Source organism: Anabrus simplex, chromosome 3, assembly GCF_040414725.1.
Source record: "Anabrus simplex isolate iqAnaSimp1 chromosome 3, ASM4041472v1, whole genome shotgun sequence".
Taxonomy (NCBI): domain Eukaryota; kingdom Metazoa; phylum Arthropoda; class Insecta; order Orthoptera; family Tettigoniidae; genus Anabrus; species Anabrus simplex.
Window position 1 is genome coordinate 166609983 of NC_090267.1, and position 72089 is coordinate 166682071.

Consider the following 72089-nt stretch of genomic DNA (forward strand, 5'->3'; position numbering starts at 1 on the left):
GAAATGGACCGATCTGGTGACGAGAGATGTCGAGAAGAGAGAACATGATTGGGAGAAGATCATGAGAGAACTGGACAGACAAAGATGGAGGGGGCTCGGACACCACACCCGGACAACTAGAGATAGTCAACGATGATGATGATGCTGACTAAAATAAAATGTATTTTCTCAGGCATAACGTAATCACTAAACGAATCTGGAGCACATATCTCGATGCAAATTAAATATAAACATATAATTAAATATGTATAACTCTGTCAAATGTAATAGCTCAATCATATTTCATTATTTAAAAAAGTAAATATTATTAAAATCTCCAAAAGTAACGTCTTGACGTAATTTCTACAATTTCATACGATATGTTGGATCAGTTTTCTAGTCCCACAGTGTGTTAGTTACTCTTGCGCAGTAAGATTTGACAACTAAAATAATGGCTCTTAAATAATGAGGAATGTTCATGAAGCTAGAAGGAAGACGTAAATCAGGAAGGGAGCATGCTGTAGGAAATGAAAGGTATTTTCTCTGACATAAGATAATCACTAACTCTCAACACGCGATAACTTTGAAAGCTCACAGTAAGATCCTATGAGTCAACAGACAAAATCTCCCACTTCAAAGTTCCCCCAACCCCAATATTCTCAAACTCAGCCTCTAGCCTCCCTTCACCAAAGCTTTGAGAAGCAACACGCAAAGCTAAGACACATGCAAATTCTTCGGGATGCATATTAATCTCAATGTTATTTGTTGGTAAACGTATAAAGTACTGTATTTATGGTCACATTGATTCAACAATTGCAGACACTATGCAGACCTAATTTGAAGATACGTATAATATCAGAGAATGGTATTAATAGGAAACACTGCCATGACCTCCCAAATGACCATTGCTCAGCCCGAAAGCCTGCAGATTACGAGGTGTCATGTGGTCGGCACAACTAATCCTCTCGGACATTACCCTTGCTTTCTACATTGGCAAAATGACCATAGTAAAGTACATACAAAGCTATAAAGTTGTTGTGAACACTGCCCGTAATTCGAGTTTGACCAAGTAGATCCTCTGAAGAAACGTATTCTAGATTAATAATAAATCAGCCACCACCGGAGTGGTGCCTAGCCCAAGTGAGAGTGAATGACTGTTTATTAGTTGCCGGTGGTGACACCAATGTCACGGGTAGAAAAGAAAAACAAAAGAACATTATTCAGTTGTATGAATCCTGTGCAAATATAGTTAATGATCTTCGAAGGTTGTCAATTTATTTACTGCCAAGGACTGGGAAGTGATCTATTAAGTAGGGCACCTACTTACACAGCCAGGAAATACTGCCTCATAGGGTATAGATGAAGGTGAGTGCCTTGCACCTTGAAACAAGACCATCTCGGTTACAGTATGAAAACGCTGAAACCGGGCGAGGTGGCCGTGCGCGTAGAGGCGTGCGGCTGTGAGCTTGCATCCGGGAGATAGTAGGTTCGAATCCCACTATCGGCAGCCCTGAAGATGGTTTTCCGTGGTTTCCCATTTTCACACCAGGCAAATGCTGGGGCTGTACCTTAATTAAGGCCACGGCCGATTCCTTCCAACTCCTAGGCCTTTCCTATCCCATCGTCGCCATAAGACCTGTCTGTGTCGGTGCGACGTAAAGCCCCTAGAAAAAAAAAACGCTGAAAACAGATTCCTTGGTCTTCCAGGTTGCAGGTTGGGCCCGGGCTAACAATTCATTCTAAGAAAACATCGTTATCAAATACCCACGGAATATAATTCCTCAAACTCTGCAGGCTCCTCGGTTTGTATCAACATTTCAGAGCATTCTTACGTAATATTTCATAATATATTACTCCTTATCATCTCTTCCGACTGCAGAGGTGCAGTTAGTCACTGTCCTTCTGTTCCCAAGATTGCAAGTTTGAACGCGGCTGAAGTCGGTGTCATTAAGAATATTTAAATACGACCGTTCTGTATTGTTGCTTCAGGCAGATTGAATAAATATTTATTGTGGAGTAAGATTCTGACACTCCGACGTTTCTTAAGATCATTAACAATTTAAAGAATGTTAAATACAAAAGAGCAGCTGACTCACTCACTCTTATTTCCCATGATAGCTCAGGAAACTGAGACCTGTACAATCAAGAAGTCAGGCAAGAGAAAAACGGAGAGTTATTTGATCTGGATTTATCGACGCATCGTCCACATTCCTTGGGCAGGGCACCGTATCAGTAAGTTTGTACTGGAAGAACTAGGTATCCAGAGTGGACTTCTTGAGCGGATCAGCCAGGATTGGACAGATCTCCAGAAGAATTGACACCTTGGAGAAGCATCTGGTGGATGGAAAAATTAAACGCAAGAGTTCCCGAGGAAAACACGCAATCAGATGGGTGGACTAGCGGCAGTCGGTGGGGAAGCCTTTACACGGGTGTACCCTTATAGCGACAGACCGCGGGATTTGGAGCAAGAAAATAAGGACGATAATAACGAGAAATGTCACCATGCACTATCGAGGGCAAAGAAATGAGGTGTAAATATATTTTATTGTTGTTGTTATTAATGTTATTATTATTTCCCCTGCTCCTTGGCTGCATGGTCAACGTAGTGGCTTTCGGTTTAGAGGGCACCGGGTTAGATTCCCGGATGGATAGGACATATTAACCTTATATGACTAATTCCCTTGCCTCGGCGACTGTATGTTTGTGTTATCCCCAACATTATCCTTCACTATTACACGCAGTTTCCTATACACATCAGATGCCGCGCAACTCGTTGGAGGGTCTGCCTTACAATAACTGCACCACACTGGCAGTAGTCACACGAAATTAAAATTATTATTATTATTATTATTATTATTATTATTATTATTATTATTATTATTATTATTATTATTATTAATAATAATTATAATATTATTATCATTAATTACAATTTGCTTTGCGTCGCACCAACACAGATAGGTCTTATGGTGACGATGGGATAGAAAAGAGCTAGAAGTGAGAAGGAAGTGGCCGTGGCCTTTATTAAGGTATAATCCCAGCAATCGCCCGGTGTGGACATGGGAAACCACGGAAAACCCATCTTCAGGGCTGCCGACAGTGAGGCTAGAACCGACTGTCTCCCGAATGCAAGCTAATAGCTGCGTGACAGAAACCACACGGCCACTTGCTCAGTAATTTATTATTAATATTATTATTTTTGCTCCCTTTGTTTATTTACTCCTTCCCCTGCATCGTTTGAAAATCTGGACCAGGTCAAATCAGTGTTTTAAATTATAGCCTGTACAGTAAGCAACAATAGGCTGGTGATACGAGTGGATTTGAATCCCATCGTTGACCAATTGTAAATGAATTTGCATACTTTATCAATCTATGATAATTTCTGAAACTGCACGTGAAATAGATAAAGAAAGGAAACAAAAGGAGAATTATTTTAGTTGTATGAATCCTGTGCAAATATAGTTCTTTACATTTCCATTTCTTTTTATTTACCCCTTAATTTAATATTCTATAAGCCTAGCCACTTGAAGAAAAATCCATGTTCTCCTTTAAAGAATATTTAATTTTCAAAGTTAATAGATGTCTTATTCATATTTTTCATCTAGGCCCTCATAGCATAATGGAGCTCTGTAGTGGTATGTGGAGCAAGTGCTAAGCTTGCGGGCGGCGTAGCGCGCGTATTCGTGCGTGCCACTGCGTGTGTTAGCCATGATGGATGGCTGCTGTTGGTGGATCATGCGGCTGTCGGAAGACTGCCAACACTTCAAGATGCCCGGAAATCCTTCCAAAACCAACCCGCCCCTAGCGTGGGTAAATGCATTTTGCTCCTTGAATCGCCATCCCTAACACAAAACTACCAACCCTCTGTAATCATCACAGCTGTCAGAATACGCAATTCAGCTGGAACTTAATATTATACTAGGCAACATTAATCAGAAAGATCCACATGCATTATTTTCGTTACACCGAATATTCTAAAACCAATAGCTATTAGAGGATTGTCTTCCGCTAAACAAGTGCAAATGACGTTAACATGATTTCGAGAAAAACTTAGCAACATTTGGTTCATTCCTACAAATTATTTACTTACAGTATTAACGCACTGCATATCAGTAGTTGTGCACGTGATAGAATTTGTGGAGCACTTTACCAATAATAATAATAATAATAATAATAATAATAATAATAATAATAATAATAATAATAATAATAATAATAATAATAATTGTACCGGGAGCTACACCTCTACGCCGCACATATAAATCTTGCGCCAATAAAACCTCCTCTACAGGAGAAGCACTGAACTTGAAACTAGACCTAGGCCTACTTAAACTTTTACTCAGAATATGTCACCTCCTTAATTTTGTGATTGTGAAGTTTCCAGTACTGTATGAAATTCTACGTGTTTTGTTAATCATTTATCAGGAACTTTGGACTTTCTGCAACAGATGTCACTACAAAAACTATGATCATGCACCCTGGTGCGAAGTGAAGGAACTTTATTTGAAACAATTTTGTATTCGTAAGTGTATTCTTTACTAAATTATGGTCATTCATTATTGGATTGGCAATACTGATCTTTTCTTTCCGCCAGTTTTGAATTCAGCCAAACCCTAAATTCTGTAATTAATTTTCGGCCTATCACAGGCTACTTCTTCGATTTGGTGTGTAACTTTACGCTAGCCAATAAAAGTAAGAGGGTGTGGCTTCATGAAAGGTCTCGAACTTTCCCCGAGGGTTTATAAACTGCGGATTTTCACGGCTCTTGGCCACTTGATCAACATCTAAGTGTGTGTATGTGAAGCAGGAAGCGGGGGGTGCCTCTTTCATCAGGCAGCAGTCCTTCAGCAAGGTAATGGCCGTTTAACATCTTTATTTCTTGCTCGCTCCGCAGTTTAACCCGAAGGATAGTTCCGAAACTTTAATATGTAACCTACTTCTCTAAAATGTAAATTCTGCCGGCTAATGTGAAAATTTCCTAAAATCTGCAATTGTAATTCGGGGATAGAGAGTGATTTACCCTCTCGAGCGCCCATTCATTTTGGTTTGAGGTGACTACGTTTTGTAACTGTTTTTTTTTCCTTTCCGTAATGTCTTAAATTATTCTGATACGAGTCACCTCCATAGGCTGGGAATAGCCCCTGTTTCATCGGCCTAGTGCCTTTTAGGTTTTAGAATGCATATCTAGGAGTGTAAGTACTCGCCTCCATTCAATTTGGTGTTTCGGGCCATTTACTTAACCTGTTCTTTTTCTGCTAAGGCCCAGTAGGTTGGGTACAAGATACCCCTGTTTCATTTCTGTAAGTTATGCCTTGATGGCAAGTAATTGTAAGGTTCTGATATTTCCTTGAATAAGTTGAAAAACTGAGAGCGGGTCAGCTCTTTTCTTGTGTTGTAGGAGTGTCTCTGGGAGGTTCGATATTGTAATTAGGAGCAAGTGCTCCATATTTTAGGGGATTTCCGCCCTTTGAACAAATCAGTGTGTTGTAATGTCGAGCTAGGAGCTCAATATTGTAAAATTAGGGGCTTGTAGCCCAAGAGTGTTAAAATTCTGAAATCTTGGATCCTTCTGAGTCTTGTTTCCAAATTGTTATTTCACTCAGTGAAACGTTTTTATGATTTTGTTGTTTCTTCTGAAAATATAACCTTTGTTAAAAATTTTTTATTAACTTTGACCTTGTAGTTAGACCCATTCATCCCGGCACCTTCTTTCACCTCTGCGTTCCGCAGATACCCCGGAACAATAAGAAATACAATAAAAATCGGTCAGTTTCATTACTCTAATTTATTTCAGGATGACCAAATAAATGCACACACATAATTCTAATCAGCTATGAATGGCCGCACTTACGAATTACTGTATATTTACAGGACCCTCTTCCTTACGGCACAGCAGGCGGTACAGCCCGTTGCTATATCTGCTTTTTTCTTTGCTATTGGCTTTACGTCGCACCGACACAGATATGTCTTAAGGCGACAATGGGACAGCAAAGGGTTAGGACTGGGAAGGAAGCGGCCGTGGCCTTAATTAAGGTACAGCTCCAGCATTTGCCTGGTGTGAAAATGGGAAAGTACGGAAAACCATCTTCAGGGCCCGCGACAGTGGGGTTCGAACCCACTATTTCCCTAATACTGGATACTGGCCGCAATTAAGCGACTGCAGCTATCGAGCTTGGAGCTATATCTGTGGACGGTTAATCCTTACTTTCACTTCCCAATTCCAGCCATCTCATGCAGCAACTGAGTGTAGACCACTAGATCTGAACACAGTGCTACGGGCCACTCGACACACGATGACTGTTCGTTGGTGCGACTCCACAGACAATCGAGTAATTCACAGAGTCACATGCAGTGAACAACTAAACAGCTCAACAATATTCAACAGTAGGGCGATACTCACAACAGCGAACATTTACCCTCACACTCACGATAGTGGATTCGCTCGCTGACTCACGGCGAGCCTCAGTCTACAGAAATGCACGAAAACACAGTACAGTATTCCGTTCCGTCGTCTCCAGCCCACCCACTCACTGGTCACTCCGACACCACAACAAGAGCTACTCCTTAAGACCTCGGTGGGACATTAGCGACAGCCAAAACCTCTGTCGCTCTGAGCCCAGCCACCGGACCCCAACACACTGAGTCTCACAGTGACTCCACCATGGAGCCCAATTCTGACTATAGCTCCACCACGGAGCCCAACACTAATTCAATCTCCACCACGGAGTCCAACTATGACTGACTGTCCGCGGCTAGCCTCCCTTTTTATAGCTCGGGTGATTTGAGCCAGAATTTCCGCGAGGTTGCTCAAGGCAGATCATTCCCGTTGAATCTCCAGACAACTCACAGGTGAGCCGGCCGACGAGAACAATACACGGAAAGGCCGTTCCCACCCCACAATCAGGCTGGAAGATCCCAGGTCGTCTGACTCACTAGCCCCTTACTGCAAGTATCGAAAGGGGCTACCTCGGGGCTGGCACGTAATAATAATAATAATAATAATAATAATAATAATAATAATAATAATAATAATAATAATAATAATAATAATAATAATAATAATAATAATAATAATGGTTTTACGCACCAATAAATACTTTTCACGGTTTTCGGAGATGCCGAGGTGCTGAAATTTTCTTGCACAGAAATTATTTTACGTGCCAGTAAACCTACCGACACGAGGCTGACGTATTTGAGTACCTTCAAATACCACCGTACTGAGCCAGGAACAAACCTTTCAAAGTTGGGGTAAGTAAGCCAGCGCCTGAACCGTCTGAGCCACTCAACCTGGCACACTAATAACAAAAACGTGTTTAATTATTTCGTGAAAATGTTAATGATATTGAACTTCAGTACTTTATATTCATCATTTATGCAACGCAGTAACATAAATTATGCAATATTTATGAGTAGATATTCTACGTATCTCTACCCCTTGGTCCTGTTTCTTTGTACGGAGTCGGGGATGAGATGAGAGGGATTGATGTGGTATGTTTTACTGCCGGATGCCCTGCTTAATGCCAACCTCACCTGAAGAGCTTTTTTTTTTTTCTTTTTGCTAGTGGCTTTACGTCGCACCGACACAGACAAGTCCTATGGCGACGATGGGACAGGAAGGAACTAGGAGTGTGAAGGAAGCAGCCGTGGCCTTAATTAGGTACAGCCCAGCATTTGTCTGGTGTGAAAATGGGAAACCACGGAAAACCATCTTCAGGGCTGCAGACAGTGGGGCTCGAACCCACTATCTCCCGAATACTGGATACTGGCCGCAATTAAGCGACTGCAGCTATCGAGCGAAGAGCTAATGAAGATGAAATACATTCTAATGAATGAAATTGGGTAAGGAGATGGAAGAAATCGCCAGTGGCCTACGAGTAGGAACTGTCCCGGTATTTGCCTGAAAATGAAACTGAGAAACCACAGAAAAGCATCCTGAGGGCAACCGACTGCGGGGTTCGAACCCACCCACCTCCAGAATGCAGGGCTTGGCTCCGTAGCAGTATCATGTTAATACGCGTGACCACTCCGACTTTTAGCTTTAGTTTGTTATCAGTAATTCCTTTTCTTAATGTCACTGATTCCGTTTAGCTCAAGACAATGCAAATAACTAACAAAAACATCACAGCTTGAAAAATTTGACTTTAAAATATAACTAGCACGTTCTTGCCTGTGGCTGACTGTACAGAGGATTGCTTGAGAAATGATGGTGAACAACGGAAGATTAACAGGATCATCCGAACATATCGTCGCTGCCGGGACGAAACCTCCTATGTGAAATATTTGAGCTTAGAACTTTAGCCCGTAAGATTCTGTCATCTAAGGTGCAATATTGGGTGAATATCGTTAAGGCATTCTCGCTCTTCATAATGTATGTGGTGCGGGTCAGTATATATCCAAAAATATTATCACATAGGAGGTTTTGTCCCGGCAACGACGATATGTATGTATACATAATGAGTCTACAAACAAAACAACATATAACAAGAATCAAGTCGTAAGAAAGGAACCATCATTTAATTTCAACCATTGCGAATACTATGCCAACAAGAATTTAAAGTATTCAAGCCCTCCAGGATTTTTAAATCCTGAAATCAGTAGCGTTTCATCCCAGTGTGGCTGTGGATTCATTAATTTTAATGCCACACTTCTCCAAGATATTCCAAGCTAGTACGTCGATGGGATACCACTACAAACCTCTATTGAAGCATATGCAGTGACAGTAGCGGAGATGTGTATCTCCACTTCCTATAATTTATAAAAATTTTGATAAGGAAGAAACCAAACGCAGGCAGGAATCGTCCCTGTATGAAAGTATGACACTATATATCGAGAGATAGTGCCGTATTATTATAGGAAAGTACCGAATTAAACTGGGAACTCCCGTAACGTTGGGAGAGTCATTGCACGTAACCAATAAGGTGATATCATAATCTGAATATAGTTATGCACATGGAAGCTGTGTTGATTAGAAGGTGCGTAGCAAAAAGGTGAGTTTATTTGATTTTAAAAGTATATGATTCAAATCAATTTGTTGTTTTTAATATGATGATTAACCTTGGTGTGAAATTCCCAACTTATTTCAATTAAATCAGCAGGTTCTAATGTAAGATCAACCATTGATCAACCCCTGAGAGATAAACAGAGTACATGTTAAATCATATCTGTATGTATTATGAATATGGTTACATTGGAGCGCACAAAATTTGTTTTGGTTATGATTTAATTTCAATGGTTCTCGTCTCGAGTTTCGACAATTTACATTTGACTTTATTAACTTTACCTGGGCTTGGTTGATTGTTCATTTTTTCCTCCTTTCAGTCACTTTTTAATTACGTTTAAATATTTTTATGTAAATTATAACACTTATATACCAGCCATTAGCTAACTAAGTAGTAAACAAACTACTAGCTAACTAATTAACTAACTAACTAATTATCTACCGTAACTAAATAAATAAAGCGGCCGAAGGACGTAACTTGCATAAAATAAAAGTGAAGTTATCTGGTTAAAAAATATCTTCACATGAGCTCATCTGTGGATCACAAGTAAAGGTTTAGTCTTGATAAACCAAAATCATGGGCTCAAATCCGGCAGAGGGTAGTCGTATATTTGAAGAATTAAGAAATGTTCGTTCGGTACCCGATGTCGTACGATCGGCGAAATATTGAGTGTCTTCCCGATGAATTCAATTTTAAAACACAGCCATTGGACACCCAACGGGGCCTTTCTTTTCTGTGCCATCTGGCAGAGTGAAACCAAAAATTCATACTGACACGAGGGCAGCCTAAAATACGTCATATCAAAGTGTTTACACACAATAACTTACGTCAAGCGGTTAATATCTTTGCATGCAACATATATCGATCCATAGGTCGAATTTCTTGGAATAACCGTGAAGGGACGTAATGGAGTGTTGAATGTAAGAGTTAAAACCACAGCAGTTATCGGAGATAATAAATTGTGAAAGAGAAGGAAAGCTTTCTTTATTTCATATTTTCTGTTGTAAAACGCTTTGCAAAACGCTTCCCGATACGAAGAAAAATGCATTATTGTTTCGTGTAGCATAGGAGACCATCATGTCCCGACAAAGGAACAATCATAAATCTCATAACATCTGTTCTGAATGTATAACTCCCAATTTATAACCACCTTGCAGTCCCATTTTAAATCCCATGGGTTATATACTCGGGAATCAACTTGAAAATATATTATTTTTTCAATTGGCTTTACGTCGCACTGACACAGACTGGTCTTATGGTGACGATAGGTTAGGAAAGGGCTAGAAGTGTGAAGAAACGGCTGAGGCCTTAACTAAGGTACTTACCCAGCATTTGCCTAGTCCGAAAATAAGAAACCACGGAAACCATCTTCAGGGCTGCCGACAGTGGGTTTCGATCCCACTATCTCCAGAGTACAAGCTCATAACTACGCGCCCGTAACCGCACGGCCAGCTTGCTCGGCACTTGAAAAGATTATCTTAATGCTCTTATCCGAGATGATGTGCATCTATAAGAATGAATACGTGATAAATGTAATCTGCTACGCGAGAGTCAAATAGTTCCCACAATAGGTAGAGTCTACGGAAGATTACTAGTGCTGGTGATAAATTTAATGTTAAAAACTTCATAATTGGTCCGTATTGAAAGAAGATTTACAATTAAGAGATGAAAGTATATGATTTTCCACCTGTTCAATACAAATTCAAATGTGATATACACTGAAATGTCACATTTTATTCATAAACTAGCGAATGTACCCGTGCTTCGCTACGGTATTCTACATTGTATTCGAATATCGAAGTAAACAGCGTACATGCAGAGTAAATAAGATCCTTTTAAAATTGCATGTCTTTTAGCGTTATCCAAGAAACAGCATGGGGAGGTCCCCGTACGTTGTTTCCAATGTAAAGTGTTTGTTACGGATTTGTGATATAACGGCAGGCTCACTTGCCTACTGGCATTCACAATCGAGTTGGGAAGTTTACATTATAATTGCAGGCCCCATTGCCTACTACGCGGACAGAATCGATTTGGGGAATTTTCGTTAAAATAGCAGCCCCCCTTTCCTACTTCCAGACAGATTACAGTTGAGGAGATTCTATTATAACGGTAGGCAATTACCCTACTATCACTCGAAATTGAGTTGTGTAGTTATTATAATGCCAGGCCCATTTTCCTACTGCCAGCCAGCTTACTGCCAGTCACACCAAGTTGGTGAGTTTCCATCAAAATAGCAGGCCACTATGCCTAATGCAAGTCACATTTTAGATGAGGACATCTATATATATATATAAAAGCAAGTCGGGCTGGAGCGATGTATATATAAATATTTAAAAATGAAAAAAACACGTGAATTAATGAGGCACTTCCAGAAATCTCAGAAATTTGAAACTTGGTACGAGGGAAACTGATGACCCCAGGATCCCTAGAAAAATCGGAAATTCTCAAAATTCCCTGAAGGGGGCACGCTGGGGGGGGGCTCAAATTTTGGGCTCAGTATAAGAACACAGTCGTATAGTATATCCAAAACGATAACCTATAGGTTTCGTGGGCTAAAAAAATTTCGGGAATTTCCTCATTTTTATCCCCCAACCCCCCAAATCAAGATGGCGGCACAACCTGCGAGACGAGGTAGACAATTGAAATTTGGTGAAATTATAGCTTTTGGTCCCTAACCGACGGGAAAATTCCAAGATGTTCAAATTTTTCACATTTTACCCCCAAAGATATCGAAATATGGAGGCAATTTTAATGACTGTGCAGACATTCCTTTTGAGCTATTTTTTGGCTAAACGGTAAATCGTATCACAAAACGGATGGCACAATGTCCCTTCAATTCGGAGTGATCTACAACTTTGGTCCTGTGACATTTTGTCGTATCTCTCTCCCTTATAAGTTAAATTTGGCCGTATATCTGGATTGTTCGTAAATTTGGTGATTTTTACAAGTATATTTTAGTGTTTGACACACTTATAAGAATGATAGGATCATCACGTTGTGTGCGCACATTGGCACGATTAAGGGACATATGTGTACCAAATTTCATGATTCTAGCTTATACATAAGTAGGCAAAATGTAATGTAAAATGTTAAAAATGCACCCAAATTTCACCCTATTCAAACTTTGAACTCACGTTGCCCCCTTAATATGGGAGATACGAGGAAATGGTTTAGAAACTAAAATGTAGAGCGATAAATGGGGCGTCTGATGGCGCAAACCGTTTCTTAATATCATAAACCGTTTAGGAGATATGAATCTCGAAGTGGAAGTCTGCACTTTTCAACGTGCTCATGCTTATCCGTCATCTATATATATAAAAGCAAGTCGGGCTGGAGCGATGTATATATAAATATTTAAAAATGAAAAAAAGACGTGAATTAATGAGGCACTTCCAGAAATCTCAGAAATTTGAAACTTGGTACGAGGGAAACTGATGACCCCAGGATCCCTAGAAAAATCGGAAATTCTCAAAATTCCCTGAAGGGGGCACGCTGGGGGGGGGGCTCAAATTTTGGGCTCAGTATAAGAACACAGTCGTATAGTATATCCAAAACGATAACCTATAGGTTTCGTGGGCTAAAAAATTTTCGGGAATTTCCTCATTTTTATCCCCCAACCCCCAAATCAAGATGGCGGCACAACCTGCGAGACGAGGTAGACAATTGAAATTTGGTGAAATTATAGCTTTTGGTCCCTAACCGACGGGAAAATTCCAAGATGTTCAAATTTTTCACTTTTTACCCCCAAAGATATCGAAATATGGAGGCAATTTTAATGACTGTGCAGACATTCCTTTTGAGCTATTTTTTGGCTAAACGGTAAATCGTATCACAAAACGGATGGCACAATGTCCCTTCAATTCGGAGTGATCTACAACTTTGGTCCTGTGACATTTTGTCGTATCTCTCTCCCTTATAAGTTAAATTTGGCCGTATTTCTGGATTGTTCGTAAATTTGGTGATTTTTACAAGTATATTTCATTGTTTGACACACTTATAAGAATGATAGGATCATCACGTTGTGTGCGCACATTGGCACGATTAAGAGACATATGTGTACCAAATTTCATGATTCTAGCTTATACATATGTAGGCAAAAAGTAATGAAAAATGTTAAAAATGCACCCAAATTTCACCCTATTCAAACTTTGAACTCACGTTGCCCCCTTAATATGGGAGCTACGAGGAAATGGTTTAGAAACTAACATGTAGAGCGATAAATGGGGCGTCTGATGGCGCAAACCGTTTCTTAATATCATAAACCGTTTAGGAGATATGAATCTCGAAGTGGAAGTCTGCACTTTTCAACGTGCTCATGCTTATCCGTCATCTATATATATAAAAGCAAGTCGGGCTGGAGCGATGTATATATAATAAATATTTAAAAATGAAAAAAAGACGTGAATTAATGAGGCACTTCCAGAAATCTCAGAAATTTGAAACTTGGTACGAGGGAAACTGATGACCCCAGGATCCCTAGAAAAATCGGAAATTCTCAAAATTCCCTGAAGGGGGCACGCTGGGGGGCTCAAATTTTGGGCTCAGTATAAGAACACAGTCGTATAGTATATCCAAAACGATAACCTATAGGTTTCGTGGGCTAAAAAATTTTCGGGAATTTCCTCATTTTTATCCCCCAACCCCCCAAATCAAGATGGCGGCACAACCTGCGAGACGAGGTAGACAATTGAAATTTGGTGAAATTATAGCTTTTGGTCCCTAACCGACGGAAAAATTCCAAGATGTTCAAATTTTTCACATTTTACCCCCAAAGATATCGAAATATGGAGGCAATTTTAATGACTGTGCAGACATTCCTTTTGAGCTATTTTTTGGCTAAACGGTAAATCGTATCACAAAACGGATGGCACAATGTCCCTTCAATTCGGAGTGATCTACAACTTTGGTCCTGTGACATTTTGTCGTATCTCTCTCCCTTATAAGTTAAATTTGGCCGTATATCTGGATTGTTCGTAAATTTGGTGATTTTTACAAGTATATTTTAGTGTTTGACACACTTATAAGAATGATAGGATCATCACGTTGTGTGCGCACATTGGCACGATTAAGGGACATATGTGTATCAAATTTCATGATTCTAGCTTATACATAAGTAGGCAAAATGTAATGTAAAATGTTAAAAATGCACCCAAATTTCACCCTATTCAAACTTTGAACTCACGTTGCCCCCTTAATATGGGAGATACGAGGAAATGGTTTAGAAACTAAAATGTAGAGCGATAAACGGGGCGTCTGATGGCGCAAACCGTTTCTTAATATCATAAACCGTTTAGGAGATATGAATCTCGAAGTGGAAGTCTGCACTTTTCAACGTGCTCATGCTTATCCGTCATCTATATATATAAAAGCAAGTCGGGCTGGAGCGATGTATATATAAATATTTAAAAATGAAAAAAAGACGTGAATTAATGAGGCACTTCCAGAAATCTCAGAAATTTGAAACTTGGTACGAGGGAAACTGATGACCCCAGGATCCCTAGAAAAATCGGAAATTCTCAAAATTCCCTGAAGGGGGCACGCTGGGGGGGGGGCTCAAATTTTGGGCTCAGTATAAGAACACAGTCGTATAGTATATCCAAAACGATAACCTATAGGTTTCGTGGGCTAAAAAATTTTCGGGAATTTCCTCATTTTTATCCCCCAACCCCCCAAATCAAGATGGCGGCACAACCTGCGAGACGAGGTAGACAATTGAAATTTGGTGAAATTATAGCTTTTGGTCCCTAACCGACGGGAAAATTCCAAGATGTTCAAATTTTTCACATTTTACCCCCAAAGATATCGAAATATGGAGGCAATTTTAATGACTGTGCAGACATTCCTTTTGAGCTATTTTTTGGCTAAACGGTAAATCGTATCACAAAACGGATGGCACAATGTCCCTTCAATTCGGAGTGATCTACAACTTTGGTCCTGTGACATTTTGTCGTATCTCTCTCCCTTATAAGTTAAATTTGGCCGTATATCTGGATTGTTCGTAAATTTGGTGATTTTTACAAGTATATTTTAGTGTTTGACACACTTATAAGAATGATAGGATCATCACGTTGTGTGCGCACATTGGCACGATTAAGGGACATATGTGTACCAAATTTCATGATTCTAGCTTATACATAAGTAGGCAAAATGTAATGTAAAATGTTAAAAATGCACCCAAATTTCACCCTATTCAAACTTTGAACTCACGTTGCCCCCTTAATATGGGAGATACGAGGAAATGGTTTAGAAACTAAAATGTAGAGCGATAAATGGGGCGTCTGATGGCGCAAACCGTTTCTTAATATCATAACCCGTTTAGGAGATATGAATCTCGAAGTGGAAGTCTGCACTTTTCAACGTGCTCATGCTTATCCGTCATCTATATATATAAAAGCAAGTCGGGCTGGAGCGATGTATATATAAATATTTAAAAATGAAAAAAAGACGTGAATTAATGAGGCACTTCCAGAAATCTCAGAAATTTGAAACTTGGTACGAGGGAAACTGATGACCCCAGGATCCCTAGAAAAATCGGAAATTCTCAAAATTCCCTGAAGGGGGCACGCTGGGGGGGGGCTCAAATTTTGGGCTCAGTATAAGAACACAGTCGTATAGTATATCCAAAACGATAACCTATAGGTTTCGTGGGCTAAAAAATTTTCGGGAATTTCCTCATTTTTATCCCCCAACCCCCAAATCAAGATGGCGGCACAACCTGCGAGACGAGGTAGACAATTGAAATTTGGTGAAATTATAGCTTTTGGTCCCTAACCGACGGGAAAATTCCAAGATGTTCAAATTTTTCACTTTTTACCCCCAAAGATATCGAAATATGGAGGCAATTTTAATGACTGTGCAGACATTCCTTTTGAGCTATTTTTTGGCTAAACGGTAAATCGTATCACAAAACGGATGGCACAATGTCCCTTCAATTCGGAGTGATCTACAACTTTGGTCCTGTGACATTTTGTCGTATCTCTCTCCCTTATAAGTTAAATTTGGCCGTATTTCTGGATTGTTCGTAAATTTGGTGATTTTTACAAGTATATTTCATTGTTTGACACACTTATAAGAATGATAGGATCATCACGTTGTGTGCGCACATTGGCACGATTAAGAGACATATGTGTACCAAATTTCATGATTCTAGCTTATACATATGTAGGCAAAAAGTAATGAAAAATGTTAAAAATGCACCCAAATTTCACCCTATTCAAACTTTGAACTCACGTTGCCCCCTTAATATGGGAGCTACGAGGAAATGGTTTAGAAACTAACATGTAGAGCGATAAATGGGGCGTCTGATGGCGCAAACCGTTTCTTAATATCATAAACCGTTTAGGAGATATGAATCTCGAAGTGGAAGTCTGCACTTTTCAACGTGCTCATGCTTATCCGTCATCTATATATATAAAAGCAAGTCGGGCTGGAGCGATGTATATATAATAAATATTTAAAAATGAAAAAAAGACGTGAATTAATGAGGCACTTCCAGAAATCTCAGAAATTTGAAACTTGGTACGAGGGAAACTGATGACCCCAGGATCCCTAGAAAAATCGGAAATTCTCAAAATTCCCTGAAGGGGGCACGCTGGGGGGCTCAAATTTTGGGCTCAGTATAAGAACACAGTCGTATAGTATATCCAAAACGATAACCTATAAGTTTCGTGGGCTAAAAAATTTTCGGGAATTTCCTCATTTTTATCCCCCAACCCCCCAAATCAAGATGGCGGCACAACCTGCGAGACGAGGTAGACAATTGAAATTTGGTGAAATTATAGCTTTTGGTCCCTAACCGACGGAAAAATTCCAAGATGTTCAAATTTTTCACATTTTACCCCCAAAGATATCGAAATATGGAGGCAATTTTAATGACTGTGCAGACATTCCTTTTGAGCTATTTTTTGGCTAAACGGTAAATCGTATCACAAAACGGATGGCACAATGTCCCTTCAATTCGGAGTGATCTACAACTTTGGTCCTGTGACATTTTGTCGTATCTCTCTCCCTTATAAGTTAAATTTGGCCGTATTTCTGGATTGTTCGTAAATTTGGTGATTTTTACAAGTATATTTCATTGTTTGACACACTTATAAGAATGATAGGATCATCACGTTGTGTGCGCACATTGGCACGATTAAGAGACATATGTGTACCAAATTTCATGATTCTAGCTTATACATATGTAGGCAAAAAGTAATGAAAAATGTTAAAAATGCACCCAAATTTCACCCTATTCAAACTTTGAACTCACGTTGCCCCCTTAATATGGGAGCTACGAGGAAATGGTTTAGAAACTAACATGTAGAGCGATAAATGGGGCGTCTGATGGCGCAAACCGTTTCTTAATATCATAAACCGTTTAGGAGATATGAATCTCGAAGTGGAAGTCTGCACTTTTCAACGTGCTCATGCTTATCCGTCATCTATATATATAAAAGCAAGTCGGGCTGGAGCGATGTATATATAATAAATATTTAAAAATGAAAAAAAGACGTGAATTAATGAGGCACTTCCAGAAATCTCAGAAATTTGAAACTTGGTACGAGGGAAACTGATGACCCCAGGATCCCTAGAAAAATCGGAAATTCTCAAAATTCCCTGAAGGGGGCACGCTGGGGGGCTCAAATTTTGGGCTCAGTATAAGAACACAGTCGTATAGTATATCCAAAACGATAACCTATAAGTTTCGTGGGCTAAAAAATTTTCGGGAATTTCCTCATTTTTATCCCCCAACCCCCCAAATCAAGATGGCGGCACAACCTGCGAGACGAGGTAGACAATTGAAATTTGGTGAAATTATAGCTTTTGGTCCCTAACCGACGGAAAAATTCCAAGATGTTCAAATTTTTCACATTTTACCCCCAAAGATATCGAAATATGGAGGCAATTTTAATGACTGTGCAGACATTCCTTTTGAGCTATTTTTTGGCTAAACGGTAAATCGTATCACAAAACGGATGGCACAATGTCCCTTCAATTCGGAGTGATCTACAACTTTGGTCCTGTGACATTTTGTCGTATCTCTCTCCCTTATAAGTTAAATTTGGCCGTATATCTGGATTGTTCGTAAATTTGGTGATTTTTACAAGTATATTTTAGTGTTTGACACACTTATAAGAATGATAGGATCATCACGTTGTGTGCGCACATTGGCACGATTAAGGGACATATGTGTACCAAATTTCATGATTCTAGCTTATACATAAGTAGGCAAAATGTAATGTAAAATGTTAAAAATGCACCCAAATTTCACCCTATTCAAACTTTGAACTCACGTTGCCCCCTTAATATGGGAGATACGAGGAAATGGTTTAGAAACTAAAATGTAGAGCGATAAATGGGGCGTCTGATGGCGCAAACCGTTTCTTAATATCATAAACCGTTTAGGAGATATGAATCTCGAAGTGGAAGTCTGCACTTTTCAACGTGCTCATGCTTATCCGTCATCTATATATATAAAAGCAAGTCGGGCTGGAGCGATGTATATATAAATATTTAAAAATGAAAAAAAGACGTGAATTAATGAGGCACTTCCAGAAATCTCAGAAATTTGAAACTTGGTACGAGGGAAACTGATGACCCCAGGATCCCTAGAAAAATCGGAAATTCTCAAAATTCCCTGAAGGGGGCACGCTGGGGGGGGGGCTCAAATTTTGGGCTCAGTATAAGAACACAGTCGTATAGTATATCCAAAACGATAACCTATAGGTTTCGTGGGCTAAAAAATTTTCGGGAATTTCCTCATTTTTATCCCCCAACCCCCAAATCAAGATGGCGGCACAACCTGCGAGACGAGGTAGACAATTGAAATTTGGTGAAATTATAGCTTTTGGTCCCTAACCGACGGGAAAATTCCAAGATGTTCAAATTTTTCACTTTTTACCCCCAAAGATATCGAAATATGGAGGCAATTTTAATGACTGTGCAGACATTCCTTTTGAGCTATTTTTTGGCTAAACGGTAAATCGTATCACAAAACGGATGGCACAATGTCCCTTCAATTCGGAGTGATCTACAACTTTGGTCCTGTGACATTTTGTCGTATCTCTCTCCCTTATAAGTTAAATTTGGCCGTATTTCTGGATTGTTCGTAAATTTGGTGATTTTTACAAGTATATTTCATTGTTTGACACACTTATAAGAATGATAGGATCATCACGTTGTGTGCGCACATTGGCACGATTAAGAGACATATGTGTACCAAATTTCATGATTCTAGCTTATACATATGTAGGCAAAAAGTAATGAAAAATGTTAAAAATGCACCCAAATTTCACCCTATTCAAACTTTGAACTCACGTTGCCCCCTTAATATGGGAGCTACGAGGAAATGGTTTAGAAACTAACATGTAGAGCGATAAATGGGGCGTCTGATGGCGCAAACCGTTTCTTAATATCATAAACCGTTTAGGAGATATGAATCTCGAAGTGGAAGTCTGCACTTTTCAACGTGCTCATGCTTATCCGTCATCTATATATATAAAAGCAAGTCGGGCTGGAGCGATGTATATATAATAAATATTTAAAAATGAAAAAAAGACGTGAATTAATGAGGCACTTCCAGAAATCTCAGAAATTTGAAACTTGGTACGAGGGAAACTGATGACCCCAGGATCCCTAGAAAAATCGGAAATTCTCAAAATTCCCTGAAGGGGGCACGCTGGGGGGCTCAAATTTTGGGCTCAGTATAAGAACACAGTCGTATAGTATATCCAAAACGATAACCTATAGGTTTCGTGGGCTAAAAAATTTTCGGGAATTTCCTCATTTTTATCCCCCAACCCCCCAAATCAAGATGGCGGCACAACCTGCGAGACGAGGTAGACAATTGAAATTTGGTGAAATTATAGCTTTTGGTCCCTAACCGACGGAAAAATTCCAAGATGTTCAAATTTTTCACATTTTACCCCCAAAGATATCGAAATATGGAGGCAATTTTAATGACTGTGCAGACATTCCTTTTGAGCTATTTTTTGGCTAAACGGTAAATCGTATCACAAAACGGATGGCACAATGTCCCTTCAATTCGGAGTGATCTACAACTTTGGTCCTGTGACATTTTGTCGTATCTCTCTCCCTTATAAGTTAAATTTGGCCGTATATCTGGATTGTTCGTAAATTTGGTGATTTTTACAAGTATATTTTAGTGTTTGACACACTTATAAGAATGATAGGATCATCACGTTGTGTGCGCACATTGGCACGATTAAGGGACATATGTGTATCAAATTTCATGATTCTAGCTTATACATAAGTAGGCAAAATGTAATGTAAAATGTTAAAAATGCACCCAAATTTCACCCTATTCAAACTTTGAACTCACGTTGCCCCCTTAATATGGGAGATACGAGGAAATGGTTTAGAAACTAAAATGTAGAGCGATAAACGGGGCGTCTGATGGCGCAAACCGTTTCTTAATATCATAAACCGTTTAGGAGATATGAATCTCGAAGTGGAAGTCTGCACTTTTCAACGTGCTCATGCTTATCCGTCATCTATATATATAAAAGCAAGTCGGGCTGGAGCGATGTATATATAAATATTTAAAAATGAAAAAAAGACGTGAATTAATGAGGCACTTCCAGAAATCTCAGAAATTTGAAACTTGGTACGAGGGAAACTGATGACCCCAGGATCCCTAGAAAAATCGGAAATTCTCAAAATTCCCTGAAGGGGGCACGCTGGGGGGGGGGCTCAAATTTTGGGCTCAGTATAAGAACACAGTCGTATAGTATATCCAAAACGATAACCTATAGGTTTCGTGGGCTAAAAAATTTTCGGGAATTTCCTCATTTTTATCCCCCAACCCCCCAAATCAAGATGGCGGCACAACCTGCGAGACGAGGTAGACAATTGAAATTTGGTGAAATTATAGCTTTTGGTCCCTAACCGACGGGAAAATTCCAAGATGTTCAAATTTTTCACATTTTACCCCCAAAGATATCGAAATATGGAGGCAATTTTAATGACTGTGCAGACATTCCTTTTGAGCTATTTTTTGGCTAAACGGTAAATCGTATCACAAAACGGATGGCACAATGTCCCTTCAATTCGGAGTGATCTACAACTTTGGTCCTGTGACATTTTGTCGTATCTCTCTCCCTTATAAGTTAAATTTGGCCGTATATCTGGATTGTTCGTAAATTTGGTGATTTTTACAAGTATATTTTAGTGTTTGACACACTTATAAGAATGATAGGATCATCACGTTGTGTGCGCACATTGGCACGATTAAGGGACATATGTGTACCAAATTTCATGATTCTAGCTTATACATAAGTAGGCAAAATGTAATGTAAAATGTTAAAAATGCACCCAAATTTCACCCTATTCAAACTTTGAACTCACGTTGCCCCCTTAATATGGGAGATACGAGGAAATGGTTTAGAAACTAAAATGTAGAGCGATAAATGGGGCGTCTGATGGCGCAAACCGTTTCTTAATATCATAACCCGTTTAGGAGATATGAATCTCGAAGTGGAAGTCTGCACTTTTCAACGTGCTCATGCTTATCCGTCATCTATATATATAAAAGCAAGTCGGGCTGGAGCGATGTATATATAAATATTTAAAAATGAAAAAAAGACGTGAATTAATGAGGCACTTCCAGAAATCTCAGAAATTTGAAACTTGGTACGAGGGAAACTGATGACCCCAGGATCCCTAGAAAAATCGGAAATTCTCAAAATTCCCTGAAGGGGGCACGCTGGGGGGGGGCTCAAATTTTGGGCTCAGTATAAGAACACAGTCGTATAGTATATCCAAAACGATAACCTATAGGTTTCGTGGGCTAAAAAATTTTCGGGAATTTCCTCATTTTTATCCCCCAACCCCCAAATCAAGATGGCGGCACAACCTGCGAGACGAGGTAGACAATTGAAATTTGGTGAAATTATAGCTTTTGGTCCCTAACCGACGGGAAAATTCCAAGATGTTCAAATTTTTCACTTTTTACCCCCAAAGATATCGAAATATGGAGGCAATTTTAATGACTGTGCAGACATTCCTTTTGAGCTATTTTTTGGCTAAACGGTAAATCGTATCACAAAACGGATGGCACAATGTCCCTTCAATTCGGAGTGATCTACAACTTTGGTCCTGTGACATTTTGTCGTATCTCTCTCCCTTATAAGTTAAATTTGGCCGTATTTCTGGATTGTTCGTAAATTTGGTGATTTTTACAAGTATATTTCATTGTTTGACACACTTATAAGAATGATAGGATCATCACGTTGTGTGCGCACATTGGCACGATTAAGAGACATATGTGTACCAAATTTCATGATTCTAGCTTATACATATGTAGGCAAAAAGTAATGAAAAATGTTAAAAATGCACCCAAATTTCACCCTATTCAAACTTTGAACTCACGTTGCCCCCTTAATATGGGAGCTACGAGGAAATGGTTTAGAAACTAACATGTAGAGCGATAAATGGGGCGTCTGATGGCGCAAACCGTTTCTTAATATCATAAACCGTTTAGGAGATATGAATCTCGAAGTGGAAGTCTGCACTTTTCAACGTGCTCATGCTTATCCGTCATCTATATATATAAAAGCAAGTCGGGCTGGAGCGATGTATATATAATAAATATTTAAAAATGAAAAAAAGACGTGAATTAATGAGGCACTTCCAGAAATCTCAGAAATTTGAAACTTGGTACGAGGGAAACTGATGACCCCAGGATCCCTAGAAAAATCGGAAATTCTCAAAATTCCCTGAAGGGGGCACGCTGGGGGGCTCAAATTTTGGGCTCAGTATAAGAACACAGTCGTATAGTATATCCAAAACGATAACCTATAAGTTTCGTGGGCTAAAAAATTTTCGGGAATTTCCTCATTTTTATCCCCCAACCCCCCAAATCAAGATGGCGGCACAACCTGCGAGACGAGGTAGACAATTGAAATTTGGTGAAATTATAGCTTTTGGTCCCTAACCGACGGAAAAATTCCAAGATGTTCAAATTTTTCACATTTTACCCCCAAAGATATCGAAATATGGAGGCAATTTTAATGACTGTGCAGACATTCCTTTTGAGCTATTTTTTGGCTAAACGGTAAATCGTATCACAAAACGGATGGCACAATGTCCCTTCAATTCGGAGTGATCTACAACTTTGGTCCTGTGACATTTTGTCGTATCTCTCTCCCTTATAAGTTAAATTTGGCCGTATATCTGGATTGTTCGTAAATTTGGTGATTTTTACAAGTATATTTTAGTGTTTGACACACTTATAAGAATGATAGGATCATCACGTTGTGTGCGCACATTGGCACGATTAAGGGACATATGTTTATCAAATTTCATGATTCTAGCTTATACATAAGTAGGCAAAATGTAATGTAAAATGTTAAAAATGCACCCAAATTTCACCCTATTCAAACTTTGAACTCACGTTGCCCCCTTAATATGGGAGATACGAGGAAATGGTTTAGAAACTAAAATGTAGAGCGATAAACGGGGCGTCTGATGGCGCAAACCGTTTCTTAATATCATAAACCGTTTAGGAGATATGAATCTCGAAGTGGAAGTCTGCACTTTTCAACGTGCTCATGCTTATCCGTCATCTATATATATAAAAGCAAGTCGGGCTGGAGCGATGTATATATAAATATTTAAAAATGAAAAAAAGACGTGAATTAATGAGGCACTTCCAGAAATCTCAGAAATTTGAAACTTGGTACGAGGGAAACTGATGACCCCAGGATCCCTAGAAAAATCGGAAATTCTCAAAATTCCCTGAAGGGGGCACGCTGGGGGGGGGCTCAAATTTTGGGCTCAGTATAAGAACACAGTCGTATAGTATATCCAAAACGATAACCTATAGGTTTCGTGGGCTAAAAAATTTTCGGGAATTTCCTCATTTTTATCCCCCAACCCCCCAAATCAAGATGGCGGCACAACCTGCGAGACGAGGTAGACAATTGAAATTTGGTGAAATTATAGCTTTTGGTCCCTAACCGACGGGAAAATTCCAAGATGTTCAAATTTTTCACATTTTACCCCCAAAGATATCGAAATATGGAGGCAATTTTAATGACTGTGCAGACATTCCTTTTGAGCTATTTTTTGGCTAAACGGTAAATCGTATCACAAAACGGATGGCACAATGTCCCTTCAATTCGGAGTGATCTACAACTTTGGTCCTGTGACATTTTGTCGTATCTCTCTCCCTTATAAGTTAAATTTGGCCGTATATCTGGATTGTTCGTAAATTTGGTGATTTTTACAAGTATATTTTAGTGTTTGACACACTTATAAGAATGATAGGATCATCACGTTGTGTGCGCACATTGGCACGATTAAGGGACATATGTGTACCAAATTTCATGATTCTAGCTTATACATAAGTAGGCAAAATGTAATGTAAAATGTTAAAAATGCACCCAAATTTCACCCTATTCAAACTTTGAACTCACGTTGCCCCCTTAATATGGGAGATACGAGGAAATGGTTTAGAAACTAAAATGTAGAGCGATAAATGGGGCGTCTGATGGCGCAAACCGTTTCTTAATATCATAACCCGTTTAGGAGATATGAATCTCGAAGTGGAAGTCTGCACTTTTCAACGTGCTCATGCTTATCCGTCATCTATATATATAAAAGCAAGTCGGGCTGGAGCGATGTATATATAAATATTTAAAAATGAAAAAAAGACGTGAATTAATGAGGCACTTCCAGAAATCTCAGAAATTTGAAACTTGGTACGAGGGAAACTGATGACCCCAGGATCCCTCGAAAAATCGGAAATTCTCAAAATTCCCTGAAGGGGGCACGCTGGGGGGGGGCTCAAATTTTGGGCTCAGTATAAGAACACAGTCGTATAGTATATCCAAAACGATAACCTATAGGTTTCGTGGGCTAAAAAATTTTCGGGAATTTCCTCATTTTTATCCCCCAACCCCCAAATCAAGATGGCGGCACAACCTGCGAGACGAGGTAGACAATTGAAATTTGGTGAAATTATAGCTTTTGGTCCCTAACCGACGGGAAAATTCCAAGATGTTCAAATTTTTCACTTTTTACCCCCAAAGATATCGAAATATGGAGGCAATTTTAATGACTGTGCAGACATTCCTTTTGAGCTATTTTTTGGCTAAACGGTAAATCGTATCACAAAACGGATGGCACAATGTCCCTTCAATTCGGAGTGATCTACAACTTTGGTCCTGTGACATTTTGTCGTATCTCTCTCCCTTATAAGTTAAATTTGGCCGTATTTCTGGATTGTTCGTAAATTTGGTGATTTTTACAAGTATATTTCATTGTTTGACACACTTATAAGAATGATAGGATCATCACGTTGTGTGCGCACATTGGCACGATTAAGAGACATATGTGTACCAAATTTCATGATTCTAGCTTATACATATGTAGGCAAAAAGTAATGAAAAATGTTAAAAATGCACCCAAATTTCACCCTATTCAAACTTTGAACTCACGTTGCCCCCTTAATATGGGAGATACGAGGAAATGGTTTAGAAACTAACATGTAGAGCGATAAATGGGGCGTCTGATGGCGCAAACCGTTTCTTAATATCATAAACCGTTTAGGAGATATGAATCTCGAAGTGGAAGTCTGCACTTTTCAACGTGCTCATGCTTATCCGTCATCTATATATATAAAAGCAAGTCGGGCTGGAGCGATGTATATATAAATATTTAAAAATGAAAAAAAGACGTGAATTAATGAGGCACTTCCAGAAATCTCAGAAATTTGAAACTTGGTACGAGGGAAACTGATGACCCCAGGATCCCTAGAAAAATCGGAAATTCTCAAAATTCCCTGAAGGGGGCACGCTGGGGGGCTCAAATTTTGGGCTCAGTATAAGAACACAGTCGTATAGTATATCCAAAACGATAACCTATAGGTTTCGTGGGCTAAAAAATTTTCGGGAATTTCCTCATTTTTATCCCCCAACCCCCCAAATCAAGATGGCGGCACAACCTGCGAGACGAGGTAGACAATTGAAATTTGGTGAAATTATAGCTTTTGGACCCTAACCGACGGAAAAATTCCAAGATGTTCAAATTTTTCACATTTTACCCCCAAAGATATCGAAATATGGAGGCAATTTTAATGACTGTGCAGACATTCCTTTTGAGCTATTTTTTGGCTAAACGGTAAATCGTATCACAAAACGGATGGCACAATGTCCCTTCAATTCGGAGTGATCTACAACTTTGGTCCTGTGACATTTTGTCGTATCTCTCTCCCTTATAAGTTAAATTTGGCCGTATATCTGGATTGTTCGTAAATTTGGTGATTTTTACAAGTATATTTTAGTGTTTGACACACTTATAAGAATGATAGGATCATCACGTTGTGTGCGCACATTGGCACGATTAAGGGACATATGTGTACCAAATTTCATGATTCTAGCTTATACATAAGTAGGCAAAATGTAATGTAAAATGTTAAAAATGCACCCAAATTTCACCCTATTCAAACTTTGAACTCACGTTGCCCCCTTAATATGGGAGATACGAGGAAATGGTTTAGAAACTAAAATGTAGAGCGATAAATGGGGCGTCTGATGGCGCAAACCGTTTCTTAATATCATAAACCGTTTAGGAGATATGAATCTCGAAGTGGAAGTCTGCACTTTTCAACGTGCTCATGCTTATCCGTCATCTATATATATAAAAGCAAGTCGGGCTGGAGCGATGTATATATAAATATTTAAAAATGAAAAAAAGACGTGAATTAATGAGGCACTTCCAGAAATCTCAGAAATTTGAAACTTGGTACGAGGGAAACTGATGACCCCAGGATCCCTAGAAAAATCGGAAATTCTCAAAATTCCCTGAAGGGGGCACGCTGGGGGGGGGGCTCAAATTTTGGGCTCAGTATAAGAACACAGTCGTATAGTATATCCAAAACGATAACCTATAGGTTTCGTGGGCTAAAAAATTTTCGGGAATTTCCTCATTTTTATCCCCCAACCCCCCAAATCAAGATGGCGGCACAACCTGCGAGACGAGGTAGACAATTGAAATTTGGTGAAATTATAGCTTTTGGTCCCTAACCGACGGGAAAATTCCAAGATGTTCAAATTTTTCACATTTTACCCCCAAAGATATCGAAATATGAAGGCAATTTTAATGACTGTGCAGACATTCCTTTTGAGCTATTTTTTGGCTAAACGGTAAATCGTATCACAAAACGGATGGCACAATGTCCCTTCAATTCGGAGTGATCTACAACTTTGGTCCTGTGACATTTTGTCGTATCTCTCTCCCTTATAAGTTAAATTTGGCCGTATATCTGGATTGTTCGTAAATTTGGTGATTTTTACAAGTATATTTTAGTGTTTGACACACTTATAAGAATGATAGGATCATCACGTTGTGTGCGCACATTGGCACGATTAAGGGACATATGTGTACCAAATTTCATGATTCTAGCTTATACATAAGTAGGCAAAATGTAATGTAAAATGTTAAAAATGCACCCAAATTTCACCCTATTCAAACTTTGAACTCACGTTGCCCCCTTAATATGGGAGATACGAGGAAATGGTTTAGAAACTAAAATGTAGAGCGATAAATGGGGCGTCTGATGGCGCAAACCGTTTCTTAATATCATAAACCGTTTAGGAGATATGAATCTCGAAGTGGAAGTCTGCACTTTTCAACGTGCTCATGCTTATCCGTCATCTATATATATAAAAGCAAGTCGGGCTGGAGCGATGTATATATAAATATTTAAAAATGAAAAAAAGACGTGAATTAATGAGGCACTTCCAGAAATCTCAGAAATTTGAAACTTGGTACGAGGGAAACTGATGACCCCAGGATCCCTAGAAAAATCGGAAATTCTCAAAATTCCCTGAAGGGGGCACGCTGGGGGGGGGGCTCAAATTTTGGGCTCAGTATAAGAACACAGTCGTATAGTATATCCAAAACGATAACCTATAGGTTTCGTGGGCTAAAAAATTTTCGGGAATTTCCTCATTTTTATCCCCCAACCCCCAAATCAAGATGGCGGCACAACCTGCGAGACGAGGTAGACAATTGAAATTTGGTGAAATTATAGCTTTTGGTCCCTAACCGACGGGAAAATTCCAAGATGTTCAAATTTTTCACATTTTACCCCCAAAGATATCGAAATATGGAGGCAATTTTAATGACTGTGCAGACATTCCTTTTGAGCTATTTTTTGGCTAAACGGTAAATCGTATCACAAAACGGATGGCACAATGTCCCTTCAATTCGGAGTGATCTACAACTTTGGTCCTGTGACATTTTGTCGTATCTCTCTCCCTTATAAGTTAAATTTGGCCGTATTTCTGGATTGTTCGTAAATTTGGTGATTTTTACAAGTATATTTCATTGTTTGACACACTTATAAGAATGATAGGATCATCACGTTGTGTGCGCACATTGGCACGATTAAGAGACATATGTGTACCAAATTTCATGATTCTAGCTTATACATATGTAGGCAAAAAGTAATGAAAAATGTTAAAAATGCACCCAAATTTCACCCTATTCAAACTTTGAACTCACGTTGCCCCCTTAATATGGGAGATACGAGGAAATGGTTTAGAAACTAACATGTAGAGCGATAAATGGGGCGTCTGATGGCGCAAACCGTTTCTTAATATCATAAACCGTTTAGGAGATATGAATCTCGAAGTGGAAGTCTGCACTTTTCAACGTGCTCATGCTTATCCGTCATCTATATATATAAAAGCAAGTCGGGCTGGAGCGATGTATATATAAATATTTAAAAATGAAAAAAAGACGTGAATTAATGAGGCACTTCCAGAAATCTCAGAAATTTGAAACTTGGTACGAGGGAAACTGATGACCCCAGGATCCCTAGAAAAATCGGAAATTCTCAAAATTCCCTGAAGGGGGCACGCTGGGGGGCTCAAATTTTGGGCTCAGTATAAGAACACAGTCGTATAGTATATCCAAAACGATAACCTATAGGTTTCGTGGGCTAAAAAATTTTCGGGAATTTCCTCATTTTTATCCCCCAACCCCCCAAATCAAGATGGCGGCACAACCTGCGAGACGAGGTAGACAATTGAAATTTGGTGAAATTATAGCTTTTGGACCCTAACCGACGGAAAAATTCCAAGATGTTCAAATTTTTCACATTTTACCCCCAAAGATATCGAAATATGGAGGCAATTTTAATGACTGTGCAGACATTCCTTTTGAGCTATTTTTTGGCTAAACGGTAAATCGTATCACAAAACGGATGGCACAATGTCCCTTCAATTCGGAGTGATCTACAACTTTGGTCCTGTGACATTTTGTCGTATCTCTCTCCCTTATAAGTTAAATTTGGCCGTATATCTGGATTGTTCGTAAATTTGGTGATTTTTACAAGTATATTTTAGTGTTTGACACACTTATAAGAATGATAGGATCATCACGTTGTGTGCGCACATTGGCACGATTAAGGGACATATGTGTACCAAATTTCATGATTCTAGCTTATACATAAGTAGGCAAAATGTAATGTAAAATGTTAAAAATGCACCCAAATTTCACCCTATTCAAACTTTGAACTCACGTTGCCCCCTTAATATGGGAGATACGAGGAAATGGTTTAGAAACTAACATGTAGAGCGATAAATGGGGCGTCTGATGGCGCAAACCGTTTCTTAATATCATAAACCGTTTAGGAGATATGAATCTCGAAGTGGAAGTCTGCACTTTTCAACGTGCTCATGCTTATCCGTCATCTATATATATAAAAGCAAGTCGGGCTGGAGCGATGTATATATAAATATTTAAAAATGAAAAAAAGACGTGAATTAATGAGGCACTTCCAGAAATCTCAGAAATTTGAAACTTGGTACGAGGGAAACTGATGACCCCAGGATCCCTAGAAAAATCGGAAATTCTCAAAATTCCCTGAAGGGGGCACGCTGGGGGGGGGGCTCAAATTTTGGGCTCAGTATAAGAACACAGTCGTATAGTATATCCAAAACGATAACCTATAGGTTTCGTGGGCTAAAAAATTTTCGGGAATTTCCTCATTTTTATCCCCCAACCCCCCAAATCAAGATGGCGGCACAACCTGCGAGACGAGGTAGACAATTGAAATTTGGTGAAATTATAGCTTTTGGTCCCTAACCGACGGGAAAATTCCAAGATGTTCAAATTTTTCACATTTTACCCCCAAAGATATCGAAATATGGAGGCAATTTTAATGACTGTGCAGACATTCCTTTTGAGCTATTTTTTGGCTAAACGGTAAATCGTATCACAAAACGGATGGCACAATGTCCCTTCAATTCGGAGTGATCTACAACTTTGGTCCTGTGACATTTTGTCGTATCTCTCTCCCTTATAAGTTAAATTTGGCCGTATATCTGGATTGTTCGTAAATTTGGTGATTTTTACAAGTATATTTTAGTGTTTGACACACTTATAAGAATGATAGGATCATCACGTTGTGTGCGCACATTGGCACGATTAAGGGACATATGTGTACCAAATTTCATGATTCTAGCTTATACATAAGTAGGCAAAATGTAATGTAAAATGTTAAAAATGCACCCAAATTTCACCCTATTCAAACTTTGAACTCACGTTGCCCCCTTAATATGGGAGATACGAGGAAATGGTTTAGAAACTAAAATGTAGAGCGATAAATGGGGCGTCTGATGGCGCAAACCGTTTCTTAATATCATAAACCGTTTAGGAGATATGAATCTCGAAGTGGAAGTCTGCACTTTTCAACGTGCTCATGCTTATCCGTCATCTATATATATAAAAGCAAGTCGGGCTGGGGCGATGTATATATAAATATTTAAAAATGAAAAAAAGACGTGAATTAATGAGGCACTTCCAGAAATCTCAGAAATTTGAAACTTGGTACGAGGGAAACTGATGACCCCAGGATCCCTAGAAAAATCGGAAATTCTCAAAATTCCCTGAAGGGGGCACGCTGGGGGGGGGCTCAAATTTTGGGCTCAGTATAAGAACACAGTCGTATAGTATATCCAAAACGATAACCTATAGGTTTCGTGGGCTAAAAAATTTTCGGGAATTTCCTAATTTTTATCCCCCAACCCCCAAATCAAGATGGCGGCACAACCTGCGAGACGAGGTAGACAATTGAAATTTGGTGAAATTATAGCTTTTGGTCCCTAACCGACGGGAAAATTCCAAGATGTTCAAATTTTTCACTTTTTACCCCCAAAGATATCGAAATATGGAGGCAATTTTAATGACTGTGCAGACATTCCTTTTGAGCTATTTTTTGGCTAAACGGTAAATCGTATCACAAAACGGATGGCACAATGTCCCTTCAATTCGGAGTGATCTACAACTTTGGTCCTGTGACATTTTGTCGTATCTCTCTCCCTTATAAGTTAAATTTGGCCGTATTTCTGGATTGTTCGTAAATTTGGTGATTTTTACAAGTATATTTCATTGTTTGACACACTTATAAGAATGATAGGATCATCACGTTGTGTGCGCACATTGGCACGATTAAGAGACATATGTGTACCAAATTTCATGATTCTAGCTTATACATATGTAGGCAAAAAGTAATGAAAAATGTTAAAAATGCACCCAAATTTCACCCTATTCAAATTTTGAACTCACGTTGCCCCCTTAATATGGGAGATACGAGGAAATGGTTTAGAAACTAACATGTAGAGCGATAAATGGGGCGTCTGATGGCGCAAACCGTTTCTTAATATCATAAACCGTTTAGGAGATATGAATCTCGAAGTGGAAGTCTGCACTTTTCAACGTGCTCATGCTTATCCGTCATCTATATATATAAAAGCAAGTCGGGCTGGAGCGATGTATATATAAATATTTAAAAATGAAAAAAAAGACGTGAATTAATGAGGCACTTCCAGAAATCTCAGAAATTTGAAACTTGGTACGAGGGAAACTGATGACCCCAGGATCCCTAGAAAAATCGGAAATTCTCAAAATTCCCTGAAGGGGGCACGCTGGGGGGCTCAAATTTTGGGCTCAGTATAAGAACACAGTCGTATAGTATATCCAAAACGATAACCTATAGGTTTCGTGGGCTAAAAAATTTTCGGGAATTTCCTCATTTTTATCCCCCAACCCCCCAAATCAAGATGGCGGCACAACCTGCGAGACGAGGTAGACAATTGAAATTTGGTGAAATTATAGCTTTTGGACCCTAACCGACGGAAAAATTCCAAGATGTTCAAATTTTTCACATTTTACCCCCAAAGATATCGAAATATGGAGGCAATTTTAATGACTGTGCAGACATTCCTTTTGAGCTATTTTTTGGCTAAACGGTAAATCGTATCACAAAACGGATGGCACAATGTCCCTTCAATTCGGAGTGATCTACAACTTTGGTCCTGTGACATTTTGTCGTATCTCTCTCCCTTATAAGTTAAATTTGGCCGTATATCTGGATTGTTCGTAAATTTGGTGATTTTTACAAGTATATTTTAGTGTTTGACACACTTATAAGAATGATAGGATCATCACGTTGTGTGCGCACATTGGCACGATTAAGGGACATATGTGTACCAAATTTCATGATTCTAGCTTATACATAAGTAGGCAAAATGTAATGTAAAATGTTAAAAATGCACCCAAATTTCACCCTATTCAAACTTTGAACTCACGTTGCCCCCTTAATATGGGAGATACGAGGAAATGGTTTAGAAACTAAAATGTAGAGCGATAAATGGGGCGTCTGATGGCGCAAACCGTTTCTTAATATCATAAACCGTTTAGGAGATATGAATCTCGAAGTGGAAGTCTGCACTTTTCAACGTGCTCATGCTTATCCGTCATCTATATATATAAAAGCAAGTCGGGCTGGAGCGATGTATATATAAATATTTAAAAATGAAAAAAAGACGTGAATTAATGAGGCACTTCCAGAAATCTCAGAAATTTGAAACTTGGTACGAGGGAAACTGATGACCCCAGGATCCCTAGAAAAATCGGAAATTCTCAAAATTCCCTGAAGGGGGCACGCTGGGGGGGGGCTCAAATTTTGGGCTCAGTATAAGAACACAGTCGTATAGTATATCCAAAACGATAACCTATAGGTTTCGTGGGCTAAAAAATTTTCGGGAATTTCCTAATTTTTATCCCCCAACCCCCAAATCAAGATGGCGGCACAACCTGCGAGACGAGGTAGACAATTGAAATTTGGTGAAATTATAGCTTTTGGTCCCTAACCGACGGGAAAATTCCAAGATGTTCAAATTTTTCACTTTTTACCCCCAAAGATATCGAAATATGGAGGCAATTTTAATGACTGTGCAGACATTCCTTTTGAGCTATTTTTTGGCTAAACGGTAAATCGTATCACAAAACGGATGGCACAATGTCCCTTCAATTCGGAGTGATCTACAACTTTGGTCCTGTGACATTTTGTCGTATCTCTCTCCCTTATAAGTTAAATTTGGCCGTATTTCTGGATTGTTCGTAAATTTGGTGATTTTTACAAGTATATTTCATTGTTTGACACACTTATAAGAATGATAGGATCATCACGTTGTGTGCGCACATTGGCACGATTAAGAGACATATGTGTACCAAATTTCATGATTCTAGCTTATACATATGTAGGCAAAAAGTAATGAAAAATGTTAAAAATGCACCCAAATTTCACCCTATTCAAATTTTGAACTCACGTTGCCCCCTTAATATGGGAGATACGAGGAAATGGTTTAGAAACTAACATGTAGAGCGATAAATGGGGCGTCTGATGGCGCAAACCGTTTCTTAATATCATAAACCGTTTAGGAGATATGAATCTCGAAGTGGAAGTCTGCACTTTTCAACGTGCTCATGCTTATCCGTCATCTATATATATAAAAGCAAGTCGGGCTGGAGCGATGTATATATAAATATTTAAAAATGAAAAAAAAGACGTGAATTAATGAGGCACTTCCAGAAATCTCAGAAATTTGAAACTTGGTACGAGGGAAACTGATGACCCCAGGATCCCTAGAAAAATCGGAAATTCTCAAAATTCCCTGAAGGGGGCACGCTGGGGGGCTCAAATTTTGGGCTCAGTATAAGAACACAGTCGTATAGTATATCCAAAACGATAACCTATAGGTTTCGTGGGCTAAAAAATTTTCGGGAATTTCCTCATTTTTATCCCCCAACCCCCCAAATCAAGATGGCGGCACAACCTGCGAGACGAGGTAGACAATTGAAATTTGGTGAAATTATAGCTTTTGGACCCTAACCGACGGAAAAATTCCAAGATGTTCAAATTTTTCACATTTTACCCCCAAAGATATCGAAATATGGAGGCAATTTTAATGACTGTGCAGACATTCCTTTTGAGCTATTTTTTGGCTAAACGGTAAATCGTATCACAAAACGGATGGCACAATGTCCCTTCAATTCGGAGTGATCTACAACTTTGGTCCTGTGACATTTTGTCGTATCTCTCTCCCTTATAAGTTAAATTTGGCCGTATATCTGGATTGTTCGTAAATTTGGTGATTTTTACAAGTATATTTTAGTGTTTGACACACTTATAAGAATGATAGGATCATCACGTTGTGTGCGCACATTGGCACGATTAAGGGACATATGTGTACCAAATTTCATGATTCTAGCTTATACATAAGTAGGCAAAATGTAATGTAAAATGTTAAAAATGCACCCAAATTTCACCCTATTCAAACTTTGAACTCACGTTGCCCCCTTAATATGGGAGATACGAGGAAATGGTTTAGAAACTAAAATGTAGAGCGATAAATGGGGCGTCTGATGGCGCAAACCGTTTCTTAATATCATAAACCGTTTAGGAGATATGAATCTCGAAGTGGAAGTCTGCACTTTTCAACGTGCTCATGCTTATCCGTCATCTATATATATAAAAGCAAGTCGGGCTGGAGCGATGTATATATAAATATTTAAAAATGAAAAAAAGACGTGAATTAATGAGGCACTTCCAGAAATCTCAGAAATTTGAAACTTGGTACGAGGGAAACTGATGACCCCAGGATCCCTAGAAAAATCGGAAATTCTCAAAATTCCCTGAAGGGGGCACGCTGGGGGGGGGCTCAAATTTTGGGCTCAGTATAAGAACACAGTCGTATAGTATATCCAAAACGATAACCTATAGGTTTCGTGGGCTAAAAAATTTTCGGGAATTTCCTCATTTTTATCCCCCAACCCCCAAATCAAGATGGCGGCACAACCTGCGAGACGAGGTAGACAATTGAAATTTGGTGAAATTATAGCTTTTGGTCCCTAACCGACGGGAAAATTCCAAGATGTTCAAATTTTTCACTTTTTACCCCCAAAGATATCGAAATATGGAGGCAATTTTAATGACTGTGCAGACATTCCTTTTGAGCTATTTTTTGGCTAAACGGTAAATCGTATCACAAAACGGATGGCACAATGTCCCTTCAATTCGGAGTGATCTACAACTTTGGTCCTGTGACATTTTGTCGTATCTCTCTCCCTTATAAGTTAAATTTGGCCGTATTTCTGGATTGTTCGTAAATTTGGTGATTTTTACAAGTATATTTCATTGTTTGACACACTTATAAGAATGATAGGATCATCACGTTGTGTGCGCACATTGGCACGATTAAGAGACATATGTGTACCAAATTTCATGATTCTAGCTTATACATATGTAGGCAAAAAGTAATGAAAAATGTTAAAAATGCACCCAAATTTCACCCTATTCAAATTTTGAACTCACGTTGCCCCCTTAATATGGGAGATACGAGGAAATGGTTTAGAAACTAACATGTAGAGCGATAAATGGGGCGTCTGATGGCGCAAACCGTTTCTTAATATCATAAACCGTTTAGGAGATATGAATCTCGAAGTGGAAGTCTGCACTTTTCAACGTGCTCATGCTTATCCGTCATCTATATATATAAAAGCAAGTCGGGCTGGAGCGATGTATATATAAATATTTAAAAATGAAAAAAAAGACGTGAATTAATGAGGCACTTCCAGAAATCTCAGAAATTTGAAACTTGGTACGAGGGAAACTGATGACCCCAGGATCCCTAGAAAAATCGGAAATTCTCAAAATTCCCTGAAGGGGGCACGCTGGGGGGCTCAAATTTTGGGCTCAGTATAAGAACACAGTCGTATAGTATATCCAAAACGATAACCTATAGGTTTCGTGGGCTAAAAAATTTTCGGGAATTTCCTCATTTTTATCCCCCAACCCCCCAAATCAAGATGGCGGCACAACCTGCGAGACGAGGTAGACAATTGAAATTTGGTGAAATTATAGCTTTTGGACCCTAACCGACGGAAAAATTCCAAGATGTTCAAATTTTTCACATTTTACCCCCAAAGATATCGAAATATGGAGGCAATTTTAATGACTGTGCAGACATTCCTTTTGAGCTATTTTTTGGCTAAACGGTAAATCGTATCACAAAACGGATGGCACAATGTCGCTTCAATTCGGAGTGATCTACAACTTTGGTCCTGTGACATTTTGTCGTATCTCTCTCCCTTATAAGTTAAATTTGGCCGTATATCTGGATTGTTCGTAAATTTGGTGATTTTTACAAGTATATTTTAGTGTTTGACACACTTATAAGAATGATAGGATCATCACGTTGTGTGCGCACATTGGCACGATTAAGGGACATATGTGTACCAAATTTCATGATTCTAGCTTATACATAAGTAGGCAAAATGTAATGTAAAATGTTAAAAATGCACCCAAATTTCACCCTATTCAAACTTTGAACTCACGTTGCCCCCTTAATATGGGAGATACGAGGAAATGGTTTAGAAACTAAAATGTAGAGCGATAAATGGGGCGTCTGATGGCGCAAACCGTTTCTTAATATCATAAACCGTTTAGGAGATATGAATCTCGAAGTGGAAGTCTGCACTTTTCAACGTGCTCATGCTTATCCGTCATCTATATATATAAAAGCAAGTCGGGCTGGAGCGATGTATATATAAATATTTAAAAATGAAAAAAAGACGTGAATTAATGAGGCACTTCCAGAAATCTCAGAAATTTGAAACTTGGTACGAGGGAAACTGATGACCCCAGGATCCCTAGAAAAATCGGAAATTCTCAAAATTCCCTGAAGGGGGCACGCTGGGGGGGGGGCTCAAATTTTGGGCTCAGTATAAGAACACAGTCGTATAGTATATCCAAAACGATAACCTATAGGTTTCGTGGGCTAAAAAATTTTCGGGAATTTCCTCATTTTTATCCCCCAACCCCCCAAATCAAGATGGCGGCACAACCTGCGAGACGAGGTAGACAATTGAAATTTGGTGAAATTATAGCTTTTGGTCCCTAACCGACGGGAAAATTCCAAGATGTTCAAATTTTTCACATTTTACCCCCAAAGATATCGAAATATGGAGGCAATTTTAATGACTGTGCAGACATTCCTTTTGAGCTATTTTTTGGCTAAACGGTAAATCGTATCACAAAACGGATGGCACAATGTCCCTTCAATTCGGAGTGATCTACAACTTTGGTCCTGTGACATTTTGTCGTATCTCTCTCCCTTATAAGTTAAATTTGGCCGTATATCTGGATTGTTCGTAAATTTGGTGATTTTTACAAGTATATTTTAGTGTTTGACACACTTATAAGAATGATAGGATCATCACGTTGTGTGCGCACATTGGCACGATTAAGGGACATATGTGTACCAAATTTCATGATTCTAGCTTATACATAAGTAGGCAAAATGTAATGTAAAATGTTAAAAATGCACCCAAATTTCACCCTATTCAAAATTTGAACTCACGTTGCCCCCTTAATATGGGAGATACGAGGAAATGGTTTAGAAACTAAAATGTAGAGCGATAAATGGGGCGTCTGATGGCGCAAACCGTTTCTTAATATCATAAACCGTTTAGGAGATATGAATCTCGAAGTGGAAGTCTGCACTTTTCAACGTGCTCATGCTTATCCGTCATCTATATATATAAAAGCAAGTCGGGCTGGAGCGATGTATATATAAATATTTAAAAATGAAAAAAAGACGTGAATTAATGAGGCACTTCCAGAAATCTCAGAAATTTGAAACTTGGTACGAGGGAAACTGATGACCCCAGGATCCCTAGAAAAATCGGAAATTCTCAAAATTCCCTGAAGGGGGCACGCTGGGGGGGGGGCTCAAATTTTGGGCTCAGTATAAGAACACAGTCGTATAGTATATCCAAAACGATAACCTATAGGTTTCGTGGGCTAAAAAATTTTCGGGAATTTCCTCATTTTTATCCCCCAACCCCCAAATCAAGATGGCGGCACAACCTGCGAGACGAGGTAGACAATTGAAATTTGGTGAAATTATAGCTTTTGGTCCCTAACCGACGGGAAAATTCCAAGATGTTCAAATTTTTCACTTTTTACCCCCAAAGATATCGAAATATGGAGGCAATTTTAATGACTGTGCAGACATTCCTTTTGAGCTATTTTTTGGCTAAACGGTAAATCGTATCACAAAACGGATGGCACAATGTCCCTTCAATTCGGAGTGATCTACAACTTTGGTCCTGTGACATTTTGTCGTATCTCTCTATCTTATACGTTAAATTTGGCCGTATTTCTGGATTGTTCGTAAATTTGGTGATTTTTACAAGTATATTTCATTGTTTGACACACTTATAAGAATGATAGGATCATCACGTTGTGTGCGCACATTGGCACGATTAAGGGACATATGTGTACCAAATTTCATGATTCTAGCTTATACATAAGTAGGCAAAAAGTAATGTAAAATGTTAAAAATGCACCCAAATTTCACCCTATTCAAAATTTGATCTCAATTTACCCCCTTAATATGGGAGATACGAGGAAATGGTTTAGAAACAAACATGTAGAGCGATAAATGAGGCGTCTGATGGTGCAAACCGTTTCTTAATATCATAAACCGTTTAGGAGATATGAATCTCGAAGTGGAAGTCTGCACTTTTCAACGTGCTCATGCTTATCCGTCATCTATATATATAAAAGCAAGTCGGGCTGGAGCGATGTATATATAAATATTTAAAAATGAAAAAAGACGTGAATTAATGAGGCACTTCGATTTGTCTTGCAGAAGGCAAGGGATCATGCAGTTTTGTTCGAAAGTCCCCTACTCTATTGAGTTTGGCTTTAGGCCAGTGTGCCCGCCATTATAAACAAATGTTCCAATCTAAAATTTGACTAGCATTAGGCATAGTGGCCTGCTATTTTCATGGAAACTCACTAATTCTGTGTGACTGGCAGTATGCTGGCTAGCAGCAGTAAAAAGGGACTGTCATTATAATGATAACTGCACAACTCAATTTTGACTGGTGGTAGGGAAGTTGCCTGGTATTATAATAAAAACTCCTCAACTGTAACCTGTCTGAAAGTAGGAAATGGGTCTGCCATTGTAACTAAAACTCCCCAAATCGATTGTGACCGCGCAGTAGGCATTGGGGCCTGCAATTATAATGTAAACTTGCTAACTCGATTGTGAATGGCAGTAGGCAAGTGAGCCTGGCGTTATCACAACTCCGCAACCCTCACTCTACATTGGAAACAACGTATGTGGACCTCCCCATGCTATTTCTCGGATAAGGCTAAGAGACATGCAATTTTAAAACAATCTCATTTGCTGCACGCACAGTATTTACGTCGATATCCGTATACAATGTAGAATACCGTAGCGAAGCACGGGTACATTTGCTAGTTTCTTTATAATAGCGGGCACCCTTGCCTACTGCCAAACACAATCGGGTAGGGGAGTTTTAAACAAAACTGCATGCTCACTTGCCTTCTGCAAGTCAAAGCGAGAAGGGAACTATTCATTACAATTGTAGGCCTTCCTTACTAATGACAGTTACACAGGAGTTGGAGAAGGAACCCTTTCCTACTGCCAGTCAAAGTCGGTGTGGGGAGTACTGATTACAACAGCAGACCCACCCTTTCTCGATCGCTAAAAATCGACATCAGTGAATATATATATAGATCGACATACGAAAGTATATGCGTGTTTACAATATTGAAGACCTTCATTTACAGATTAACTGCTACTAAACGTACGTCATATCGACAAAGGATTATACCATAAGACACGCCGGATTTAGTGGCCTAAATGGCTAGTCTTATGATATGTCATCTATTCTTGGGTCAGATTGAGTTAGAAACGTGGAACAGGGTAAAGGATTGGTAAGATTATCTCACATTACATTACTTTTCGGATAATTATGTGACAGCTACATACACAGCATTTGGCTCACATATGCCTACTGGGTGGGCCAATTTTCGTGAAGAGTATGATGATTCTGTATTTCTTATAAGTAATTGAAAGTATGAATTATGCATGTGAAAATTCCAAATTGACTTAACATCGATTAATAGAGAAAAATAAAACGTAAAAGGGATACAGATACGGCAAAAAGTCATATGACCAAGGTTGTAGATCATTCCAAATTGAACGGAGATTGTGCAATCTGTTATGTGATAGGAATTTCCGAAGGTCTGCACCATCATTAAAATTGCCTGCATATTTCGATATTCTTCGGGGATAAAAAGTGAAAAATTTAATGATCTAGGATGTTGTCCGTTCGTTACAGGCTAAAACGTATAATTTTTTCAAATTTCAATTATCTTATTTTCCTTCTGGCAGATTATGCCGCAATCTGGATTTTGGACGAGGCAGGTAAAAATTAGGACTTTCAGGAAACTAAACCAAAAATTATGGAGATGGTCATTATTACCCCTTAAACGGAAAGCTGTATGATACGAAAATTTCGCCAAAATAGTCAGTGTAGAGGCACACAGTCGTTACGATTTGATTTATATAGATAAGGAATCTGCTCCATGTAAAACACCTTTTGGGCTATGTCCGCTGGATTTAACCTGCAAAAGTGACCATTCATGACATCTCCCTTATTAATCCTCCTGACGATAAAATGCACATGAAAGAAAAAAGGTTTAGAGGTGGAATTCCATCATGTTTGGTCGATTTCCAGTCAGTCAGTATATATTGTGGAAGAGTAAAATCACCATTTGTGTTCCCTATAAACCGCCAGTCCATTCCCGAACATGAAATGTTATTTACGTTTAAAACCTACCTTTGGACAGGTGGATGCTAAATATAAATTTTGGTTCGAATATCTTCAGTAGTTTTCAAGTTGTAAGGAATACGCTTTACACGCACCCGCTCGTGAGTCAAGTCCGATGGGACTTGTACCGGAGAACGGTCCGTTAATCTTTCTTTCTTTATTCGTGTCAGAAGTATCAACTTATAGATATTTAACAAAAAGCAACATCTACATTTCTACTATACAAATATACAAGTCTATTATACAATCACAGATAGAGCACATTTGAAAAAAGGTTTAGAAATTAATTTCTACCAAGGCAGGTAGATTTAAATTAACGTTGGTTGTGTATATTTTGTGGAAGTGCAAAATCACTGATTCGGTTTCATATAAACCCCCAGTCAGTTCAGGGATTTAGAAACAATATTTCCCCTAAAACCTATCAAGGACAGGTGTATTCTAAATATGAGTCTTGGTGGAAATACATCCAGTAGTTTGTAGCACTCGCGTACATACGGCGTAATTAAGGAAGAAAATAATACAGTTAAGAAAGTTGAAAGTAATAGAAAATGGATTATAACTGAGGACAGCCGTTTAAGGACAAATATGTAAATACCAAGTGAATGTATTGGAAAATCAAATGCCCCTCAATAAATTATGCTAGTGTGAGTTATGGATATAATAAAGCGGTAACAGAGGAGAAATTTAGGTCCAGTGATTCTTAGATAAACAAATAAGAAGAAGATGACTAATGGTGTTATTAATTAATCTATTCGAGGGCGGTTATAACATCCAACGATATTCCGCCAATATCCCGCAGATAGGCCGATTGACGCCTCTCTTGCCTTCTACCCAAGGAACAACCACGAATTTAAAAGCATGATGAGGAAAATGGCAATACGTTACTTCCCTGCTGGCATGCAGTCAGAGACGTTGCCATGGTAACCTGTAGGTTCGTTGTCGGTCTGTCGGTCACTCAATGCAGAGCATGATACCAGCGGAAAATTGTAAATTTCTCCGTCATGTGAAGAGTAAGGTAAATTATGAACAGAACGAAAGTTGTTTATAATGAAGAGACGTTTCACGTACGGTAAACGAAGTTTACAGAAAATCAATAGTATAAGAGAAAATGGAGGAAAACCATACTGGTTTTCCTATAAACCCCCCGTCTATTCAAAGATTTTAAAATAATATGCATATCGAAACCTTCCCCGGGATGAGTATACACTAAATATGAAGTTTGGTTGAGATCTATCCAGCCGTTTCGAAGTGATGGTGGAAAAACCATTCAGGTTTTCCTATAAACCCCCCGTCTATTCAAAGATTTTAAAATGATATGCATATCTAAACCTTCCCCGGGATGAGTGTACTCGAAATATGAAGTTTGGTGGTGATCTATCCAGACGTTTCGAAGTGATGGTGGAAAAACCATTCTGGTTTTCCTATAAACCCCCCGTGTATTCAAAGGCATTAAGATGATATGCATATCGAAACCTTCCCCGGGATGAGTATATTCTAAATATGAAGTTTGGTTGAGATCTATCCAGCCGTTTCGACGTGATGGTGGAAAAACCATTCTGGTTTTCCTATAAACCCGCCATGTATTCAAAGATTTTAAAACGATGTGCATATCGAAACCTTCCCCGGGATGAGTATACTCCAAATATGAAGTTTGGTTGAGATCTATCCAGCCGTTTCGACGTGATGGTGGAACAGACAAACAGACAGACAAACAGACAAACAGACACGAACAATCTATATAAATAAAATTGTAGGGGGTCCGCTGTCTGTAATTTCTTTTGTTTTGCCAATTTTTCAGATATTTATCCGTTTTAGGTCAACTCAAGACCGAATCGGTGGTTTTTACGTTTCGTGTCTGTTTGTTTGTCAGTTTGTCTGTTTGTCTGTTTGTCTGTCTGTTTGTCTGTTTGTCTGTTCCACCATCACGTCGAAACGGCTGGATAGATCACAACCAAACTTCATATTTAGAGTACACTCATCTCGCGGAAGGATTCGATATGCATATCATTTTAAAATCATTGAATAGACGGGGGGTTTACAGGAAAAACAGAATGGTTTTCCTCCATTTTCTCTTATACTATTGATTTTCTGTAAACTTCGTTTACCGTACGTGAAACGTCTCTTCATTATAAACAACTTTCGTTACCTTCATAATTTACCTTACTCTTCACATGACAGAGAAATTTACAATTTTCCGCTGGTATCATGCTCTGCATTGAGTGACCGACAGATCGACAACGAACCTACAGGTTACCATGGCAACGTCTCTGACTGCATGTCAGCAGGGAAGTAACGTATTGCCATTTTCCTCATCATGCTTTTAAATTCGTGGTATTTCCTCGGGTAGAAGACAAGAGAGGCGTCAATCGGCCTATCTGCGGGATATTGGCGGAATATCGTTGGATGTTATAACCGCCCTCGAATAGATTAGGTAATAACACCATTAGTCATCTTCTTATTATTTGTTTACCTAGGAATCACTGGATCTAAATTTCTCCTCTGTTACCGCTTTATTATATCCATAACAAACACTACCATAATTTATTGAGGGGATTTGATTTTCCAATACGTTAACTTGGCATTTACATATTTGTCGTTATCCGGCTGTCCTCAGTTATAATCCATTTTCTATTACTTTCAACTTTCTTAACTGTATTATTTTCTTCCTTAATTACGCCGTATGCACGCGAGTGCTACAAACTACTGGATGTATTTCCACCAAGACTCATATTTAGAATATACCTGTCCTTGATAGGTTTTAGGGAAAATATTGTTTCAAAATCCCTGAACTGACTGGGGGTTTATACGAAACCGAAACAGTAATTTTGCACTTCCACAAAATATACACAACCAAACTTAATGGAAATCTACCTACCTTGGTAGAAATTAATTTATAAACCTTTTTTCTCATGTGCATCATTTCGATACGAGGATTAATAAGGGAGATATCATTAACGGACCGTTTTTCTGTACAAGTCCCATCGGACTTAACTCACGAGCGGGTGCGTGTAAAGCGTATTCCTTACAACTTGAAAACTACTGAAGACATTCGAACCAAAATTTATATTTAGCATCCACCTGTCCAAAGGTCGGTTTTAAACGTAAATAACATTTCATGTTCCGGAATGGACTGGCGGTTTATAGGGAACCGAAATGGTGATTTTAGTCTTCCACAATATATACAGAACAAGACCAACCTAACTGGAAATCGACCAAACGTAATGGAATACCACCTCTAAACCTTTTTCTTCATGTGCATTTTTCATAAAAGGTCACTTTTGCAGGTTAAGTCCAGCGGACATAGCCCAAAAGGTGTTTTACATGGAGCAGATTCCTTATCTATATAAATCAAATCGTAACGACTGTGTGCCTCTACACTGACTATTTTGGCGAAATTTTCTTACAGCATTATGTTATAAGGGGTAATAATGATCATCTCCATAATTTTTGGTTTAGTTTCCTGAAAGTCCTAATTTTTATCCGCCTCGCCCAAAATCCAGATTCCGGCATAATCTGCCAGAAGAAAAAGAAGGTAATTGAAATTTGACAAAATTATACGTTTTCGCCTGTAACGAACGGAATACATCCCAGATCATTACATTTTTCACTTTTTATAAGCGAAGAATATCGAAATATGCAGGCAATTTTAAGGATGGTGCAGACCTTCGGAAATTCCTGTCACATAACGGATTGCACAATCTCCGTTCAATTTGGAATGATCTACAACCTTGGTCTTTTGACTTTTGCCGTATCTGTATCCCATTTACGTTTGATTTTTCTCTATTAATCGATGTTAAGTCAATTTGGAATTTTCACATGCATAATTCATACTTTCAGTTACATATATGAAATACAGAATCATCATACTCTTCACGAAAATTGGCCCACCCAGTAGGCATATGTGAGCCAAATGCTATGTATGTAGCTGTCACATAATTATCCGAAAGGTAATGTAATGTGAGATAATCTTACCAAACCTTTACCCTGTTCCACGTTTCTAACTAAGTCTGACCCAAGAATAGATGACATATCATAGGACCAGCCATTTAGGCCACTAAATTCGGCGTGTCTTATGGTATAAACCTTTGTCGATATGACGTACGTTTAGTAGCAGTTAATCTGTAAATGAAGGTCTTCAATATTGTAAACACGCATATACTTTCGTATGTCGATCTATATATATTCACTGATGTCGATTTTTAGCTATCGAGAAAGGGTGGGTCTGATATTGTAATCAGTACTCCCCACACCGACTTTGACTGGCAGTAGGAAAAGGGTTCCTTCTCCAACTCATGTGTAACTGTCATTAGTAAGGAAGGCCTACAATTGTAATGAATAGTTCCCTTCTCGCTTTGACTTACAGAAGGCAAGTGAGCATGCAGTTTTGTTTATAACTCCCCTACCCGATTGTGTTTGGCAGTAGGCAAGGGTGCCCGCCATTATAAAGAAATGTCCTCATCTAAAATGTGACTGGCATTAGGCATAGTGGCCCGCTATTTTGATGGAAACTCACCAACTTGGTGTGACTGGCAGTAAGGTGGCTGGAAGTAGGAAAATGGACCTGGCATTATAATGATAACTGCACAACTCAACTTCGAGTGATAGTAGGGTAATTGCCTGCCATTATAATAAAAACTCCTCAACTGTAATCTGTCTGGAAGTAGGAAAGGGGGCTGCCATTTTAACGATACTCCCCAAATCGATTATGTCCGCGTAGTAGGCAATGGGGCCTGCAATTATAATGTAAACTTCCCAACTCGATTGTGAATGGCAGTAGACAAGTGAGCCTGCCGTTATATCACAAATACATAACAAACTTTTCACATTGGAAACAACGTACGGGGACCTCCCCATACTCTTTCCCGGATAACGCTAAGAGACATGCAATTTTAAAACAATCTTATTTACTGCATGTACACTATTTACGTCGATATTCGAATACAATGTAGAATACCGTAGCGAAGCACGGGTACATTCGCTAGTTTTATTTATATAGATACTAGCGAATATATCCGTGCTTCGCTACGGTATTCTACATTGTACTCGAATATCGAAGTAAATAATGTACATGCAGAAAATAAGATTGTTTTAAAATTGCACGTCTCCTAGCGTTATCCGAGAAAGAGCATGGGGAGGTCCCACGTACGTTGTCTCAAATGTAAAGTGATTGTTACGGATTTGTGATATAACGGCAGGCTCACTTGCCTACTGGCATTCACAATCGAGTTGGGAAGTTTACATTATAATTGCAGGCCCCATTGCCTACTACGCGGACAGAATCGATTTGCGGAGTTTTCGTTACAATGGCAGCCCCCTTTCCTACTTCCAGACAGATTACAGTTGAGGAGTTTTTATTATAATGGTAGGCAATTACCCTACTTTCACTCGAAATTGAGTTGTGCGGTTATCATTATAATGCCAGGTCCATTTTCCTACTGACAGCCAGCTTACTGCCAGTCACACCAAGTTGGTGAGTTTCCATCAAAATAGCAAGCCACTATGATTAATGCCAGTCACATTGTAGATGAGGACATTTGTTTATAATTGCGGGCACCCTTGCCTACTGCCAAACACAATCGGGTAGGGGAGTTTTAAACAAAACTGCATGCTCACTTGCCTTCTGTAAGTCAAAGCGAGAAGGGAACTATTCATTACAATTGTAGGCCTTCCTTACTAATGACAGTTACACAGGAGTTGGAGAAGGAACCCTTTCCTATTGCCAGTCAAAGTCTGTGTGGGGAGTACTGATTACAATATCAGACCCACCATTTCTCGATCGCTACAAATCGACATCAGTGAATATATATAGATCGACATACGAAAGTATATGCGTGTTTACAATATTGAAGACCTTCATTTACAGATTAACTGCTACTAAACGTACGTCATATCGACAAAGGATTATACCATAAGACACGCCGGATTTAGTGGCCTAAATGGCTGGTCCTATGATATGTCATCTATTCTTGGGTCAGATTGAGTTAGAAACTTGGAACAGGGTAAAGGATTTGTAAGATTATCTCACATTACATTACTTTTCGGATAATTATGTGACAGCTACATACATAGCATTTGGCTCACACATGCCTACTGGGTGGGCCAATTTTCGTGAAGAGTATGATGATTCTGTATTTCATATAAGTAATTGAAGGTACGAATTATGCATGTGAAAATTCCAAATTGACTTAACATCGATTAATAGAGAAAAATCAAACGTAAAAGGGATACAGATACGGCAAAAGTCATAAGACCAAGGTTGTAGATCATTCCAAATTGAACGGAGATTGTGCAATCCGTTATGTGATAGGAATTTCCGAAGGTCTGCACCATCATTAAAATTGCCTGCATATTTCGATATTCTTCGGGGATAAAAAGTGAAAAATTTAATGATCTTGGATGTTTTCCGTTCGTTACAGGCTAAAACGTATAATTTCGTCAAATTTCAATTATCTTCTTTTTCTTCTGGCAGATTATGCCGCAATCTGGATTTTGGGCGAGGCGGGTAAATTATTAGGACTTTCAGGAAACTAAACCAAAAATTATGGAGATAGTCATTATTACCCCTTAAACGGAAAGCTGTACGAAAATTTCGCCAAAATAGTCAGTGTAGAGGCACACAGTCGTTACGATTTGATTTATATAGATAAGGAATCTGCTCCATGTAAAACACCTTTTGGGCTATGTCCGCTGGACTTAACCTGCAAAAGTGACCATTCATGCATGATATCTCCCTTATTAATCCTCCTGACGAAAACAATGCACATGAAAAAAAAAAGGTTTAGAGGTGGAATTCCATCACGTTTGGTCGATTTCCAGTCAGTCCGTATATATTGTGGAAGAGTAAAATCACCATTTGTGTTCCCTATAAACCGCCAGTCCATTCCCGAACATGAAATGTTATTTACGTTTAAAACCTACCTTTGGACAGGTGGATGCTAAATATAAATTTTGGTTCGAATGTCTTCAGTAGTTTTCAAGTTGTAAGGAATACGCTTTACACGCACCCGCTCGTGAGTCAAGTCCGATGGGACTTGTACAGGAAAAGTGTCCGTTAATGATTTCTCCCTTATTAATCCTAGTATCGAAATGATGCACATGAGAAAAAAGGTTTGGAAATTAATTTCTACCAAGGTAGGTAGATTTCCATTAAGTTTGCTTGTGTATATTTTGTGGAAGTGCAAAATCACTGTTTCGGTTTCATATAAACCCCCAATCAGTTCAGGGATTTAGAAACAATATTTTCCCTAAAACCTATCAAGGACAGGTATATTCTAAATATGAGTATTGGTGGAAATACATCCAGTAGTTTGTAGCACTCGCGTACATACGGCGTAATTAAGGAAGAAAATAATACAGTTAAGAAAGTTGAAAGTAATAGAAAATGGATTATAACTGAGGACAGCCGGGTAACGACAAATATGTAAATGCCAAGTGAATGTATTGGAAAATCAAATGCCCCTCAATAAATTATGGTAGTGTGAGTTATGGATATAATAAAGCGGTAACAGGGGAGAAATTTAGGTCCAGTGATTCTTAGGTAAACAAATAAGAAGAAGATGACTAATGGTGTTATTACTTAATCTATTCGAGGGCGGTTATAACATCCAACGATATTCTGCCAATATCCCGCAGATAGGCCGATTGACGCCTTTCTTGCCTTCTACCCAAGGAACAACCACGAATTTAAAAGCATGATAAGGTAAAATGGCACCTACGTTACTTCCCTGCTGGCATGCTGTCAGAGACGTTGCCATGGTAACCTGCAGGTTCGTTGTCGGTCTGTCGGTCACTCAATGCAGAGCATGATACCAGCGGAAAATTGTAAATTTCTCCGTCATTTGAAGAGTAAGGTAAATTATGAACAGAACGAAAGTTGTTTATAATGAAGAGACGTTTCACGTACGGTAAACGAAGTTTACAGAAAATCAATAGTATAAGAGAAAATGGAGGAAAACCATTCTGGTTTTCCTATAAACCCCCCGTCTATTCAAAGATTTTAAAATAATATGCATATCGAAACCTTCCCCGGGATGAGTATACTCTAAATATGAAGTTTGGTTGTGATCTATTCGGTCGTTTCGACGTGATGGTGGAAAAACCATTCTGGTTTTCCTATAAACCCCCCGAATATTCAAAGATTTTAAAATGATATGCATATAGAAACCTTCATCGAGATGAGTATACTCCAAATATGAAGTTTGGTTGAGATCTATCCAGCCGTTTCGACGTGATGGTGGAACAGACAAACAGACAGACAAACAGACAAACAGACAGACACGAAACGTAAAAACCACCGATTCGGTCTTGAGTTGACCTAAAACGGATAAATATCTGAAAAATTGGCAAAATAAAAGAAATTACAGACAGCGGACCCCCTACAATTTTATTTATATAGATTAGGGACCAGTTTCGGCATGTCTATGCCATCATCAGCCTAAAGTTAGATACACAAGGACACAAGTAAATTACACATGCCATTGCACAAATAAACTTTCTAACATATTGGCAATTCATAATAACGTTGATATATACAAAATTTTGAATGTACAAAAACTCTCAAATATATCTCTTATAAAATTTACGATAAAGGTAAACGATATATTTACAATTCTGTGATATCTATTACCTAGTGATGTTTTGTGTTACAATTGTGTGTTAAATAACAAAAGATGTCTTTTAAAACACTTCTGTCTAAATAGCTTATATGCCTAATAAAATTTGGGGTATTGACATTCCTATAGTATTTAAATTTAAGACGTTCTATCACGTAAAAATACTCATGTAAACATAATTAGTAACATAACAGTGTCCAGTATTGTTACATTGAAAAAGAGAATAGCTGGTGATAAAGGCAAGTATATTTAAAACCTTTAAGTTTGTTCTTTAAATTTATTCGATTGTAACTTACTGGCTTTAACTTTGAAACTATCCAAAAGTAAGGGAAATATTAATAATATAGTAGTTTTAAAGATATGCATATAACAATTTTTTAAAATAATTATTTCTAGATCAGGATGTAGACTGATTTATCCCTGTGGGTGGGGGCGGTAGAATAACATCCACAGTATCCCCTGCCTGTCGTAAGAGGTGACTAAAAGGGACCCAAAGGCTCTTAAATTTGGAGCGTGGGTTGTCGACCACGGGGCCCTCAGCTGAGTTCTGGCAATGCTTTCACTAATTTGTGTCAGGCTTCTCACTTTCATCTATCATTTCAGACTTACTTGCTCAACTCTTGTTTTTTTCCGACCCCGACGGAATTATAGCAATCGAAACATATGTAGTCCTTCATTTTCATGCCCTTCGCAGCCCTTGTCTTTCTTTAGCCTGTACGTTCATTTTTCGAAGTGTCGGATCCGTTCTTTTTTCTCTCTGATTAGCGTTATATAGAGGATGGTTGCCTAGTTGTACTTCCTCTTAAACCAACAATCGACAACACCAACACCACCACCACTGTGGACTGATTGATTGACTGACAGATAGACTGATCGGGTGTAGTTCTCTTCCCTGTAAAGTATTTGAAGAAAATGACACACCTGATAATTATTTCTACATAGACAGCTTATTGGCTTTTGGGCTTATACCTTGTCAAGAAAAAACCAAACCAAACCCCATGGCACTACAGCCCTTGAAGGGCCTTGGCCTACCAAGCGACCGCTGCTCAGCCCGAAAGGCTGCAGATTACGAGGTGTCGTGTGGTCAACACGACGAATCCTCTCGGCCGTTATTCTTGGCTTTCTAGACCGGGGCTGCTATCTCACCGTCAGATAGCTCCTCAATTCTAATCACGTAGGCTGAGTAGACCTCGAACCAGCCCTCAGGTCCAGGTAAAAATCCCTGACCTGGCCGGGAATCGAACCCGGGGCCTCCGGGTAAGAGGCAGGCACGCTACCCCTACACCACGGGGGCCGGCTTCCTTGTCAAGAAAACAAGCTGAAATTCTTTACGTTCTTCTTCTTCATCTTAATGTGATTACCCTCCGGGGTTGGTTTTCCACTCAGACTCAGCGAGGTATCCCACCTCTACCGCCTCAAGGGCACTGTCCTGGAGCTTCAGACTTTAGGTCGGGGATAAAACTGGGGAGGAGTACCAGTACCTCGCCTGATGCCTCACCTGCTATGCTGAACAGGAGCCTTGTCGGGGGGAGGGGGAAGATTGGAAGGGATAGTCAAGGAAGAGGGAAGGAAGCGGCCGTGGCCTGAAGTTAGGTACCATCGCGGCATTTGCCTGGAGGAGAAGTTGGAAACCACAGAAAACCACTTCAAAGATGGCTGAGGTGGGAATCGAAACCCCTCTACTCAGTTGACCTCCCGAGGCTGAGTGGACCCAGTTCCAGCCCTTGTACCACGTTTCAAATTTCGTGGCAGAGCCGGGAATCGAAGCCGGGCCTCCTGGGGTGGCAGCAACTAATCACGCTAACCGCTACACCACAGAGGCGGACATTCTTTACGTTTCTCAGGGAATTTTGCTCCGTGTCTTCAGAGGTAATTCTCGACTATTCACAAGGAAGACTTCTCCAATAATGAAGGGTTGAATTTAAGAATACCTTACCGTTTGTCATAGTAAGTGGTAACGTCACTCGTCACCAGATGGCTCGCTGTATGCAGGCACAGCGCTAGCATTGCAAGTGCGAGCTGACGACACCGTCTAAGCTCCAATTAGCAATAATAATTTCGTGTGGCTGTTTCTAGCCGAGTGCAGCCCTTGCTTCCGATGAGGGTGGGCGGCATCTGCCATTTGTAGGTAACTGCGTGTTATTGTGGTGGAGGATAGTGTTATGTGTGGTGTGTGAGTTGCACGGATATTGGGGACAGCACAAACACCCAGCCCCCGAGCCACTGGAATTAACCAATTAAGGTTAAAATCACCGACCCGGCCGGGAATCGAATCCGGGACCCTTATGAACCGAAGGCCAGTACGCTGGCCATGCAGCCAACGAGTCGGACAGCTCCAATTAAGATGTTCCTTGTTACACTGTGTATGCGTGCGAAGTAACAAGACGGTCATCAGATGAGTCAGGGACGGATGTGGTAGAAAAAATAAATAGATATAAAAGTAATAAAATAAAATAAAGTACAATGAAATGCATCCAGGATAGAAGAGCCGAACAGAGCTGAAGAATCGAAAGAAAGTGTGTAGATAAACAGAGGATAATGAGTATCCATACGATTGCAATCAACAGAGCGGAGGGTGAAACTGAGATTATCGATCCAACTATACGGTTCGAATCAACTGTCTTTCAGCCTAGTGACGTTGGTATGGAAATAAGACCATATATGAACCTTCATTCCCTTTTGACCTTCATCATATAATCTATGGCAGATTGTCATTTCTTTGGCGTGAGGGGGTCAATTCCGTCATCATTTGTAAATATTGGCAGCAGAAATATAGATCCGACAAAAACTACTAGATGTAATCCTGACGTATATTATTGTCTCAACTTAGTGGGACACTATCTTATGGCGTACATAGGACGTAATTTGAAGCCTGTTGCTTCTGCATCTGCATGTTTTTGTAGATTGACACAATGTGATTGTTCTGTTCTGCTGTTCGTCCATTTATTAGGACAAAACTGACTGGGTACTATTCTCTGTCAGTCGGAAAACACAGATATCTTGAATCAGATACTTAAATTTTAAAGAATAACAATGAGTATGTTACAGATGTCAGCATAGAGAGAAATAAATTCTGTGGGAAATATAAACTTTCAAATTCCCTCCCTTACTTTGTGCCATTGTGTGTGTATGAATACAAGAATTTACCAAACTGTATCTGTGACCACTGTAAGATGACTAAATCATTAGCTAAAAGCCTTTAACCAATTCAATACTCCGTGTGTAAACAGAGGTAGTTCCTATTTGTTTATCTTGCAATCTCTCTTTGTATTTTTGATCCTCCTCCATTCTCGAGGATCGGTGAGACGTGCCCTGTCTAGTACGGAGAGTGTCATCCCACACCCCGTAACCCTCCATTTTCTGTTCCTCTCCACCCCAACACCTCCTTGACAGTGATTTATATCTGCAAGTCTTCCGAGAGAGGCAGGAGTAAGGCGTCTTAAGGGTGTATACCTCCCACAATTCCCTTAGGAATTACCTTTTGATGGCAAGATTTACCCGTAAAGTAGTGAAACATCTTGCAGTCTATATTACTCCGTTATATGCAGAAGAAACAATGCATAAATGTTCCAATATATTTTGAAGGTATTTTATCATACATCTTCGATACGGAACAGTGGGCGATAATGACTGACTCTCCTCTGTATGCTGGTGGTATTTCACGGTGCAGTCAATGGTTACATAACAAATAGAGCCGCATCGTGCTATTCTATGAATAAATTTAAATACATTGCGACTCTATTATCTGGATACTTAGATTTACGTTAAATGCTTCACTGATAAACGCATGAAACACATTATTGACGTTCACCGCCATGACATTGGCATTTGTAACGCTAGAGTATTGGGATATTAGTTACATCTTAAGAGACTCCTCACGTCAATGTAATTAAAATCATGAAAATAATGTTACATTTTAAATTATTTACCAGTTATCGTTATTTTGAATTCATGCTTCATAAAATGCAGGCTACCATCGAGGCAGGGAGGCAAGAGACAATTGTGGAGTGTATGTTCAAGAGGAGCTATTCCCACTATAAGAAAGTTGAGGAAAGAGCGCAATACACATATAACAAAAAGCACATGGAACGCACACATAATTGGGTATGGTGCAACTTTTAAAGATTACATCTTTCTGGTCTGGATTATTCATGGCAAATTATTAAAGTAATTTATTGTTATGTATGTGGACGAAATACCAATTTTTTTTTTGAAGTAGAAATAACACTTTTGAACTGAATTCAGCAGTCAAGTAAAGATGAAGAGTATTTGAAGCCTTTTACCAAAACGCTGCTTTCAAGTATTGGCATTTTCATCTGAATGATATGAAACGTATCATTTGTTAAGAAGGAAGCCATTTTTGCCAGTGTCGACTGAATGAAATGTAACTTAAACACACAAGTTCACTCTAAATATTACCTGCAAATTTAATAGCACTTTAGAACAAATAATATACAACAAGCAATATGAAATGTAAATGCTGATCTTGAGCAAATTAATGGCTTTGAAATTGAAAACAACCTTAAATTAAACCCCCATAAAACGTAAGCCATTATCATCGGTACATCAAAGAATTTCCACATTTTAAAACAAAATTGCATTCCTCCCATAACTCTAAATAATACTGTTATACCTTACTGTGAATCAGTTTCTAACCTTGGAGTTATTTTAACGGAAACTCTAAACTGGTCTGCGCAAGTTAAGAATGTCTGCAAAAAGGTTTATTGTGGCTTGCACTGCTTAAAACGGTTCAGAAATGTATACCTTCGATCACTAAAAATTCAACTTGTTCAGTCATTATTATTTTCCATTTTTGACTACTGTAATGTAATTTTTGCGATTATAACAAATGAATTAAGCTTGAAACTACAGCGCACTCAAAATGCTTGTCTTAGATATGCTATGGATTTACGGTATGGCGCTCGAGTTTCTCCCTACTGTAAACAATTATCTTGGTTACGAGTAGACGACAGGCGTAAACTAAATTCAAATACTCTTGTGTACCAGGTACGTTCGGAAGGCATCCCTGCTTATCTCTCCAGCAATTTTCGTCACCTTGGTTCTTTACACCTCCATGATACTCGCTCAGTGTCCTTCCTAGAAATACCTGTCCACCGAACAACAACATACCATCGATCATTTACTATCACAGCTTCGGGATGGTGGAATGCTTTCTCCAAAGACATGAAGGATGCTGCATCAAAAAGTATAATTAAAAAATCTTACCAGCAGTTCCTCGTTAAGTGCTTCCAGCAAGGTACTTGTATGAGTGGAACGAATGATTGTGTGTAAAAATGGTATGAGATTATTGCACAATAAAGTAAAATATTGGGTTAATATGATACTTTAAATTAAATTAAACACATCCATATTGCATTTACGAAGGAGAAGTAGCCTAAAAATAGCTAGTAGTAAGTACAGTATTTAACTTAGATCTAGTATTGCAAGGATACCATTAGTTACATTTCATTTAATATTTTTATTAAGCTTACTAGTATTTTTATGTTCGTATTTCTTTCGTTGTGTATTGACTTTTTATTCAAACCTGTATTATGTAGGCAGTTCCTTTACCTTTCTTTCTTCTTTGCGTGTATATATTAATATTTTTGTCTTAAGAATTAGTGTCATTTGTAGTTCTTGGTATTTTAAGTTAATGTCATTGTATGAGATAATAATAATAATAATATGTGTGTGATTAAGTGTAAGAAAGGGCCAAGAGCCCTAACTTCTATCTATCTAAAAGAAACACACCACTAAACAAAGAATAATAGACCGACCATTAAATGCTTATTCAGAACTCTTGCATAGTTTTTTAAAGAATCGTAATACGAGAAATAATAATAATGACAGCAACAACAATGATAATACTAATGCAACACTGGGAGTAAAGCACCTGAAGGGGAAGTGTAGCGTGTCATTGACCTGATCAAGATGGGGGGCGTGACGTAATTGAGAGTCAGCTGACTGACAGCTGGTTTGGATACAAGCCAATGAAAGAGTAACGGCTTTTTAAACGCCTCGCATTATATGCCGGAGTGGAGACAAAACAGGACTTAATTTAGTTACAAATTTCAAATTCTTGGGTGTTTAGACAGAAATAAACATAATTATTCGATTAACGGCCTGGCCGGCAATTTTGACTAAGTCTGGTTAATTTATCTGACTGTTATTTGTAATTTTTCGTATTACTAACTTTGATTTGCACTTAAGAAAATGGAAATTGCAACACCATGAAGGCATTGGTCGTTTGTGTTGATTTTCAAGATATGGAACGATGCCATGTATGTATGTATGTAAACGATCAAAGTTTCAGACCCGTTGGATTGTTGCTACAGGTCTCTCCACATGATTGGTCGCGGAGGAATCAACTCCAGTATACGGACTCTGGTGTAGCGTAGTTGACTTGCAGTCTGTGCAGTGAAGTGTTGCCCGTCAAAAATGCCTCGACGACAGAGAAGAGCACGTTATCAACAATTGTCGCCGTTTGAGAGGGCTCGAATAATTGGGCTGTGTGAGGCTGGATCTCTAAGGTCTGTCGCTGCACGTGTTGGCCGACAGGCATCTACGGTACAACGTGTATGGCAGCAGTGGTCAAATGAAGGTATCCACACTCGTAGACCTGGCACAGGCCCAGGGCGACAGACAACTGTGAGAGAGGATCGCCGCATCATTCGGATGGCCCGGATAGAACCTCATGCAACAGCAGCGCAAATTCGAGCAGCTGTGGTACCCCACGTTACACAACAAACAGTTGGTAATCGCCTGCTTGCAGCTAGCTTATGAGCCCGTGTCCCTGCAGAAGGTGTTCCATTGACCCCACAACAGCGACGTGTAAGGCTGGCCTGGTGTCGAGAAAGATCGACGTGGGTCGACGAATGGCATAGGGTCGTCTTTAGTGTGAATCGAGCTTCTGTCTTGCTCGCAGTGATTGCCGGAATCGTGTGCGCCGACGTACGGGGGAGAGGGGCCGCCCAGATCTTATTGTCGAGAGGCACACAGGGCCAGCACCAAGCATTATGGTCTGGGGAGGTATTGGCTTTAATGTGAAATCACAATTAGTTCTTGTTGAGGGCACTATGACTGCTCGACAGTATGTTGATGGGGTAATCAATCCAGTGGTTGTCCCTATGATGCGAACATTGCTAATGGGATGTTTCAGCAGGACAATGCGCGGGTACACACTGCACGCATCTCCAGAGAAGCTCTCCACGACATCATAACCTTAGAATGGCCCGCCAGATCCCCGGACCTCAGTCCTATTGAGCATGTGTGGGACATGATGGGTCGACAACTGGCCAACCGTCCTCAGCCACCCACAACTCTGGAACAACTGGCCCGTGAAGTGCAGCAAGCATGGGCCACAATTCGTCAGGAAGCGATCCAGGGCCTTATTGACTCCATGCCTCGACGATTTCATCATTGTATTGCAGCTCGTGGTGGGCACATCCTGCAGTGATTGTTGTCCAAACGTACCGTCAGAGGGACCTGAAAGTATAATCATCGAATCAAAACCGAACACTCGTTCTGCATGAATTTCAGTAATGTAGCACCACTCCTTCTGGGTGTTGCATTTCCATTTTCTTCAGTTTACATACAGCACATTTCGCAAAAAAACCGCCATATAAACACGCGATAATGAATGCATCCCTCTTCATAGTTTCGACGACAGGATAGATATCTGACGGTAGTGTAGATCGCAGTTAATGGCGAAATGGCCAGGAATAATAATAAGAGGAATGTAAGAATAACAAAGACACGTACTCCCACCATCAGGTCAATTAATTTCTTGTGTTGAACTTTGTATCTTACCTTATAATTTATTTATATTTATGCCTTGTTTCATTTGACGGGACTCATACTATGAAGCCTGCTGTTCTGTGTGATTAGAATTTATTCACCTATTTTTAAAACCTATACTAACAAACAAAGAGAGACTACGAGTTTGTGTATATGTAATGTGTAATCTCAGAAACTACTGGACGGATTTTTAAGTTTCTTAATAACAATAATAATGTTATTTGCTTTACGTCCCAATAACTACTCTTTTACGGTTTTCGGAGACGCCGAGGTGCCGGAATTTAGTCCCGCATGAGTTCTTTTACGTGCCAGTACATCTACCGACAAGAGGCTGACGTATTTGAGCACCTTCAAATACCACCGGACTGAGCCAGAATCGAACCTGCCAAGTTGGGGTCAGAAAGCCAGCGCCTCAACCGTCTGAGCCACTCAGCCCGGCTTATATTTCTTTCACCACTTGGAAGAAAATATCATTCCGGGTAACAAAGGCTATGTATCATATAGGCTAAAGAAGGCGAAATATCGAATTTGTTGCACAAGGGAGGGACAATGCTCATTTTAAGCCTCAAAACGCGAAGAACAAAACTCGGTAAACCACGTATTAAGGCCCTAAAACCAACAATTTTCAATATTTTTTGCACCACACTCCCCCACTCTAGGTATCGGATGAAGAAATGTCCGACCATAACTATGGCAACGTCAACTCAAGGGTTGTAGAATGCAGGCCTAGTGTTCTACAGTACGTAGGCACCTGCATGAGTGTAGGAAAGGTCAAGGAGAGACTCTGTTTAAATATTTTGGATCATAGCAAGCCTTAATCTGCCGAGATACGTTTACTGGATCCACAGTATTTTAATACTCTTATTACGACAATGATTGTGAATAGTATCAAAGTGTTGCTTTTGCTATTTACAAGGCCGAAAATTATAAGGAATATCCTCACCAAAATCCTGATCGTAGCCAAGGCCACGACCCACTTCATGTAATATCAGATAGCAAAGTCAAAGAAACTTTAGAAGAATTTAAAAATTCCTTCTGTAGATATAATGCACATTTTATATATACGAGTTTTATTGTGTTGTCATTGTTCATTGTCTTTATAGAAGAAGCCGGCAGTTGTCGCAGTTACTGCTGTACGATCAGACGTGCTTCTGCGTGCAGATGTCTCATTTATAACAATACAACCAGACATGTTTCTGTGTTCTATCATAGCTTCATACTGCTCATTTAACATATACATATGTATGAATAAGAGCTTTATTCTGTGTTGCCGTAGTTCATTGCCTCAGCCTGTTTTGGTCTTCTTCTCTCTGTTACATCATTCCTACTTTAATATTTCCATAAGTCCCTATGCCATGTCATTTTGAAGTATGTACAATATCATTTGACAAGGTAAGTGCTATTTTATAAGGCGAAGAACTTCAGAAAATTTGGGGCCTTTGTAATAGTTCGACGAAGCGAAGCCTGCGCGGGCAGCTAGTATTAGAATAAATCTTATAACATGGTACTTGCAACTTATAGTGTTCTCATAAATATAGCAATAGGTTTAAAATACTATTCTGTATTAATTTACTCTTAATGATTAAGCACATATATATCACTGCAACCTATTTTACTTGTGAATGGCAATTTTTTTCATCTCGTCTTATACCTAGCTCAATACATTTGATATGCCCCAAATTTCAGCAGGTAGGGATTCCAAGTGCGGCTTGCTGATCCAAAAAAGTGATCGATGAATGCATATACTTAGCACAGAGCCAGGAAGAACCTCAACTGTGGGCTGGTAGAAGTTGAAATACAATGGAACTGAGAGAGAAAATATTCTCGGAAATTTGGGGTCATTATCCGAAGTAACGAACACAGATGTTTTCGTTTTCATTATTAAATTCATAAGCCAGGCCACTGTAGGGTTCAAATGTGCCGGTAGGATGCTGATGTTGCCCTTCATTACGTTTCCGTTGAACACCGTTATATCAATTCGTATTCTTAAGACAGTATGATTTTCGCGATGGTAAGTCTGTACAGCCAATCAGAATTCTTAGAAGAGTTTTCACTTTACCTGGATCATAAATTTGGTAAATATTCTGTTTCCGTTACATCACATCAACCAGCCAACTTTGTCTTCATTCCTGGATGATCTACGTTATATTAAAGTGTTTGTTCTTCGAAGTAATCTCATCTTGCAGCTCACAGACGAGTTATCTAGTAGCCTGCATTGTACACGTGCTCTTCACAAGTAGGAACGAGGATGTACATGAAGTCATCAGAAGTTGTAACTTTGGATAAGTGGCCTACAGCTCAAGTTGAGTGCACCGTAGCGTAACAAGTCGATAGTGTTTAAACAAGGCTCCTGGAAACACTCGATAACTACAGTATTCCTGCTTGCGATCGCAAACATCTTAATTTACAACTCCTCTTGTTGATATTAGTAACGACGTGAGAGCTTCCCATAGTTAACAACCACGAGCCCTCCGCAAAACATCGAGCAAGATTGGGAGGCATATTCTGCGGTCGTATATACATTACTCATAAGCAGGAATAGTGACGGAAGTAAATATGGAACTGTTAGGAGGTAAGTCAGTTTTAATATGTATTAGTTTGCAGAACAAAGGAAGTAAAGCCTTCTACATTCAGAAACAAATGAGCAGCAGAGGAATAAGAAGTAAACATTTTAGCTTTCCTTAACCTCCGCAGTGAATGGGCTTTCATGGTTAAATATGTGCTAGGCCCTGATAAAACTGAACAAGTGAACAAATTTTGCTACGTTGGAAACCCTAATCATGAGTGACAACTGAAGTCTACCAGAAGTCACAAAAAGGATACCAATGGCAAAAGAGCTTCGCAACGTAAGAAACACCTACTGGGCAGCAACTCTGAAGGCATTCGTAAAAGTCTTTATGTTGGGCGCGACACCGTGTGATTGTGAAAGATGGACATTAGAAAAATAGGAACATAGACGGTTGGAGGCAGTTTCAGTATGCATCTGAATGAGTAAGCATAAAAGAATTTGGAATAAATGAAGGGCAATACCCAAGACCTTAGAAGGAATAGCGGAGTAAATACAATATATCCTTCGGCATGAAGAATTCCTTTGCAACATCGTTGAAGGAAGAATTGACGATTATATATATATTCGCAAGAACATCAGCACACGCATTGTGTGTGGCCACAAGGACCCTGAATTTTACAACAACAACAAAAAAAATTGTAAGTAGACGTAATATTACAACTGCTTGAACTTTACGGGATGCAACACATTCATAGGGGATTATCACATAAAGTGGCCTAGATCAACAATATGAAACAAGGGTGGTGATGCAGAATGTTCAACGTGTCTTTCATAATGGCTATTATAATGTTGTTGAGTATATTTCTGAGGATACCTAACCCTTTAGAGATATTTCAGTGGAGAAAAACCTTCGACTTTATGATGACTATGTGCCAGGCAGTTGCCCGAGTTATGTGCTAAGTGAAATCGAAACAGTACATCTTCTGCGAATTGGCGGTATATTTATATCATATTTCTTGATTTCTTCGAAACTCAATCTATGCAACAAAACCAAATAATAATAATAATAATAATAATAATAATAATAATAATAATAATAATAATAATAATAATAATGTAGGCTCCATGCAGTAAACTCATGTGTAAATTTGGTGCAGAAAGAAGAATTACGCGTCATTTATGGTTTCAGGGAAGTAATTGTGACATTGTTTTATATTATAATAATGTGTTAGTGTTGTCTTGTTTATCTGTCATATTTTTATATCGATTTCGGGATCATATTTGTTAACAATTTTATAGACTAAATGGGAACCATCTTGTCTTGACTATAATTGTCTCATAGAAATTAAGAAGAAGACAGGAAATCTATATTCTCTCCATATTGTTGGCTAGGTCACAGAGTATGTATTGTTTGTTTACTACTTATGACATAATTATGAGAGCCATCTTTAAAAAGGGCAAGCAGCACACCTTGCATGGTATTGCATAAGATACACTTCACTCAAACCTGGCGGTAGGTATAACACGTGACCCAGTGTTATGGAGATAATGACAACGGAAGGAAACCTCGGAAAACAACCACTGTCTCAGGATCGCCAATGCACTCTTGGAACCACTGCAAGGAATGACAGCGTGCAAGCCAGTGGTGATAGGATGGTGAGCAGACGGCCTCCTATCAGGAGGAATCCCGAAGAAACTAAAGTCGCCGAATCCAAGAAACACAGTGTTGCGCAACACCTCATGACAACGAACACTAAAGGTACTTGTGCGGAAGATGCAACCACCGAAGTGCGAGAAGTCCGTACTACAATGAAATGGAAACATTCTCTCAATGAATTTAAAATTAGGGATTACTATAATGTTACCAGGCTGGAAAAAGACATGCCAGATTATCGACGGATGCTATATTCGGTTTTCAAAGCACAGTATCCGAACATATCGGTCTTAAAAAAGCGAATAGAAGATTTCAAAGAAGTGCAATTGTCATGAAGAACTGTGATGCTTGTTGTTGCTTGTTGTTTAAAGGGGCCTAACATCTAGGTCATCGGCCCATTAGGTACTTTATACCGGAATCAGTTCTCAGTAAGATTCTATAGGAAATTGAAACTGAGCTAATGGGTCCTTGGAACCTTCAAGTGAACATGAAAGAATTGCATGTGAAACGAACAGAAACACACCCTACACCAACACCATGGCCCCACAAAAGTTTACACATACCAACAGAATGCAGAAAATGAACAGGAAACTGAAATATGAGATGAAATCTAAAGAACACTTACTGAATTTGAAGGTACAGATTCTACACTCAGATCTATACTACCCAGACAGAAGCAAATCAAGAAATTCACACAAATAATTGGAAAGCTGAATACAAACATTCTACCAACTTATTTAGAAACATACCAGAATTCCTCCATGTACATATTACAACCTACTGTGTTGCAGTGGCAGCTATCAGGGCAAATGAGGGAAAAGCGAGGTCTGCAAATAGGTCAATGAACCGAATACCTATAGAACCACCGTGGCAGCGCCGACTCTAATCACGAATTGAAGACCTAAGACAGAACATCACCTGAACCCACTTTCAGACTTACTGAGTTCAACAACCTAAGGATTCACTATTAAAAAAGAAGAGGAGAACAATCTATAAAATCTCACACCTACTATGATGAACTAAAACTGTAAGCTACATAACAGAGACAAAGTGAACACCTTGTTTCAATTACTCACAATCTGGACTCGATAAATCTGCTATTCAGACAATAAGGAAGGGTTCTTTCTCAGCACAAGGCATCCACCCTGAAGCAACAGGTACCTCACCACTAACAACAAAAATGAAACATATCGATATCTTGGATATAGCCAATTAGCAAGGATTCAACACAGAGACAGAAAACAGGCATAGAGACTGACATGTATCGAACAGGTAAGACGAATTCTGCTTTCTAAGCTAACATGAAAGAGCATCGTTAAGGCCATCAACACGTTTGCTATACCTGTTCTCACATACTTATTTGGAGTCATAAAGTAGACTACAATTGAGCTGAAGGACCTTCAAGCGAAAGTTAATGTGTTAATGACAAAAACCACATGAATCATCCAAAATTGGCCTCAAAATGACTCACTCTGCTTCGCTCTGATGGGGGTCGTGGACTGATAGACCTTCAGAAATTACACAATGAACAAATTGCATCACTAAAGTGCTATTTCAAACATATATCAGAAACCTCTGCCCTACATAGTGCAATGGTTGTAGCAGATAATGGTTTTACACCCCTCAATCTAAGCACCCCGACTTCACTCACAATTTCAGTCTCCCAGAGTGAGAAAAACGTTCTCTGGAAGAAGAAACCTCTTGATGGACGGTACCCAAATGAGTTAGATCAGCCATACATCGAAAAACAAGCGTCGCATGAGTGGTTGACACATTCGGATACATACTCAGAAACAGAGGGCTTCATGTTCGCCATACAAGATCAAGTAATTGCCACAAGGAACTACAGAAAGCATACATTGCATGATCCATATGCCTATTCAGATCAGTGCCGACGATGTAATACATCTCCAGAAACTCCAGAAGCTATCCAGAACATAACCTCTGGTTGTCGATTAAAGGCAAATACAGACTACAAGTACAGACATGACCGAATTGCAAAAAAACATTCAACATGAATTAGCCCGATAAAATAATCTAATTCAACTACAGCATATTGAAAATGCAACGCCCAATATGTCTTGGAAAGTGAAAATGACAAACTTTGCTGAGATAGAAGTATCACTACTGATGTAACTATTACCTGCAATAGACCAGGTATAACTTTTGTAGATAAGAACAAGAAAATCTGCTTCATAATTGACATAGGCTGACCTAATACAACCTCCATTCAATACATACATAGAAGATATCCAAGTACACAGATCTGGCCACAGAAATAAAAACCATGTGGAAACTCAACAATGTTATCATCATTTCAGAAGTGATTGGACGTAACTGTATTATATCAAAGATACTACACAAATGCATTGCAGCACTTAATCTCCACCCTCTCATTTACAGAGAATTACAAAAATCAGCAATCCTGGCCACTTGCCATATAGTAAGGATGTTTATTGGCATGGACCATCCACCATAAACAGAGGACTATTGAAAATCGTTGCTTAATCATTGTGACTATGTATAGTAAATATCCTCTAAATATCTGTCAAATGTATTTTTCAATGTTTTAGTATATACCATCATGTATGGAGCATATGTGCGTATGTACTCCAATGTATATCGTACCGAAGAAGCACATAAACCCACTTGTGAAATTTGAATAATATAAATAATAATAATAATAATAATAATAATAATAATAATAATAATAATAATAATAATAATAATAATAATAATAATAATAATAATCTATACCCCAGAAAATAAGATTAATTACAGGGATTAATAAATGGCGGTTAAAGAGTCATCAGCCGTTTAAACTTAAAGCAGAGAAGCTTCTACCGGAAAGGCGACGGGAGGCACTGACCGGTAAACTTAAAATCTACAGTACTGGTTGTATTTAAAAGGTGACAGCCGAACAAGATGACTAGAACAATATTGGGTGATCGACTGATGAGTTTTCAATAATCTTGTCGGTTAAACACAACATTTTGTGTCATAGGAACATTTTACATGCCGGCAGAATATTATATGAAATAGTGAATGGACATTATTTTTTGTTATTCCTTCTTCAAAGAAGTTATCTGTTTGTCCAACGACCAGTACGACGTATAACAGTAAGCACGGAGAACACAAGAGATGGACATCATGGCAATGGGATGAATCCCTCTTTACTTATGGAGGTCCAAGTTGGCTTCTTCGATCCCGACTCAGTTCAGTGGTATTTGAAGGTCCCCATTTACCTCAGCCTCGTGTTGGTAAATTTACTCTCGTGTGAAAGAAAATTTCGGATGCTCAGCATTTCCTAAAGTCGGAAATGTAGTTAGTGGGACTAAAATAAATAATATTTTATTATTCATATTTTATATATATTTTTTATAGTTTGTACATTTTACAAAGGAATTGTAATATGTCCTCCTATGTATGCATTGAATAGGAGGATACATTAAATTTCCTTTGTAAGGTGAAAACCGTCAGTACGGAATGATTCTAATATCTTTGAACAGTTTGCACATATCACATCTAAAACATTAAATTCTTATATTTTGATGTATGTTTTCATGACCTCGAATGATAGACATTAAAATCGGTCTTGTTTATGATCACCAACAGCTCTACTTTCACCTGCTATGCACCAGATAAATAAAGATTGAGGTATTATCTTGTTGCATTCCTTATACGCTCTGTGAAACAGCTTTCAAAATGTTTTCTATAACACTTGCTCCACTTTTTCAAACTACCCGACAGTCGCTGCTCCTCACAAAGCGCTCAAAATCTTGCAAAATTTTCGAGAATTTCCTTTGTACGGCATAATTCCGAAATATTGTCCTGCAGAAATTGCAATTCATGGAGAATTATTTATGTTCAGTCATTAAGCAGATCTGAGACTTCATTAATATTGTATCACTAAACAGCCCTGCGAACGAATTGCCCATGCGGTTAGGGGCGTGCAGTTGTGAACTTTCATTCGGGAGATAATGGGTTCAAAACCCACTGTCGGCAGCCCTGAAGATTGTTTTCCGTGGTTCCCATTTTCACACCTGGAAAAATGCTGGGGCTGTACCTTAATTAAGGGCTACGACCGCTTCCTTCTCACTCGTAGCCCTCTCCTATCCCATCGTCGCCAGAAGACCTCTGTGTGTCGGTGTGACGTGAGCAAAATGAAAAATAGGAAAGAAAACTAAACAGCCATAATGAACCCTGATATTCTGAACGATAAAGTGTAAATTAAAATTCCAATTTACGTCGATTTCCTTGATCTGTACAGGATTAATTAACAACGACATGATAATTTCGGACAGAAAGATATTGCATCAAACAGGGCTAAAATCTTTATAAGAATCATATTTTGGTCAATAGACACCCAGAAACTTCAAAAAGTTTGTGTACCTCACGAAATCACTGCATCCTTGTATCCATCTTCAAATATAAAAATATCGCTGGGCGATTAGAAATAGAACCCGGCAGAAATAATTGTCCCTTATTTCGAGGTCAGCTAATACACACATACAAGAAGTAAATATTCAGCGGTGAACAGGAATTTCTACATTCGAATTCTGCAGTCAGATTATTTAAATTCATAGAGATGTTTTTAATATTTCCTGTGAGTCCACTTCCTATGCCACATTAACGTGATTATACGATTCATATTTCCCTTTTACGTGAGTCATTTTTGAAGGGTACACATGTTATAGCCTATGGGTCACGGTAATGCAGACAATGGTAATAGTTCTTATTTTACGGTTGTGGTTGCCTGGATCTTTGTAGTTGTTCTACAAGAATATAAGTTATGAAGATGACACGAATTGATGTTGATTGTATTGAGAAACAATGGAAGATGCAGATCTGTTGACAGTATTCAGGAAGACTTATTCATTTAAGAGCCAAATACCGGCATTTTGATAATGAGCTCAGAGAATCAAATCGATACATTTGTCAAATCACTAAACAAAAAGCGGATTGCATCGAGAAAGGAAGAAAAATTATATTGTATTATAAAATATATGTGGAAATAAAAATAACATTAAATAATTAATTAATTATAATTATAAAAAATAAAAATTATCAAATTATAAAAATAGTTTACACCGTGGACAAAAATTACTAATAATAGAACAAAATGTGTAAATAACACTTCTTGATCTAATTAAATATATCATGTAATAATGGGCAAACTAACTTGAATAAGGGTTATTTATTTATTTTTTATTTATTTATTTATTTATTTATTTATTTATTTATTTATTTATGATCGTCTCGTTTTATATGGCGTGTCTCAGACTATAGAGCCTGTTATTACGCCCAACCATAATACATTGTTTAATTTATGTTAAATTTTACAACATACTAAAATTGTGTAAATTTAGACTAACTGGATAAGCTTAACGTCTATTTCCTACGGTTAATATTTACATGAAGAAAGTACATTATCTTCGATGAGTTCTATATATATATAGGGTTGTTCATTTTCATGTATCATAACAGTTTGGGTTATAATAGCATTTTCTACCTTTAGTTTTAGGTGATTCAGAACTAGGGGAATAAGTATTGCATTCTTTAAATTATTATAAAAGGGATGAATATTTGAGTACTATATCTTAACTCTTTAGACAGAGGTACACATATTATACTGGTTTCAATGGTAACCACGTTCTTCACTCTTGGCAGTCGTTCCAGTTACTTCAACACCACCAACGTAAACACTGGAACTCCCCCCCCCCCCCCACGAAATCGCGGAACCTAAATATTTCAGCAGCAGTTAAGAAAATGAAGAAATTTCAATAAATCCACTTGAGAACGGAACCTTTTTTAGCTATATCTCGGTTAACAATAACAGCTTGTTTCTAGCACGAGTGTTTTTTACAAATGATTTTGAATTACGTTGTACGAATAAAATGTGAAAATATTTCATCCCTTTACTATTCTGATCCCCTTTAACTCTTCTTTGAATGTATATTGGATATATTCTAAAAGGAATTTCAACGTACTTAGACCTTCAGTGAAAGTCGATCACCATAAATATGCAGTACTGACATATGCAGGGTGATTGAAAATGTTGAACAAAATCTGAAGTAGCCCATAGGGAGGTCCAGGTACAACAGTTGACGAATAGAAGGGTATAGTCAAGGACGAACCTCTGTGCCAGGGCAAGCCTGGGAATGTCATAATGGACAATTTGCCTTATTCAACTTTACAAATTTCTCAACATTTCTAGACAATTCTGAACGGGGAATCACTGAAGTGGTAGTCATTCGTGCACACAGTGAAGTTAGAACCGGGGCACTGAATGTTGTTTACAAAAGGAGCATTGTATGTGGGTAAAGAACATTCAAGGGCCAATGTCTAATATAAATCTGTGCGCAGACGTCTAACCCTTTACCGTTTGCAATTTCTGCGTTGTTCAGTAATTTAGATCATTTTGAAGAAATAAAGAAAATAAAGTGTTCGCTGTGTCGTCCTGACCTTTTCACATTTGCCCCGACACATCTTCTCCTAGACTGTACCTTCATATTCGTAGTTTTTAATTCGACCTTGCCATAAGCTAGTTCAGTTTCTGCGTAATATTTTGAGTCGCCCGGTATACCCTCTCACACTTATAAGAAGAGATCAAAATACGGTATCCTGTTTTGTGGGTAGGGAAATTACAACACCTCACCATTCGACATTGGTTTCAAACTAAATAAGAACTCTGGGATCATTATGCGCATGTCATATGCTCTGGCTTGTGGAAACACTGGATCTCCCTTAACGGAGAACTGTTGGGTTAAATAGGCACCATTAAGTGCCCCCAAGACATGCATCGCTTGAGCGTTCTGCGTCACTCGCCGTTCTTTTGTTTTCCAAGACGGGATGACATATCATGAATGATTGATGGGAAAGCTTCAGGGAGGTGATCTGTCATTTCTTGCAGCAGCCCCTTGGTCTTTTATAATATCTGTTGGAGGGAGAGAGGTCTTACTTCAAGCTCTTAGTGGCCATCATTCAAGAAGCCACGAATCAAATGAAACACTTCCATGCTTAAAAGAGGGTTGAATTATTAAGGTATTATTTAGCAACAGTTATACTGCATTGGTATTCTTGTGTTCATATCCCGTTACCTAATTTTAACTAGCTCCCTCCGTGTATTATTAGTAGACTAGCTGAATTAGCCGTCGTTGACGGGTGGCCACTTAAGTCAACAATCACCGCCACCAGCAACACCATTTCCCCCACCACGGCACTGTGAAATCAAAAATAAAAAGGCTGATTAAGACTAGGGGCTTGTGTGCTGATTCGTTCATTCATTCCTTCCTTCAATTATTCATTGTTTTCGGAAGATGTTGCCCATACCAAGACGTTTATGTACTTCCAAGAGTTTTATTGCTAACTACGCGGTATTTAATGTATGGTTCATATGAGGAGTTTCTGATCAATGCGTGTTGTTTTTACTTTAAAAAGATTAATTTCGACCACATGCGTTACAGCAGTTGTGTGCTATCGAATGCCATTATTATTATTATTATTATTATTATTATTATTATTATTATTATTATTATTATTATTATTATTATTATTATTATTATTATTATTATTTCGTGTGGCTATTTCTAGCCGAGTGCAGCCCTTGTAAGGCAGACCCTCCGATGAGGGTGGGCGGCATCTGCCATAATTATGTAGGTAACTGCGTGTTATTGTGGTGGAGGATAGTGTTATGTGTGGCGTGTGAGCTGCAGGGATGTTGGGGACAACACAAACACCCAGCTCCCGGGCCATTGGAATTAACCAACGCAGGTTAAAATCCGCGACCCGGCCGGGAATCGAACCCGGAACCCTCTGAACGCTGGCCATTCAGCCGACGAGTCGGACATCGAATGCCATGAGATATCCAGACAAGAAAATAGTATTTCCTTCAAAAAATTGGAGCATACCTAATCATGGGTACATGTAGTGTAGTGTAGTGTAGTGCAGTGTAGATACATTGTAGTATAGATACAGTACATTTAGATAGTGCCGTATCTTGCCTGCTATATTCGTGTGTATCTATTAGACCGTAACACTAATAATAATTTGTCTAAGCATTTAGCTTCGTTGGTAATCTTTGAGTACAGTAGTTCTTGCAAATTTCATTTCTGTTGTGCTTAGTTTAGTGACATACGGTACGGTACCGGTATCGTAATTAGGATACGTCTGAAAGTAGTTTAAAATTACTGTAGTGTACTGTACAGTAGTATACGAGTAATATCCTATTAGAATTTAGTGTGATTATTTTATTATTGTAAAATATTTGTGTAGTACTGGTGTAGTAGAGGTATCCGTAGAAACTCTTACTAAAATACCGTTGTTGTAATTAGAATAGGCTTAATTGCAGTTTGGAATTGTGTAGTTCTTGTGTAGGCTATTACTTTCGATATTCAGTAATTAACAGCAGTTTTTATCCTGTTAGGGGTTGTAGGATAAAAAAAATAGAGCACGACTAAGTAGTATTGTAGTGTAGTCGTATATTAATTACCTTATTGTTGTGTACTATCCCAGACAATATATCCCTCCGTTCATTTATTTTTTGCAAATAAGTTATTTTATTTTTAATTTCATTTTCCCCCCGTAAAGAATGGCTAAGGAGCGCGAGTGTACTTACTGTGGATGTGGCGAGGCATTGAGGGGTATGAGGGAGGAGTTGGAAAGTTTGAGGGAGATAATTAGGATTCTCACAGAAGACAGGAAGGAAGATAGGACTCCCTCAAACAATGTACAGGTTACAGTAGGTGTACAAGAGGGTGGGGAAGGAAAGGGAGGAGTTGTAGAAGACAGGTGGTCTAATGTTCTAAGGGGAAGGAGATTGCAGGCTAAGGGCTCTATTCAGGATCAGAATTCAGGACAGGTGTCTGTGCGAAATCGGTACGAGTCACTCCAGGTAGAATAACAGAGGGAAGATGAGGGACAGGGAACGGTTGCTGAGATGTGTGGAAGTAGGAGGAAGGGAAAAGGTAGGAAAGGAAAATGTAGAGTAGAGGATAGGAAAAGACAGGTGGAACAGGGTCATGGGAAGGAGAAAAGGGAGGAGGAAGTAGCCTCAGCAGCTATCAGGAAAGATAGGGCTGACCAGGAGGGGAGGGGATCAAATGAGGTGGGTAGGGTTGAGGCTCTGGTCATGGGGGATTCCATCGTTAGACACGTGGGGAAAGTGTGTGGAGGAAAGGGTACCAGGGTAGAGTGTTATCCAGGAATTAGGTTGAGGCAGATGTTGAGGAAAGTAGAAGAGAAGGAGGAGGGGAAGGAGAAGGTGGTATTGTTTCACGTTGGTACCAACAATGTAAGGCAAGCTGATATAAGTACCAACATAGTTGGAGATGTGTGGGATCTGGTAAATGCAGCACGGGTGAAGTTTAAGAAAGCGGAGATTGTTATTAGTGGAATACTGTGTAGAAGGGATACTGACTGGAGGGTGATTGGGGATTTAAATGAGACTATGGAGTGGGTATGTGGGAAACTGGGAGTGAAATTTCTAGATCCTAATGGGAGGGTAGGAGATAGGGATCTGCGCTCAGATGGCCTTCATTTAAACCGCAGTGTGACGTATAATTTAGGAAATTTGTTTGGAAGGGTAATAGGGAGGTACATTCAGGGAAACGGGATGGCCTAGGGAGCGGTGATAAGGGAACAGGGAACTGGAAATCAAGTAGGGATGACATAAAATTGTTAATGTTGAACTGTAGAAGTATTGTAAGGAAAGGAATAGAATTAAGTAATTTAATAGATATATATTTACCAGATATTGTAATAGGAGTTTAATCATGGCTGAGAAATGATATAATGGATGCAGAAATTTTCTCACGGCACTGGAGTGTGTATCGTAGAGATAGGATAGGAAGGGTGGGAGGGGGAGTGTTCATTCTGGTGAAAGAAGAATTTGTAAGCTACGAAAATGTTAGAGGTGAGACACATGAAATGCTAAGTGTAAGACTCATTTCTGAAGATAATAGGCAACTTGATATATTTGGAGTGTACAGATCGGGAAAAGGTAGCACTGACGCGGATTCGGAATTATTTGATATGATAGTCAGCTATGTGGGAAACGGCATGGAAAGAAATGTGATTGTAGCGGGAGATCTGAATTTGCCAGATGTCAATTGGGAAGGAAATGCTAACGACAGGAAGCATGACCAACAAATGGCAAATAAGTTAATATGGGAAGGACAACTGATTCAGAAAGTGATGGAACCAACCAGAGGGAAAAATATCCTGGATGTGGTGCTGATAAAACCAGATGAGCTCTATAGGAAAACTGAAGTAATAGATGGTATTAGTGATCATGAAGCTGTTTTGTGGTAGTTAAAAATAAATGTGATAGAAAGGAAGGTCTTAAAGTAGGACTGTTAGGCAGTACCATATGGCTGATAAAGCAGGCATGAGGCAGTTTCTAAAAAGTAGCTATGATCGGTGGAAAACGGTAAATAAAAATGTAAACAGACTCTGGGATGGGTTTAAAGAAATTGTTGAGGAATGCGAAAACGGGTTTGTACCATTAAGGGTGGTAAGGAATGGTA